Genomic DNA, 70,853 nt, shown 5'->3' with positions numbered 1-70,853 from the left:
CCCTAGGATTAAACTGGCAACTGACAAAAAAACCTCACCTAGAGCAAGAGACAATCATAGTTAACATCTATTTACAAACTGAAGCGGTCCCATATCCCACATCTGGGATTAAAACAAAAGCAAAGTTACATAACTGGGTTTTTAAAGAACCCAAAATTCTCACTATACCCAAGGTAGACGGTTTCTGAAGAACAACCTCCGAGGCTGCCCTCTGCCCTCTGCCCTCCCAACACCCATTGGCTGGTACACAGACATACATTTCAAGTAGCAGTAGTCTCCCAAGCTAAACCTTTAGGCTTGAAGGAGGAGGTGGGATCTCCCCCACCACCACCCGCTCCTGCACTTGTATCCTTGTGAGAGAGTAAGAGTTAAGACTGATTACCTGATAGCCCAACAAACAGGGAGGGGCCGTGACTAGGTAGTAGAGATGGTTCACCTCCAAGATGGCTGGCTAAATCCCCAGTCCCAGAGATTTTTTTTTTTTTTTGGTCCTTTTTTTCGGAGCTGGGGACCGAACCCAGGGCCTTGCGCTTCCTAGGCAAGCGCTCTAACCACTGAGCTAAATCCCCAATCCCCCAGAGAGATTTTTTACTATTACTATTTTCATTACAACTGGTCTGACTAGTTTAAGGTCAGACCAGGACTCCAGTCAGCACACATATTAGTCATGGTCCTCTAGAGTAGCAGAACTTATATAATGAATCTCTCTCTCCCTCATTCATATATATATATATTAGTATTTATTACAATGACTTATGTGCTGTGGTCTAGCTCACCCAGCAATGGCTTCCTATGTATGTTACGGAAGTTCTAACACCAGTAGTTGTTCAGCCCACAAGGCTGGATGTCTCAGCTGGTCTCCAGTATATAGCAGAATCCTGAAGAAGTAGGCTTCAACACCAGCGAAGGAATGGGCTTACTAGTGAGGGAAGGAGGAAGCAGGCCAAGAGAGAGCTTCCTGCCTCTATGTCCTTATATAGGTTTACAGCGGAAGGTGTGGCCCAGATGAGAAGTGGCTATTTCAACCTCAAAAGGTCTGGATGGGAGGTGAGTTTTCCCACCTCAAAGATCTGAATTAGATTCAAGCGGTAGTGGTGGGCACTTTTAATCCCATTGCTCGGGAGGCAGAGGCAAGCAGATCTCTGTGAGTTCGAGGCCAGCCTGATCTACAGAGTGAGTTCCAGGACAGTCAAGGCTATGCAGAGAAACCCTGTCTCAAGGAAAAAAAAAAAAAAAAAAGTCTGGATTAGAAGTGTGGGCTCTTCCCACTTCAAATGATCCACTTCAGTTTAAAAAAAAAAACAAACCCTCACAGGTATGCCCAGACATTTTTGGGTTTTAGTTAATTCCAGATGTATATAGTCAAGCTGGTGACCAAGAGTAGCCTCACTGTGAGTAACTGCAGGTCTACAGTGAGCTCATGAGCAGGTAAATTTGCTTACACAAGAGTCTTGGGGTTGGGGATTTAGCTCAGTGGTAGAGCGCTTGCCTAGGAAGTGCAAGACCCTGGGTTGGTCCCCAGCTCAAAAAAAAAAAGAACCAAAAAAAAAAAAAAAAAAAAAAAAAACCAGTCTTGGACCAGCCTGACTCCATCTTAAGATTAAAAGCCATTTTATTACAAGGTCAAAATAAGTTCACTTCTGTTTTCTGTAAAACTTGAGTTTTGGGGCTGGAGAGATGGCTCAGTGGTTAAGAGCACTGACTGCTCTTCCAGAGGTCCTGAGCTCGATTCCCAGCAACCACATGGTGGCTCACAACCATCTGTAATGGGATCTGATGCCCTCTTCTGGTGTGTCTGAAGACAGCTACAGTGTACTCACATACATAAAATAAATAAATAAATCTTTAAAAAATAAGTAATAGAAAAGATTGACTTTAAAAAAAAAAGATATACTTAATAGGTGGTCCTCAAAACTTTCCAGAGTTCTGACGAATAGGACATTTAAAGTGTTTAATGAAGAAAGCTTCCTATGAAAGCCAGAGATGCAATCCCAAGGTCTCCAAAGAAGACAGATGGGGACAGACCTGGATTGTGGTGACACTAACCGCTGGGCGAAGCTTCCCCTGCCTTGCCTTCTGCCAGGGCCTGCCCACACTGTGGACACTGCAGGGTTGACTGCCCGGCTCTGTCTAGTCATAGTGGGTCAGGTGAAGTGGAAATTTATGGTTTCGTTGGAAAATCAGTTGTGTCAGATGGTGTTTCACTGGGGCAGACCGGTTAAGAAGTGTCTTCCAGAAGCAGACACGGGTGAAAGGATGTTTCGATAAAGCAAGCACATGAAAGGGCACGTGATGAAGGATTCTTAGCTAAGAACATGCATGTATCTGTTCGCCTTACATTGTGTTTCTGAGCTCCTAGTGAGGTGACGCCATGGAGAGAAACTCGCTGAAGAACTTCTTGGGAGGTTCCCGAGGCTTCTTGCTGTTTCCTTCGGCTGATACAGACTCACTCTCGTGGGGAGCTTTGCAGTGAGAGACTCAACGGCGAGACGAGACCCACGGGAGGACACGTGATATTTGGAGGGGTATAAATAGGACCCAACGGACAGTGACGGGCTGCCTTGCATAAGTGGCTTTGCAGCGCTTGGTTGGCCTTGAGTCTTCGTCTTCGCTGCTCTTTGCTTTGCTGAGAGAGATACAGGAGAGAACGTCTCCTGCTGTCCCTGCTGGTCCTGGTTGCTCCAGCTGACTCACTCCGATTCAGCAGGGGCCTGGTAGTTTCTGCCAGCCACTGCTGTGGATTCGAGTTTGCTATCCGGACACGACTGAACTGGTCTGCCGGTATGTTTGTGAGGTGTTTGTGAGTGGATTGAGCTGCCGCTGCTGACTCGTGTGAACTGGACTGCTGATCTCCTGACTACACAGATGGGATTTGCTCCAAAACACCCCCCCCAAACCCAATTTCTAAACAGGCCCAGTTTCCCGGATTCTAATAGCCTTTCTTTTCCACTACCTCTGGTAGGTGGTGGGCTACGAGGGAGGTTAAAGCATTAAAGTAGCATTTTAAAAGTAGGACTTGAGAAAAATGACAGCCAACAGTTAGTGTTTCCAAGTTTCCCATCCACAGAAACCATCCAGGTAGCAGTAAGTCTGTCATTCTAATTGATCTGAAGGCCATTATACTTCCTGCCATAGTTTATCCTCCTCAGGTCTCTCATGTTGTTGACGGCTAACTGTAGCTTTGTCAGTCTAGCGGCTGCTGCCTGGTCGATGCATCTCAGGTTTAAGAACCAGGCCTTAGGGGTTGGGGATTTAGCTCAGTGGTAGAGCGCTTGCCTAGGAAGCGCAAGGCCCTTGGTTCGGTCCCCAGCTCCGAAAAAAAGAACAAAAAAAAAAAAAAGAATGTTTGTTTGGGCTTTTTAACCCAAAGCTGTAGCCTTTTCTTCACTCAGTGGTATGTATCCTTTCTAGGTGCATTTGTTTTGTTTTGTTTTGTTTTGTTTGTTGTTGTTTTGTAGACAGAGTTTTTCTGTGTAGCCCTGGCTGATCCGGAATTTGTCCTGTAGTCAGCTGGCCTCAAACTCAGAGATCAGCCTGCCTCTGCCTCCTGAGTGCTGGAATAAAAGGTGTCCACTATTCAACCCCATAAAAACAACAATGCCAACCAATCAGAGCTCCCAGGGACTAAACCACTACTGAAAGATTGTACATGGACTAACCCATAGCTCCGGCTGCATATGTAGCAGAGGATGGAGGGGGTAGCCCTTGGTCCTGCCAAGGTTGGACCCCCAGTGCAAGGGAATATGGGAGGCATAGTAAGGGGGATGTATGGGGGGGGGGGGATACCCGTATGGGGGAGGGGCAGGGATGGGAGCTTATGGACAGGAAACCAGGAAGGGAAACAACATTTGAAATGTAAGTAAAGAAATATATCTAATAAATTTTTTTAAAAGGTGTCCACCATTATTGCCCAGTGATTCCAGCTGTCTCACACATATCTGTTTGGTGCTTTTTTTTTTTTTACACAATATGGATTTCAATACAGATCTGTAGTGTGAATTTTGGTGTTTTTAAAATCCTGTTAAGTTATAGGAATATGTTTTTGTTTTTTTTTAAAGATTTATTTATTTAAAGTATATGAGTACACTGTAGCTGTCTTCAGACACACCAGAAGAGGGCATCAGACCTCATTACAGATGGTTGTGAGCCACCATGTGGTTGCTGGGAATTGAACTCAGGACCTCTGGAAGAGCAGTCAGTGCTCTTAACCACTGAGCCATCTCTCCCAGGCGTGGGGTAAGAGGCTGCTTCACAGTGGTGATTAGGATTTGATTCGTGCACTAGCAGGGGTGTGATCTTTGCCAGCTGCAGATAGTAATTCTGGGGAGACTGGACAGGGTGTACATGGGAGAGCCCCGAGAGGGTCTGTGGTAGCTGCTGCTCCCCGGCTACTGCTGGTTCCTGCTCTTGTGGTTTGTCAAGTGGTCATGAGCAAAGAGACAAGAAGAAGAAATTGGATATCCTGACGACAAAGACTGGACTTGTCCCTAGGAAGTCAATGCCGCTAATCAGCAGGAAGGGTCTAAAGGAATCTATGGCCTCTTTTCCCTCAGACTTCTCTCTCACCCAGTGCTGGGAGGTTGGAAGGGACTAGGGTGGGGTAAGGGTTGGAAGAGCAGGAGATAATAGCCCAATAAAATAGCTGAGCGAATAAATAAATAGCTGAGCGAATACACCAACACAGGCAATGCTAATATATCTTTAAATTTTTATCTCTTTTGTAAACTAAAAACATTTATATAAGCTTCAAGGAGTTAAGGGAATCATAAAACTCGGATCCAGCTCTGCTGAGTCGCATGGACTCCAGATAAGTAGAGCATAGGTTTCCCCACCTGCCTATTCCTGAGGGTGGGGTCGCTCTCTCCCCTGGTTGGGGACTCCTCCTTTTCCCCAACTACCAGGACTATGGGCCTGGGAACTTAAAGGGAAATGTAAGATTTTTTTTTTTTTTTTTTTGGTTCTTTTTTTTCCGGAGCTGGGGACCGAACCCAGGGCCTTGCGCTTCCTAGGCAAGCGCTCTACCACTGAGCTAAATCCCCAACCCCGAAATGTAAGATTTTTATGTTAAGTTCATTAACTTGAACTTCAGTCCCCATTCTATGTCTGTCTGTGCTGCTTTCCACTCAGTGAGCGGACACCATTGAGAAATCAGCTGCAGGCTACAAACTGTTCCAAATGGCTAGGAGTCCTGATGGCTGAAAGTTGAAAACTGATATAAACCAGTCCAGCTGATGTGATTGCTCCCTGTCTCTTTAGCTGAGTCTTTAACCAGATGCTTCTGATGAATTCCTCATCCCCCCCAATCCACTCTTGGCCTTTGACAGGCATTCCAGCCTTCCTGGGCGGCGGCAACGACGACGACGACGACGATGATGACGACAACAACAACGCCCTAATTTCAGCAGGAAGTAATTACAGTAGAGAGAATATCATCCCTTATCCTCAACCGGAGTATGGAACATTAGATCCAAAGGAAACTTGCCAGCAAAGGAGACAAAAATGACTATATATACTGTATCCTGTCACATCTGCCTCTCTCATTATCAGAAAAGTATCTCTTAAAAACCAAATAGATCTACTCAAGTTAATAAAAAAAAAAAGGAAAAAACAAACAAACAACCAAAAAAAAACCAAATAGATCAAGATCTACCAGCAAACCAGAGCTTCCAGGGACTAAGCCACTACCTAAAGACTATACATGGACTGACCCTGGACTCTGACCTCATAAGTAGCAATGAATATCCTAGTAAGATCACCAGTGGAAGGGGAAGCCCTTGGTCCTGCTAAGACTGAACCCCCAGTGAACATGATTGTTGGGGGAGGGCGGCAATGGGGGGAGGATGGGGAGGGGAACACCCATAAAGAAGGGGAGGGGAGGGGTTGGGGATTTAGCTCAGTGGTAGAGCACTTGCCTAGGAAGCCCAAGGCCCTGGGTTCAGTCCCCAGTTCCGGGGGGGAGAAGGGGAGGGAGGGATTAGGGGGATGTTTGCCTGGAAACCGGGAAAGGGAATAGCATTCGAAATGTAAATAAGAAATACTCAAGTTAAAAAAAAAAAAAAAAAAAAAAGATCTACCAGCAAGTAAATTCATTAGCTGAATCATTTTACAATGTAATAGGGCACTCAGTCTCTTGTATGCAAAACAAATGGACGCCTTCAAGAGAAATGTATTATTTCTACGCTAGCCAATCAAACAGAGATATTCACCATTATACAATATTTGTCTCTTGACAAATAAAAAAATACTAAGATACTATTCCCACTCTGGCACTACCAGCCCATATACAACTGATAGAAATGACCAGTCTCTATCAAGGATTTGAAAGGACACAGAAGACAAGGGAATCGGATGGACTGGCCTGACTCCATCTTAAAATTAAAAGCCATCTTGGGGTTGGGGATTTAGCTCAGCGGTAGAGGGCTTGCCTAGCAAGCGCAAGGCCCTGGGTTCGGTCCCCAGCTCCGAGAAAAAGAAAAAAAAAAGCCATCTTAATACAAAATCAGAGTAAGTTCATTCTTGTTTTCTGTAATACTTGGGTTGGGCCATGTTCTAACCTAGTTTCGAGGATTTGACATGTTCCACACTCTATACCATAACCTCTATCCTGATCATATACGATTGTGGGCGATGTGCAAGTGAAGGAGGAGGGACAGGTGGACTGCAGAGCAAGGTACCATAGGTTTCTGCAACTCCTCGAGGAGTCCTGATCTGCCTACAGGGTGTATGATCTCGGATGGCTCCTGGGACATCAGTCAGAACACAGAGGACCCGAGGCGAGGGTGGTGGCTGTTTCCCCTGTCTTCATGGAAATCTCCCTGGGTGATTGGACCCTCCCCTACAGGCTCATGGGTAGAATGAACTAAATAAGACATGTTATGCACTGATTTGCCCTTGAATACATAAACACAAAGGGCCCAGGGTAACATTTCTAATCCTATTTTGCTTTCAGATGCCATTTTATGATTAAATTACCCTTAGAACAAACTCAGCTACTGGAAAACCCCCAACTTGTTTCAGGAACCACGTCACTCTAGCAACAACCATAATTCCCCTAAGCAAACAGCCACTTGACCCCTAGCAACAACCAATCAGTTCTTAAGGGCAAAGTACCGAATGTGTCAAAGTACATTGATTAAACTAGCAACCACTGTTCATACTCCAGCCCACCAAGATGAAATCATTACTAGCCAATGGAGATGTGCCAAGCAAATGTCAACCAATCATGTGACTGCTAAGTGGTAAAGTCCCTCACCCTGTTGCGACCTTGATAAAAGAGTCAAGGCTTGTACCAGCTCAGTACCTTCCATGTTATTCACTGCGTTGGAGAGGTTGGAGGGTCCGAGCTTGAATAACAACTCTGTTTTTGCATACCAGTTGTGTTCCCGGTGGTCTCTGGTGGTCTGTGGGAACCCTGTGATCTGGGCATAACAAATGTCCCCTAATTGTCTGAAAAACTGTATGTATGCTTACATACTGAACCATCAAGTTAGATCTGCACCCTGATACTGGTCTCTGGAGCCCAAATCTCTGGAATCTTCATGGGCTCCACCTCCACTTTCCCCCATTTCCTGGTCCCTGTGGCCACATAAGATGTTCTGACAAATAATTTTGAAATGTACTGCCAAGTTCCTACAGAAACGAAAACCCTTGAGAACCTCTAGCCTTGCAGTTTTGGAGTGAATATAAAGCCCCACCTTCTCCTGTCTTTGAAGCTTTTCTCACAAACTGCACATTAGGGAGACATCCATGTCTGGCAGAAAATTAAGCTTCCTTAAGTCAACTAAAAGCATTTGGGTCATTACTTCTGTTTGGTGGGATTAACCAAGAGACTTTTCTAAAACAGTGTGGTTCATGCCTGCAGTCTCAGCGCTGGGGGAGCTGAGACAGGAGGATCGTGCAACAAAGAGCCTGCCTGAGCTGCAGAGTAAAACCCTGCAACGAATGCCTTCTTCAGAACCCTGGAGCTGGGCAGTGGTGATGCGCACCTCTAATTGCAGCACTCAGGAGGCAGAGGCAGGAGGATCTCTCTGAGTTTGAGGCTAGCCAGGTTTACAGAGAGCCAGTTCCAGGACAGCCAGGGCTACAGAGAGAAATCCTGCCTTTGGGAAAAAAAATCTTGGAGATCTTGGAGGTGATGGCACCCACCACCACCAGGGTTAAGGGCCCAGGTGTGTCTGTCTGTGCCTTTTCTAACTGAAGCACGGGAGGTGGGTCCCGGCTGCCACAGGTACTAGGTAGGTTACTGTCCCACCACTGAGCCTCTCATTCTCGCCCTGGGGATTTAGTTTTCTCCACGTGTGAAGGCAGAGGGGTGAAGTGAGACTGATGGCAGCAGATGGAAAGGTCGCCGAGGACCTGAGCAGACCTCCTAGCGCTTGTGCAGGATTTGCAGTGGGTGTGGTGACAACAAGGTTGCATCCAAAATAAGGGTTTGAACACTAAGCCAATGACTGCAAGGACAATTGTTCAGGGATTTCAGGAGAGGGAATATTTGCATTTGGGGGCAATGATGGAGAAAGCTTAAGCAGAAGCTACTGTGACTTAATTCTTTTCAAACTTTGCTTTTAATGATGGTTCTTAAACGCTTTAACCGGGGCTGGGGATTTAGCTCAGTGGTAGAGCGCTTACCTAGGAAGCGCAAGGCCCTGGGTTCGGTCCCCAGCTCCGAAAAAAAGAACCAAAAACAAAACAAACAAACAAAAAAAACGCTTTAACCCCCCTTGTAGCCCACCACCCACCATAGATAGTGGAAAAGAAAGGATACGGAGGAAGTGAACCTGTTTAGAAAGGTTCTTTGGAACAACTCCGGTCTGTGTTGGTGGCAACTCGATCCATTCGCAAACACTTCTCAGATACACCAGGAGTCTAGTTTGGTACAGTCGGGTTAGCAACAGCAGTGACACAACCTAGCAGAGACAGCCAGGCCTCAGCCTTGGTGGAGTCAGCAGGAGGGGACTTGGAGGGACACCAGGAGGGACACTTTTTTTTTTTTTTTTTTTTTTCAGAGCTGGGGACTGAACCAGGGCCTTGCGCTTGCTAGGCAAGCACTCTACCACTGAGCTAAATCCCCAACCCCGAGGGACACTTCTTAAACCTTCTCAGACAGCAAAAGCAGTTGGGGACCAAGTATTCAAACACTTGATAATATTGCATACATTTTAATTTACCACAGTATTTAAATGTTAATTTTAATATAAATATACGTGGTAAATCAATACAGCATGTATTTTTCTTTATCCTAGCTAGCTAGCTCCCACAGAACAAGATTTACTTTTTCCAAGCTTCATCTCAATACTTGGGCATTCAATTGATCCACCTTAGTCCCTTAAACTGATCTGACTAGCTTCCAGCCAGAATTCCCATAATACTTGCATTCAGGCTTCAACTGAGCTCTCATGAACTCTCCTTCCCCTGGCTGGCAGAAGCCCCGCCCTATTCTCTCATCTGCTCAGCCATTGGGTGACCAGCTTTTATTGACAAAGCAGAGACTAAATAGTAAGAATTGTTTATGCACACTTGAGACAGGGGATTCTTGCTATAAGCATTACAGTGCCGTAGAACACTAAGCATCCTTGTGCCTTTACTACTGACCCACGCTCCAAGACTGAATAGATTATTTTGCAGGTTAGATTTAAGATTATGTAAATATTTTTACCAATTCATTTGTTTCTTCTGTTGATTTTTTGAGACAGAGTTTCTCTGTGTAGCCCTGGCTGTCCTAGAACTCAGGGTGTAGATCAGGCTGGCCAAAAACTCAGAGATCTACCTTCCTTGGCCTTCTGAGCACCGGAATTAAAGACATGAGCCACCTTGCCTGGTTTATTTTTGATGTTTTGAGACAAACTATCACCAGGTTGCCCAGGCTAGCCCTAAACACATTATGTAAGCCCAGACTGGCTAGCCTGCACCTTGCAATCCTATTGTTTCAGACTCCCATGTGTCTGAAGTTATATATCTGTATTAACAGGCCTAGTGACTTCTTTGTTTTGGGAGATAGGGGTTTCACTATGTACCCCAGGATGACCCAAGCCCTCTAGCAGTAGGGTTACAGGTAGTATGCCGCTGAGGTGGGAAGATGCATGATGTTTGGAGAGAGTATAAACAGGACTCGATGGAGAGTGACAGTGTACTTGCATGGCTAGCTTTGCAATGCTTTGTGGGCATCGGGTCTTCCTCTTATCTGATCTTCACTTCTTTGAGAGATGCGCGGTAGAGAACTTCTCCTGGCATCCCAGCTGGTTCTGGTTGCTCCCACTGCCTTGAGCTGAATCTGCGGAGGCCTGGCTGTTTCTGCTGGATCGTACCACCACTGCTGATTCATGCAGTATCCTGGTATCCTGCACTACTGGGCTGGACTGCTGGTATCCTGACAAACGGAGTCCAAGGACCTACGTCTAGACAGGCCCACACCCCCTTGTCCTAGTTACCATCTTTCTCCCCTGCCTTTGGATGGTGGGCTAGAAAGGCGGTTGAAGCATTTGAGAACCCATATTATAACTCGGTTAAAAAACAAAACTAAACCTACAAATGCCAATGAAGGAATGGATGGACGTAGGCTTAGATGTCTAAAAACCAACTTTAATAAGGGTTTTTAAACCCATTAACTTCCCTTCTAGCCCACCACCCACCAGAGGTAATGGAAAGGACCTGTTTAGAAATAGTTCTTTGGTGGGGGGGTTGGGGATTTAGCTCAGTGGTAGAGCGTTTGCCTAGGAAGCGCAAGGCCCTGGGTTCAGTCCCCAGCTCCAAAAAAAGAATCAAAAAAAAAAAAAAAAAAAGAAAGAAAGAAAGAAATAGTTCTTTGGGGAGATTTCAATCTTCGTCGTCAGGGTATCCACAGTTCAGTTCACCTGAACTGATCTACTCACAAACACCATTCACAAACCAGCAGTGGTAGCTTGATCCAGAAGAAACCTCGAGGCTCTGCCAATCAGTCAGACTCCTCAGAAACAGCACGAAGCTGCTGGAATACCACAGTAAGTTCTTTGGTGCATTTCTCCCTACGACGTCAGGATGAAGAAACGAAGATCAGTGACAGTGGCGATGGCAAGGTGAACCAGGGCCACAGCGTCGTCCACTGTCTGATGGGTTATATACCCTTTCCCAACATCATGTGTCCTCCCAAGCGTCCGACTCAGCAAAACACCCCATGCCCTTTTTCTAGGCAGCCTCCAGAAAAAACACCACGTATCTGTTCTTAGCAAAACATCCTCTCATAAGACAGTCTCCAGAAAAACATCAGATGACACAACTGAATCCTCAAACAAACCATAAATTCCCACTTCAGATGCACAGGTAGGCAAGGAACAAAACTTTCCTTATTCCATGTCCTTCTGTAGGCTTCAAGCATAAAGTTTGGCCCAGATTAAAAGTGCCTTTTCCAACTTTAAGATCCAGATCATGGGGGTTGGGGATTTAACTCAGTGGTAGAGCGCTTGCCTAGCAAGCGGAAGGCCCTGGGTTCGGTCCTCAGCTCCGGGGGGAGGCAGGGGAACATAAGCAAAAGATCCAGATCATGGATGTGTCTTCCCACCACAAAGGTCAGGACTAGAAGAGGATTCACTTGCTTCAGACCAAGCAGGAAATCTCTCACATGTGTGCCCTCCACTTCTGTGTTGTAGTTCATTACAGATATGGTTAGATTGACACCATCTTAGGGTTTTATTATTGTGAAGAGACATCATGACCAAGGCCACTCTTATAAAGGCAAACATTTAATTGGGGCTGGCTTCAGAGGTAAATTCAGTTCCTTTGGAACCTGGCAGGAATGTATAATGGTAAAGGCAGATTTGGTGCTGGAGGAGGCAAGAGTTCTACATAGTGATCCAAAGGCAGCCAGGAGGAGGAGTCTGGACATCCACACTGGGTGGAGCTTGTGTGTGTGTGTGTGTGTGTGTGTGTATGAATGACCTCAAAGCCCACCTCCACAGTAACGCACTTCCTCCCACAAGGCCACACCCATAAGACCACACCTCCTAATAGTGCCAATCCCTAAGAGCCAAGCATTCAAAGACAGGAATCTATTGGGTCCAAACGTATTCAAACCACTACAACCCCCAAGAAAAGCCATCACAAGATCCACAGGGAAGAAGTACTTGTTCAAGGCCTCATAAGAAATACTTGCAATAGCCACGATGGGGTCTTACCCCGACACACTGGGTAATGCGGAATAATGGCAAGGGTCAAAGTACACTATGCCTGAAAATGGTATTTAATGCTGAGAAAAATCATACACAGACAATTAGAATTGAGAACTCTGAGGGCGTGAATTTGAGCTTAGAGTCTGGTTGAGCGTCTAGCTTGTCTTAACGACTTAGACCTCAGTTCCTGCTCCACTTCTGTGACAACCTTCTCTCTACCCCACATCTCACATACAGCAATTCCCCTGCCTCACCCTACTGGAATTACTCTCTGTTACTATGTCCAGCTTGTTCCCCAACCACTAACCTAGAGATAGCTGATTCCAAGCCTGGTGCGGAGTGCGTTGTAATCCCAGCCCTTTGAATGCTGAGGCAGGGGCATTGCTGTGAATCTGATGCTAGCCTAAGGATGTAGGATCCCCAAGAGCTAACCCTTCTTCCTAATAGTGGGGAACTGAATGGAAACACAACATGAAAATTTCGAGCCCCTAGGATGTTACTGAGGTCGTGTTGGACAACCCAGAGAAGTTGATCCAGTCTTTCCAGAATGTGGGATCTGTGAATTGAACTCCAGTTAGTCTTGGTGGTAAGCAGCTTTACCTACTGAGCAACCTCACTAACTATTACTGTCCTCCTCTTCCTAGACAAGGTCTCATTGGCCAAGGTTGGCAAACTCACTATGTAGTAATAGCCTTGAACTCTTGATCTACCTACCTCCCTTGCCTGAGTGCAGTCATTACGGGGTGTGCACTATACTTGGCTTATGTGGTGCTGGAAATTGAACCCAGGGCTTTCTGCACTTTAAGCAAGTATTCTACTAACTGAACTATATCTCCAGCCTAAAAATGTATTCTCATATAAATGCATGAGAAAATTAAAACATCGTCATTATAACCCCATGACTGATTCAGCCATTAAGCCTCAAGCTGCACGATGCCGACAGCCAGGTGTAATAAAAGCATGCAGTAGGAGGTTGTCGTGCCACAAAGTCTGAATCCATTCATACTTTAGATCCATCCCTAACTGGAGAGTGTGTTAGAGGACCAAGGGACACACTCAGTAAGACATACATTGTAGCGGACTGTGGAAACAATTGCCTTTAATCCCAGGACTCAGGAAGCAGAGGCAGGAGGATCTCTCTGAGTTTGCAGCCAGCCTGGTCTACAGAGTTTCAAGACAACCAGGAGGCTACACAGAGAAATTCTGTCTCAAGAAACAAAAAATCTAAACACTGGTGAATGAAAGCTGGACTTGGAACTAATAGGTTAGAGGGACTGATGTGGGGCGGCGGGCTGTGAAAGGTACCCTAATTCCTGGTCGAGACAGGTCGAATCCCCAGGAGACCCTTAAAGGGATGGCAGGTGCATTCCTGGTCTCCTAGGAGATCAGGACCCTCTCATGTAGCTATAACCCCCACAGACCCCTGTAGACAGATCAGTCACGTAGGGCAATGCCCCAGCACCTCTTCCACAGGTGAGGATGTGACCACGGGTCAGGTAGGCTCAGGACAGATCAGTCATAGAAACAGGACCACGCTCCCGAATATGTAGATGAGGTCTTTCCAAGCTTTCAGGTCAAACCAATAGGAAGTACCTGCTGTCAGACACTGACTCTTCCAAAAAACTCTATGTAAGAGTCATGTTCAGGATTAAAAGGGTGCAGGAGTGATTCCATCGTCTGAGAGCTTCTGTCCTAAGAGCTGTAACACCTGTGACACCGTGGCTTGAGGAAGCCACGATGATTTCTGCTCTCCTGAAATCATCACTGCACCCCTTGCTGGCTAGTCAGTCTTCTACTGGCTCGGCCCAGCCCGGAAGTGTCGGAAAGGAGCAGAACCAGCAGCTGAAGCAGCAGAAACAGTCCCTCCTCCCTGCCTGAGTTCTCTCCCCTGAACCCATGCACTGAGCCCGGCCAGAGATCGCTGTGGAGAGCCCCACCCCCACACCGGCACCACAGTCCCACAGAGTGAAGTACGCATTTCCCTGAAATAAAAAGATTTTAGGGTTGGGGATTTGGCTCAGTGGCAGAGCGCTTGCCTAGGAAGCGCAAGGCCCTGGGTTCGGTCCCCAGCTCCGAAAAAAAGAAAAAAAAAAGATTTTATTTATTTATGGAAATATATATATATATATTCCAAGAGAGGGTTTCTCTTTGTAGCCCCGGCTGTCCTGGAACTTGTTTGTAGCCTAGGCTGGCCTTAAACTCAGAGATCATCCTGCCTCTGCCTCCCAAGTGCTGGAACTCAATGTATGCCTTCAAGGTCCCGCATAAAATGTATTTGAAAAATAATTCATTTATTTTATGTACATTGGTGTTTTGTCTGCATGTGTGTCTGTGTGAGGGTGCTCTGAGCTATCTCTTCGGGCCCATAACAAAGATATTTCTTTTAAAGATTTATTTGTTTATTTTATGTATGTGAGTACACTGTCACTGTCTTCAGTCACACCAGAAGAGGGCATCAGATCCCATTCCAGATGGTTGTGAGCCACCATGTGGTTGCTGGGAATTGAACTCAGGACCTCTGGAAGAGCAGCCAGTGCTCTTAACCGCTAAGCCATCTCTCTGGCTCAAAGATATTTTTAAATTAAAGATTAATTTAAAAAAAATGTAAGGACTTGGGTACTTAACATCATTATGAAATTAGTGTTAGTGGTGGCTTTTGGTGCATTTGAGACTAAATCTCATTCTTCAATCCTGGCTTTCCTAGAACAGTGGCCTTTGAACTCACAGAGTTCCACCTCCCTCTGCTTCCTGGGCACTGGAATTGCATAATTTTTGATATAATGGCATTGCAGCATTTCTTTAAAAACAGAGATGAAATGGCTTACCAAATTATGCTTTAGGATGAGAGGTGGACAGTGGCATTCATTAGGTAAGGTCACCTTTACTTACCTGGTTCATGGTGGCACACACCTTTGGTCCCAGCACTGGGGAGGCAGAGGCAGGAACATCTCCGAGTTCAAAGCCAGCCTGGTCTACACAGTGAGTTCTAGGACGACACAGAAAAACCCTGTTTCAAAAAACCAAAACAAAATAAAGTCAAAAAAATAAGGCAAGCCTGGAGGTGACCAGACCACTGCTGGCGTCATGCGAAAGACTTTTTTTACTTTCTTGTAATCTCTGTAACAAAATCAAGTTTTCCCCTCAAAGTGAGACCCTGTGACTTGTGTATCCACTGGAATGTGCTTCAGTGAGGAAGGAGCACTTTGGGGCTATCAGGGGTTGAAGTGTAGGTTTTTGGTTTTGTGTGTGTGTGCAGGTGGGTGTATGTATCTGTGTGTCCATGTGTGTGCATGTGTCTGTGTGTGCAGCTCTGTTGAGTGATAGCTGCTGGTATTCTACTGCCCCATGAAGAGAGGGCAGGAAGGTGGTTTGTGAAGTACCTTTGCCTTGGTTCAGGATTTGGCTTGGCCATGCATTTGCGCACCTGTACAGACTGGTAGTGTGAAACACCAGCCTACGGAAAATGAGGCCACAGATAAAAATATGTCGCCGGATGACAACACAGGGAGAAACACAAGAACTGAGCATCCCAGGAGATTGTAGTGAGGCATCTCTGACAGCCTTGGAAGAAATCTAGAACAGTATTGTGGAGGGAACGCTTGAACTCCTGTAGCACACCATACGTAAACACCACCGACCAAAGCCCTCTACTAAATGTGCTGTAAGGCACAGGTAAACCTTTATGACCCCAAATGAGGCCATTGTTTCTTAGGAAAGTAATTAGCATGGAAATCACAGAGACACATGTGCCTCTGCCTCCCCGAGTGCTGGGACTGAAGGCACGTTTCACTACACCCAGCTAAAACACAAACTTTTTTGTGTAGTGCTGGGACCGAACCCAGAACTTTATTTTTTTTTAAATTGGCTTTTTTATTTATTTACATGTCAAATGTTGTCCCTCAGCCACTCCCCCACCCCACCTCCCCTCCCCTTTGCCTCTATGAGGGTGCTCCGCCACCCACTCACCCACCCACACCTCTCTGCCCTAGCATTCCCCCACACTGGGGCATCAAGCTTCCACAGGACCCAGGGCCTTCCCTCCCACTGATGCCAGATAAGGCCATCCTTTGCTGGAGCCATGGGTCCCTCCATGTATGCTCTTTGGTTGGTGGTTTAGTCCCTGGGAGCTCTGAGGGGTCTGGTTAGCTGATATTGTTCTTCCCATGGGGGTGCAATCCCCTTCAGTTCCTCCAGTCCTTTCCCTTAGCTCTTCCACTGGAGTCCCCAGGGTCAGTCAGATGGTTGGCTGTGAGTATCTGCATCTGTATTGGTCAGGTGCTGGCAGAGTCTCTCAGGGAACAGCCATACCGCTCCTATCAGCAAGTGCTTCTTCTCATCAGCGGTAGTGTCGGGTTTGGTGTCTGCAGATGGGATGGATCCCTAGGTGGGGCGGTCTCTGGATGGCCTTTCCTTTAGTCGCTGCTCCATTTCTTTTTTTTTTTTTTTTTTTTTTTTTTTTGTCCCTGCATTTCCTTTAGACAGGAACAAATTTTAGAGACGGGTGGGTGGTCCCATCCCTCAACTGGGGGGGGGGCTGTGCCTGTCTACTGGAGGTGGTCTCTACAGGTTCTATCTCCCCTTTGTTGGGTATTTTGGCTAATGTCATCCCCATTGGGTCCCAGGAGCCTCTTGCTTCGCTAGCGTCTGGGACTTTCTAGTGGCTACCCCCAGTTCCCCATTCTGTGCTGCTACGTGTTTCTATTCAATTTCCTGACTCTCTGCACTTCTCTCCTGTCCCCTCTCATACCTGATCCTGCCCCTCCTTCCCCTCCTTCCTCTATTTCCTGTGATTAATTCGTTCCCCCTTTTATGTAGGATTGAAGCATCCACACTTTGGTCTTCCTTCCTTCTGCTGGTTGTATCATGGGTATTCTGAGCTTTTGGCTAACATCCACTTATCAGTGAGTACATACCATGCGTGTCCTTTTGTCTGGGTTACCTCACTCAGGATGATATTTTCTAGCTCCATCCATTTACCTGTGAATTTCATGAAGTCATTGTTTTTAAGAGCTGAGTAGTACTCCATTGTGTAAATGTACCACATTTTCTGAATCCACTCTTCCAGAGAGGGACATCTGGGTTGTTTCCAGCTTCTGGCTATTATAAATTAAGCTGCTATAAACATAGTGGAACATATGTCCTTGTTATATGTTGGAGGATCTTTGGGTATATGCCCAGTAGTGGTTGGTATAGCTGGGTCTTTAGGTAGAACTATTTCCAATTTTCTGAGAAACCACCAGACTTTCATTTTCCAAAGTGAACCCAGAACTTTAAATGTAACAGACAAGAGTCAACCACTGTGTAAGCCACATCCCCGGCAATAAAACTTGCTCTTCCAAGGACACTTGCAGCTGTGTACAGTAGCTGACATCTGTCACCAGGTACCAGAGAGACCTCATTTTATAACAAGCCCGCTGAGTATGGTGCACACACCCATATGAAGCACTCTGGAAGTAGAGGCAGGAAGAGTGCAAGGCCATATTGGGCTCTATGAATTACCCTGTTTCAAAATACCGAACCAAACCCACCAGGCAGACATGGTGCCTCCTTCTGGAATCCCATTGGTCGACTGAGGCAGACTTACTGCAAATTGAAGCCACTCCAGACTATATAGTGAGTTCTAAGGTACGGAGCGAGCTGTTACCCTAGTTCAAGAACTGCTGAAAACCCCAAAATCAAATAGTATGCAAAGACAAAGAGCATTTGTACTGCAGAAATTACCAGCCTGCAGGGGTCAACCATTCATCAAAATGGCGATGGCCTGTTGCGTGTAATAATTAAAAAAAAAAAACTATCCACGCTATTGCCGGCTATGCACCAGCCGGCATTCTCAGTCTGTTCCCAGCCCAATACATTGCTGGAGATCGAGACCACATGTTTTCCCTTACCAAGACCTCTCCCTCCAACGCTGGCTCTGTCTCTCCAGAGCTCTGAGCTAGCACTCTTGGTCCCCTGGGGTACCCCTGGGTGTGCTCTCGGCAGCCCTCTCCACTTGCTGCTACCTTTACCCTGGAGCTCAGTCCTTGCCCAATCTTCCTGTCCCAAAGCCTGGCCGAATTCTGCCTTGGCTAAGTTCTTTCCTTCTGGTCCACCTGAGTCGTTGAGGAATGTTGCAATCTTAGTTTAGAATTGACAGATAACACAATCGCTGGGTATGGAATTCATCATCCTAAATTCATCAACTATGCTATGTTAGACATCTCCGGGCTCTTCAGGTTTGGGCTTCGGTCCCAGTGACATGGCTAAAAGCACCAAGAAGGTCGGAATCATCAGGAAATACGGGACCCACTATGGTGCCCCCCTCCAGAAAAACGTGCAGAAAATTGAAATTGGCAGCACGACAAGTACACTTGCTCCTTCTGTGGTAAGACCAAGATGAAGAGACGAGCCGTTGGCATCTGGCACTGTGGTTCCTTCAGGAAAGCAGAGGCCTGGACCTACAACACCCCCTCTCCAGTCACAGTGAAGTCTGCCGTCAGATGACTGAAGGAAGACAGACCAGTAGAAGTCTACGTTTGAGACTTGCCTGGCCTGCAATAAACAGGTTAATTTATGAGGAAAAAAAAACCCTTCTGGTGGCAGATCCTAGTGGATTCCACCACCAGTGATCTAACAGTCCCTGGCCTACACCTGGTCTCCCCTGCTGTCACTTCTCCGTCCAAAAGAAGTATCTTCCTCCTGCTTTCCCTCTTCCTCTCTCAGACTCTCAGACTGATTGGCTTCTTGTCGTCTTTACTATTCGATTAATTATGGGAGGATTCCACTACACGGGCCCCTCGTAGGCTCCCTTTTATGCTGTGCTGGGGGAATTTTCCAGAAGGGTTAGGTAATATGATTGGTAGGGGACAAAGCAGTGACTAGTTCAAGTTTGATTGGCTGCCATGCTAGTTTCATTAGATTTGGTGAGACGCTGAAGAGTTTTGGAGAGCAGCTCAGGTCTGCCTTTTATTTCCCCCATCGAAGCCATCCTAGGAGCTGACTCAGCTCCAGGCTTACGAGTCAGGGCTCCCTAAGCAAAGGCCCATTGTCAGTGGCCATTACTCCTCCTTCAGAGGAGCCCGGTATGCTTCCCGGGGACTTGGAAATTTGATTGCCAAGGTTTTTGGGCCTCTCAGAGCCATCTGGTAAAAAATAAGACCAAAAGCAAACAACCCACAGAATGAGAAACTTGTAAATCCTTTCAGGATCTCAAGCTGAGAATACAAAGCTCTTCCATCTCTAGTGTAGAACAGACTTGGGCAGACGGCTTATTTATAAAGCTACACAGGGCCAGAGGCAGCGAGAGCTCCGTGAGTTTGAGGTCAGCCTGGTCTACACAAAAGCAAGTTTGGGACAGCCAGGGCTGGTACACAGAGAAATGCTGTGTTGAAAAACAAAACAAAACAAAACAAACGCTACACAGGGACGATGGCTCAGTTAGTACAGTTACTGCCATGCGAGCATTTGGGTCTCTAGCACCAACAAAATGGTAAGGCCAGGCGCTCCTGTAATCTTAACGGAGGCCGACGGGGCTTACTAACAGCTCATCTGGTCACTGTCCTAGACAATCAGCAGGATCTGGATTCAGTGAGAACCTTAGCTCCAAAAATAAAACAGCCAACCAACCAGAGCTTCCACGGACTAAGCCACTACCCAAAGACTATACATGGACTGACCCTGGGCTCCAACCGCATAGGTAGCAATGAATAGCCTAGTAAGAGCACCAGTGGAAGGGGAAGCCCTGGGTCCTGCCAAGACTGAACCCCCAGTGAACGTGATTGTTGGGGGGAGGGCGGTAATGGGAGGATGGGGAGGTGAACACCCATATAGAAGGGGAGGGGGAGGGGTTGGGGGATGTTTGCCTGGAAACCGGGAAAGGTAATAACAATTGAAATGTAAATAAGAAATACCCAGTTTAATAAAGATGGAGAAAAAAAAAACAAACACAGAGATTGAGGAGACATCCAACCTTCTGATCTTTACGTGCTTGGCCCCCCAACATGTACTCAAATACATACAAAGATATACAAAACGGCTTATAAAAAATACTAGATATCCGGTGTCTTAGTCACTATCGAAATTCCAATCAAAGCCACAAATGCAGTTCACTAGGATACCGCGAAGAAAAATGGGCACGGCTTGAGGGGACTGTGAAGACATGGCACCTTCACGGTCACTAGTGGAAGCACTAAATGGTGCTGCCACTTTAAGAACCTGGACGGTCTTCAGAAAGTTGAGTCACCATGCAATGCAGAAACTCCATTCCTGGGACCATGCCCAATTGAAGCGAGCTAACACAACACTTAGAACCGACACAATATGTTAAACAGCCCAAAGTGGAAACCCAAGTTTCATTTAATACATGAGTAGACACAATGTAGCTTACATTTACACCATAGAACATCCTCAGAAGGGATTAATGGCCTTGAACACAATGCTACATTTCAAAAGACACTTAAAATTACATTATAAAAAAACGTTCTGAATACTTCAGGTAGCTGATTAGCTTAGGGAAAGGGGTATGGGGTACTAACCACCAATGAGCATGTGGCTTTATAGAGTAGGAAAGGAATTATCAAAGCATTCTGGAATTAGAGTAGTTGTCACCACACAAGCCTGCAAACCACACACAGGTCGTTTGTTGGACTAAATCAGCTGAGGCCAGGTCTGGAGGCCACAGGATATGGGGTTTAAAGCTGTACACCAACAGACCCTTTTGTCTTGTGATCCTGTCAACCATTCCTAAAGCTGCTACCCTCTAATACAGTTCATGTTGTGCTGACCCATAACCGTCAAAGTATTTCTTGTTACTTTGTAACAGTAATTTTGCTCCTGTTGTGAACCATAAATATCTACATTTCCTGAGTCTTAGGTAACCCTGGCAACTCGGTTTTCTGGAAATGAGGTTTTTTGAGGAAAAAAAAAAAACCAAAAAACAAAAAACCCTGAAATCCTGCCCCAGCAAATTGGTGTATTTCCTGAAGAGTCAGACAATGTCAATAAATAACATGGTATATAGACATCCTTTGTTAAGAGCTGAGACTGGACAGGGTGGTAGTGTGGCAGGTTTTTTTTATCCCAGCAGTCTGGAAGCAGAGGCAGGGAGAGGTAAGTCAGGACATGAGGACAGCCTGGTCTTCGGAGGGGATTCTAAGATAGCCAGGGCTGTGCAAAGAAACAGTCTCAGGGGTGGGGGTGGGGAGCTCAGACTGGTTACAGCAGGTTTTGAGTTGTAAGAGTCCACTGCTAAAAATTTGTCTACATGTCTGTGCACCGTGTGTCTGGTGCACAGGACGGTCAGAAGAGGGTATTAACTGGAACTTAAAAGTACCAGGGGTTAGCAGGTCAACCAAGCCTACATACATCCTCTGTAAGTCACTAAGTACCCTTAATCACTGAGCCATCTATCAATGCCCCAGAAGGCTCTGCTTTTTGGTGCTGAAATGGTTCTGATGTGGCCAAATTTGGTTGACTCCTATAGTTTGGGATGATCTTGAACTCCTGATCTTTAGTAAGTGTTGTGGAGTCACAGTGTAAAACTACAGCCAGGCAGCACGTGGTTAGATCCTGTCTTTATCACAGGGCTGAGAGCAGGTGCTGAACAGGCCAATGTACAGGAATAAAGATCAAAATTGAAGCTCAACACACTTATCCCATTATTTGGCAATAGTGACCAGCAACTGGGACAACTACCAACTATGAGACTTGGTGGCAATGTCTACTCTGTAACTGCCCCAAAGATCAGCACAGCCCATGGTAGAATGGTATGCAGTCCATGGTTAATCAATATTCACAATCGGAATAATGGTAAAGAACCCAACTATAGCTTCAAGTTTTGCTCAAACACCAACCTGCTAACCATAAGCACAAAGATGGGACCATTTCAGTATTTAGAATCAATGTCCTAAGAGTAAAGGTCTAACTTTTTCTCCAAGATTTGAGTACACTCTTAGTCTCTTCAGACACCAGATCCCATTCCAGATGGTTGTGAGCCACCATGTGGTTGCTGGGAATTGAACCCAGGACCTCTGGAAGAGCAGTCAGTGCTTTTAACTGCTGAGCAAAAGTCGTTCAACACTGACAAGCACACCTGTACTCACTGCCTCAGACAGCACGCCCACCTCAGCACTACAAAAGCTAAACTGCCAGTCTGACCTTGCCATGGGAGCACTGCCCCAAGAGAAGCCAAGGGCACTCTAGTCTTGTTAGAGGCTGTCTAGGTGTCAGTACCAAACGTCACCTGCCAATCTTTGCATATCCCTGAAGAACCATTCCCGACACCTACCACCAGTCCTCTTCTGGGAAGCATACCCACCTCCACTTACCACCGTGTGACCAGATCCAAGAACGACCATCAAGAGACCTGGAAACCAGGTTCCCAAATGTTGGGAAAAGATAAGAGGCAACACCCCAAGCTTAACTGTAACCAGCTTTATTAAAGATACTTTTCATAAACAATCATGGTATTTCAGGCAGGACATGGGCAGACAGTCAACAATATACAAGAACTTTCAAATTCCCTTCTTGTATAGACTACCAAAATCAGAAATCCACTATAAAACCCAATGAAGTCTTCATTCAATGCTTTGAAAGGGGAAGTAGCTTAGAGTGAGGGTTGACATTTCACATTAAGGAAGTTGTTTAACAACTTTCCACAAGCCGACCCTGACTGTCAGGAACTGAACATGGCAGAATCAATCTGAAGATCCACAATCTTTTATAAAAGGAACCAGTGATCTTCCGAGAACACGCGAAGTCACTGCAAAGTCCACGTCGCCCAATAGACTAGAAAACCAATTTTGGGGGTGAGGCTCCCAACAGGTCTCTGGTTTTAAGGGAATTAAGTCTATGTTGATGGTACAGGGGGAGGGGGAACAGGATATAGAAAAGAATTTAGAGTTTCCTCAGACCACAAGGCCTTTTTTTGGCCTTGGTGGCCACCTATGCAAGACCAGGATGTCTCTCCTGGAAGCCAAAAGGAACCTTTTGAAATTATCAAGGAAAGAGATTTTCTGTCCTCAATTCAGCTTGGGTGATACTTTGTTGGTGACACATGATCCTTCCCCCCCAACAATGAAGTGTTCCGTGTGCTAACAATATAGTTTAAAAAAAAAAAAAAAAGTAAAACAAAATTCTGCATTTTTATAAAACTTGATAAAAAATAGTATTTCAAACTGTACAGTCACCAGAAGTACACAGTTATCAAAAACGCACACACGTCACTTGGCATCTCCAGCACCGTCCGCTTTCTGTGCCTAAATGAGAAACAGGCATAGTCAGCAGGTACAGTCAAACGTCTCAGCTCCAACAATTATATGGAATTATCTTGTTTCCAGGCCTTTGGTGCTTAGACACCACGACTACACCTCAAGAATGGTCCACTGGTCAGCCTTACCACCCCACCCCTCCCCAACTGGACCAAAGGTCACTTCTAGACTTAAAACTATGGTACCAGCATGAGTGGTGAATCAGGGCAAGCCAACAGTGAGTGCCTTTTAGGTTACGGTAAGACTTTTAGAACTGAGGGTTTCAGACAGGAGGAAAACCACATCAAACGCAGAATGACACATACACAGGGGGTAACAAACAGTTTGGCTATCACTAGGTACAGGCAGGCACACCCAACAAGAAACAGAAGAGCCACTGTACCTGGTCTGTTTTGGCATCTCCGTTTTCTGCAGGATTATTCGCATCCTTACCGGCATCCGCTTTCCCCTTCTTCCCCTTGGGTACTTTCTCTCCCTTCTAAAGCCAAAGAAGGAGGGACACAAGTCTCTCAACCTGTGTTACTGTCATATGGCCTACAAGGTTCTGCTAAAAGTAGGCTTGCCTACTGAAGATATAGCCCCCCTCCACTAAGCTAGATTACAACTTGTAGTCCTCCAAAGAGTCATTCAAATTAAAGAACAGCTAAAAATGCTGTTAAGTCAACCCTAGTTTTTTTAACTTTTGCCAAAGACACTAACATGACAAATTATCACAAACAAGGCTCTCAAAATAACCTCCGCCTTCCACCGAAGAGTCGTCATTATGTTGAATTTGGTTAAGGCAGGGAAGGACAGCTCTCTGTGAAACTCCCAACCAAGTATTAGCACCAGCGTCTCAGTCCGGCTTACCTTTGCAGGGGCCTTTTTAGGCTTGGGCTCTGGCTTTGGAGGAGCAGGTTTCTTATTTCGGTAGGCAGAGGGGAAGAGGAAAGCCATTAGTACCAGAGAAACAAACAACTCACCAAACCACACTTTGGAAAACTACTTCTCAGGATTGTCTTTCTCTTATAACGGAACAGTGATATATTCACTTTAGTCAGAGGCATCAGAACTTAAGACAACAGTGCAACATCATGAACAGCTTCCTCAAAATCAGCTACAATCTATAATTCAACGGAATCAAAGAGACCCCCCCCCCAAGATTCCCAACCTCAGGTAAGGATGAGGAAAGTGAAGCACACACACTTACAGCAGACAACCTTGCAGATCTCCTCTGTGGCTATTAACAAAAGAAAGTAAGAAAAGTAAGTACAAGGTTCTCCGGCAGTCCGCTTCACATTAAAGAAAGCCAATGAAATAATTCTTGGTCAATTTTCTAGACCAAGGCTGTGGTCAATTACTCCCTTTACCTTTAACGGGTAAGACTCACCTCATCCTTCACCTTGGCTTTGTCTCCTTTAGCATCCCCTTCAGCCTACAAAGAGATAAAAGACCAAAATCTGTAACCTCGGGGGTCATTCTCAGTCACCGGGCACTTAACAGAAATCGTCAGACACCATTCTAAAAACGTATCCACTCAATTTTTATGTAAGAATTCTTAGCGGGGATAGGGCTCAAGTGCAGCCCGAGGCGCACACGGAAGACAGGGCAGGTTGGCGGCAAAGCGCGGGAGAAGCTGGAGCCTGGCCGGGAAGGCGCCGGAGCCACCAGAGCCAGGCAGTAACAACAGCTGCAGATTGTGCAAACAAACCTCTCCGGAGGCGGAGCCCAGCGCCGTTGCTATGGCAGCCGTCGAGGGCGGGAGCTCGGGAAACCCGTGGGCGGGGGCGCGCGTCTCGTGCGCCCGGAACGTGGGCGGCGGGGGGCGGAGCTACGTCGCGGTCCCGCCCCTCGCGCCCGCAATTTTGGCGGCAGCGCGCTCCCCCGCCCGCCCAGCCGAGCGCCGCCTTCCCGCCCTTTCGGGTTTGAATCGCCGGCTCGCTCGCCCGCGGGAGGAGGGGAGGGGGCTGTCGGTGGGGGAGGGGGCCGCGGGTGGCCAAAGGGAGCGGGATAAACATCTGCCAACATGGCTCCTCCTGCTGCTGCTGCCGCCGCCGCCACCGATCCTCCAATATGGCTTCTGGCGCCCGCGGGCAGCGCGCCGCGCATGATTCGCCCGCAGCCCGACTCGGGCTGGAACCTCACGCCGCGCCCGATCTAGCGCCGACTCCTCAGCTCGAAGCCAGCAGCGGCAGCGGCGGCTCCAGGGCTCCCGCGCGCTCGCGCCACGTACCTTTCTTTTGGGCATGGCGGCGGCAGGGGACGTCGGCGCTGAGCACGGGTTTACAGCGGCGCACGGGTTTGGTCCGTCCGGGGGTCGTCCTCGCTGCTTCTTCACACTGCTCGGGCTCCGGGGGGTTTATAAAGTTTTTATAGCGCTGGGAGCCCCGGACCGGTTAGAACCGGATTTCACCTCCCGCCGCCGCTCATTGGCCCAGTTGGGGTCACGTGGGCGGGGTTTAAACTCACCTCCTCTGGAGTGAGGAGGGGGTGTAGGGGGAGGGCGCTCGAGACGGCGGCGCGCCTTGGGGGAGGGGGCGCGGTGGGGGAGGCGCGCCTCGGAGTCGGAGGTAATAAATGTGGGGCGCGCGAAGGCGGCAGGCTCTGGGTTCCGCTCCCGCCCAGACCTGGCTTTTGCAAACTACCAAGTTCCTTCCACCTTATGCAACCCTTCTACCCACTTCTCCAAGCTGCGCGACACTGGGCACATCTCGGCCGCTTTCCTTCCTGCTCCCGCTGGGGGCCCCAGTAGAGGGGTTTGCGAGGCCTGGCCGCGCCGCCCAGCTCCAATAAGGCAGCGGGAGGCGCGCCGCTTGAGGCGCGGGCGGCAGCCCCGGGGACCACGGGCTCTAGTGTGCTGCGAGCCCGAGAGGCTAGCTTGGCGCAGTCGGACGTGCATCCTTTTGAGTTGCCACCTTGGGGAATCCTTCCGTGTTCCTCACCTAAAAAGCAGTCTACTGGATATGGAGGTGGAAGTGGAGACTTTCCACACAGGGATGCCTCTCGGGTACTGCGGGGCAGGTAGGAGCTGTCCTTTCAGCACCTACTGCTGAGCCGCCTCCCCAACGTTAAACAGCCCCCCAACATCTGCCCGGTGACTTCCCTAAATCCCTGCTCGTCTGGCCCTCTGGCCCCTGTCACAGAATGGTGGAGAAAAGCCGCCAACGTAGCCCGGGAGCACGCCCCTCCCACTAAGCCCTCTGGGTCTGGGATCCAGCTAGCCCAGCTGCCCCCACTCAACGGAGGCCACAGAACCTGTGCTGTGCAGATGCCACAGCTGGCGAAATCCCTCCTAACACAGTACCACGCTGGCTTGCTCTCGGTTGCGTGAGGAAAAGGCGGTTGAAGGAAGCGCAGGAAGATTAGGAAACAAGTAGACGAACAGGTGTGATGGCAGGGGCCCTTCCAGTGTACCCCAGCCCAAAGCCCGGCCTTCTAGAGCTAGCCAAGCGCACCCGAGGGAAGGTGCCAATGGCAGCAGTAAAGCAAAACGTTCTTTCGTTGCAGTTACCAAACAAATCTTATATCTCAAAAAAAAAATTTTTTTTAAAAATTCTTTGATACCCACAACACAACCGGCTAATATCTGCAATAGGATGTTTGGTGCTCAGGTGGAAGACACAAATTAGGTCCCACCTTATTTTTGAGGCAAGGGTTAAAGCTAGTTTGCAATAACCATACCAGCAGAAAGCAAACATCTGCGAATTCAAATCAAGCATTTTGCAGGACAACAGTGGATCTGCCTCTCCTTTCCACTCCCACAGTGCCTCCTGAGGCAGCCATCCTCCACCCCACCCTGTGCACCTTTCCCAGAATACAGGTCCCCAGGCTGGAAGATACCAGCCCCATTAATCACCGCTACTGTACTCCAGTCTTAAGAGAAAGTCAGCCAGGACTCAACAGCCATGCTTGCTGGGCAGATTCCGTTTGCTGCCTCCAGCCTCTCATTCCCGCCTTAATTGTAGGGCTCTGTATTATAGCCACATAATTCATGCCTCCCTAATTAAAGCTGTCAACAGCCTCATTGTAAAGCTGGAAAATGTACAGCACCTGCTCTAGGGGATCTCTGTGCCAGGGATTTGTTTTGGGGAGTGCCAGGTGAATAGGGGGCCTTGCCAAAGGGTGCACTGATTGGCTCTTGGCTGCAGTGTCAGGTTTTTTTTTGATTCTGATAGGGAGATGACCAAAAGGTCACCAGTGCCAGGCATCTGGGCATAAAAATGGGTATGGACAACAACGCATAGGAAACAATGCATAGAAAGTTAGAAATTTTTTTTTCTTTTTTTTCCCGGAGCTGGGGACCGAACCCAGGGCCTTGCGCTCGTTAGGCAAGCGCTCTACCGCTGAGCTAAATCCCCAACCCCAAAAGTTAGAAATTTAAAGTGTATGTTTTGGGGAGGGAGGTGCTGGCAAGAGGGCTTACAGATAGCATGAGACCAGAGTGGTTTTGGTTGGTGTTTCTGGCTGGTACTTACAGCTTTGGGACACGGGAAGCAGAATAGCTCAGCAGACCTTTCTTCAAAGGTAGTCCTCCCTCCACAGCCCAATGGGGAGGCTGGGAAAGGATGCCACCTTGCCTCTTTCCTGCTGGGGAGAGATGGCCTCCCAGGCTGAGAGAGCCTAGAATAAGTTCTACCATGTAGAGACCAAATTGTCTCAGGGCCTACTTGGGGAGTCAGGTCAAAGAGCTGTGAGGAACTTGAAGACTGGGAGTGGGAATCAGTTTGAGATGGTGAGGGAAGGAGACAGTCAACTGTGAAATGCTTGGTTTTGTTCAGTCCTGATGTGTTAAATACAAAATGGCCTGTGTTGGATTAGACTCTAGGACCTCTACAGCCCTTCTGCCACTGTCTGTAGTCATGGAGGGGGTTGGGTCTCACAGGGGAGTGGAGCCTGGCCCTGTGCCCTGCATGGGGGAGTAAAGCTTGTGTGGGCTGAGTCAACAATAGGTAATTGGATTGTAATCACCCGCCTGCCTTCCACGAGCCTTTCAGTGAGCAATCAGCACTGGGAGTGGGAGGGGGTGAAGGAGACTCAAAAGCAAATCCCAGGTGGAAAGCCAAGGGGAGGAGCAGCAGATGGGCACATTTTCTTCCTGTCCTCCCCACCCCTTTCTTCCCTGCCCAATAATGTTGGCTGCCTATCAGTTAAAATTTACCAGTAGATCCAAATCTTTTGTGGGAGTCACACGGGGAGAGCTTAGGATGGGTAAAGGCCTAGGCTTTGCGAAGATCTCTTCGGCTCATTGAAGGATATGCTGGTGGAAAAAGAACATGCATCCACAACCAGGGACAGTAGGTAGCTAAGAGTTAGGGTCTCCTGTTCCCCGAATGTATTAGTGGCTGGACTTGGATTTAGTGTACACAGTAGAGATTGTATCTCAAACTTCAAGAGTAACTCTCACAGGTTGCCCAAAGGTATCTATAGGCAGCAGAACTTGCCTTTGGGGTTCCCTGCAGAACAGGGAGCCCAATTCAACAAAAACAGGGAGGTGCCTTTCCCAAAGAAAGAAAAGAAAGGGAAAGGAAGAGCGGGGGGGCCCGAGGGCAGAGGACAGGGCAAAGTGCCTGGTAGTCAGACTCCTCACTTAGGCAGATGCAGTGCCCCAAAGTGCCAGCCAGTCAGCCCGCTTAAGGTTCAAGGCCTGCAGGAAGCCTCGCACTCGCTCTTCCCGTTTGGCGGAGAGTTTGTGCAAGCGTGTCCGTCGGAGTTGGGCATCCCCATTGGCCTGGAGCCCCTCTCGAAGCAGCTGCTCTGTCACTGCCGCCTGGTCCCTCTCCAGCTGGTGCCTCTTCCGTTCCTCAGCATACATGTCTCGGGCCTTCTGCTAGAGAAAAGCAGGGTTTGAGGTACGGATACAATTTTAGGTGGGGGATAGGACACAGAATGGCCAAGTATACAAACTCTGGAGAGTTTCTACCAGTGTGGAAAGGCTTGGGAGAGCTAAGCAGTGGACCTGCGTTACATAGGCAATTCAGGAACAGTTCATCTTGGTTGTTTTGTGTGGAAGTGTCTGCATTTCTTAACATTATTTTCAAGCTTACACTTGGAAACAGGTAAGCGTCTGTTTCTACTCTTCCACCACCTAGCTCTGTGGCTTTGGGAAGATCCTCTCCTAGCCTTTTAAAATTTTATTTGTAAAGTGGGGGTTGTGCCTACCTTGACGAGAGGTTTAAAGGATTAGGGATAATAAATGCAAAATCCACTTCTAGCAGGCAGAGAAGCAGTGACTTTATATGTTATTACTGTCTACTGTCTGAGACAAAATACTCACTGGGTCTTCTTATGGTTCCTAGGTCAATGTAAGGTGTCACTCTCCAACTTTCTAGTCTATTTTCAAGGTCTAGAACTAGACTTGTCTCCTATAATGAGGAAGGCTTGATTCTGAGCAAATGGCCCTTCTAGGAACGCCGAGAAGTAAATTCTACTCTGTTAAGCCACTTACTGCGCCCAGACTAGGTATTAGTCTCTAGTCGGCTCTTTCTCTTAGGAAAGAATCCCTTGACAGCTCCATAAGACCATCAGGGCCCCTGGAATCAATGCTGGCAGGTGGTGACAATCAGTCTCTGGCAATACCTCCTAGACCTTGCATATGTCTTTAGACAAATAGGAAGCCCTTTTTGAGAGAGAAGAGACTCCTTCCTCTCTGGCACTTGGAGCACCCTGTACAGGAAGCATTTAATCACTTGAGCATGTGATCATAAAAGGGTAGTAAGGACACTTGTGGCAAGAAAGGGGGAATCCCTTGGAGCAAAAGGGGCTGCTTCATCTCATGGGCTCTTGCCCTGCCAATCTTGTGGCCTACAGAGCTCCTCCTGTTCAACAGAACCCATGGGTGAGCAACCTGGTGGAGTGATTTTGAGAGAGTTCCACTGTGTTGTTCAGACTTCTGTCTTCCAAGCAGCTGGGACAAGCATGCACTACACTGACCAGTGAGCATTGGGGTCTTCCTATAGGATAACCATAGGTTTTCACATCCTGACATCCTTCACCATCTCCAGCCTTGTGTTGTGGTATTTTGTGTTTAAGTCTTGTCCTGATCAGCCTGTAAGCTCTGACTGCCTCATCTTCACTCTGCTCTGGTGTTGTTGCCGAGGGGTTTTCTGGGTAGCTCTGCCCATCCTAAAACTAGCTGACCTCAAACTCAGAGAGCTGCCTGCCTCCTCAGTACTGGGATTAAAGGTGTTTGCCACCATGGCCCAGATCCTGTCTTTATTCTTTAGGACATCCTACATGTTCACAAACACTTCAACCACTGAATCATGGACTCTCCAATCAGAGCTGCTGGGGAACTCTTACTCTTAGCACTCAGGAGGCAGGTGGATCTCAATGAATATGAGGCCAGGCCGGTCTATTTAGTGAGTTCCAGGACAGCCCAGTCTCAAACAAAACAAAACAAATATAGCCCGGACACCACACACAATTACTTGTACGTGTGTGGGGGTGGGTAGCTCAAGTTGGATCCCAGAAACAAAAGGTGGCAGTGTGCTGGCCCAGGGAACTTCCCCTGTAGTGAGAAATCCTGCCTGAAAACAGAAAGGCAGAGGAAGGACTGGCAAGATGCCTGATATGAACTCAATCCCTGGACTCCATGAAAAGGTGGGAAGGAGAGCTCGTGATGGTAGTCTACACTTTTAATCTCAGCACTCAGGAAGCAGAGCAGGCAGATCTCTGTGAGTTCAAGGCTAGCCTGACCTACATTATGAGTTTAGTGGAGCCAGGAGTTCATAGTGAGACTCTGTTTCAAAATGATTAATAAAGCAAAACAAACAATAAAGAACATGGAAGGAGAAAAATCAACTCAGGGTTGTCCTATGACCTCCACAAGGACATTGTGGCACACCACACATCTATCTATATCACACACTATCACACACACACACACACACACACACACACACACACACACACACACACACACACACACAGTGGAGAAAGACCAAAGAAAGGTACCTGACGTGCACACACACACAAAGGTGCATGAATTTTCTTAGATTAGAATGAATTTGATTGAAGCTCCAAAATTTGAGAAATTCTAGTCCAAAAGACTCACCTTCCTATGGCTATGCTTCATCTTTCTTTTATAAAAAGATTGGCCGGGGGTACAGTAGTGCGCATGCCTTTGATGCCAGCGCGTAGGAGTCAGAAGCAGGTGGATCTCTGTAAGTTTGAGCCCAGCCTTGTCTACAGAGTGAGTTCCAGGGACACACAGAGAAACCCTGTCTCAAAGCCTCCCTCTCCCTACTGGAGCAGAGACTCTCGACTCTCCTTGGAGCAGGAGTCACAGGTGGCCATTAGCTACAGGGAATGCTGGGAACCAAGTGTCATCCCTGGATGACCAGGTCACTCTCTGAACAGCTGAGTCATTTCTCCTTTTTCCTTCCTTTTTCAAATAAACTTTTTATTTGTAGGAAAAAACAATAAATTGCCCATAGCACATACAAGAAATTTTATTTACTTTAAGAATAATCCTGAGAGGGGTTGGGGATTTGGCTCAGTGGTAGAGCGCTTGCCTAGGAGGCGCAAGGTCCTAGGTTCGGTCCCCAGCCCCGGGAAAAAAAAAAAAAGAATAATCCTGAGAGAGTATATACTCTATTTTATAGACCAGATATTGAGATTTGGTAACACAACAAATATCTCTAGTCAAATATTTACATTAGATACTGCATATCCTACACAAAACTTTTCAATTGAAATAAACTACCAGCCATAAATTTTCTTTTTGGATCATAACATAATTTTTAAAAATTACTGTTTATTTAAAGACAGGATTTTGCTATGTGGCCCTGGTTGGCCTGGAGTTTCTAGTAGAATCAGGTTAGCCTTAAACCTATGATGATCCTCCTATCTGTAGTGCCTGTGTTGTAATTACAGCCATCAGTTTCTATGCCAGGCTCCAAGGTTTGCTGTCTCTTAAAAATTTATTTTAGATTTATTAATGAGTATGAATGTTTTGCTTATATATATACATATATATGCATACACACATAGGTAGATACATATACATATGTATATATACACACACATAGGTAGATACATACATATACACACATGTATATATACACACACAGATACATATACATATGTATATATACACACATACGTAGATATATTTACATGTACATATGTATACACACACATAGATACTTAGACACACACATATGTATATATACACACATACGTAGATACATATACACACATATAAATATACGCACACATGTAGATACATATACACATATACATATGTATATATACATACACATATGTAGATACGTATATACACATACACATATATATACACACACACATACGTAGATACGTATATACACACACACACACACATATATACATATACATATATACATATACATATATATATATATATATACATACATATACACACCTGTGGAGGTCAGAAAAATGGCAGGATAGTTGTGAGCCACCATGTAGATGCCTGAAGGTGAACCTAAGTACTTTTCTTTTTTTTTGGTTCTTTTTCTTGGAGCTGGGGACCGAACCCAGGGCCTTTAGCTTCCTAGGCAAGCGCTCTACCACTGAGCTAAATCCCCAACCCCCTAAGTACTTTTCTTTTTGTCTTTGTACATGTATGTTCCCTTGCATGCAGGTCCATGTGACTGTGCAGATGAGCACGTATGTGCAAGCCACAGGTGAACCTCAGACGGTCTTGCTCAGGTACTGTTTACTTTTTTCTTTTTGACGACAGGGTCTGGGCGGTGACTGAGTGTCAGGATGAAAGGCGCGCACCTGCGCACTGCTCTGCGTGGCTTTGAAGACAGGGTCTCACCGTAGCCCGATACTTACCAATAAGGCTACAGTGGATGACCAGATAATCCCAGGTTCTTTCTGTCTCCGCCTCCCTAGTACTGACATTCCGACCACATGTCACTACACCCAGATTATTTTTTTCTTTTTTTTCAGATTATTTTTAAGGTTTACTTTTAATTATGTGTTTCTCTGTGTGGGTATGAGCAGGTTAAAGTACAGGTGTCCATGGAGACCAGAAGCAGCAGAAAGCTGAAGCTCCCTGAAGCTGAAATTGCACACAGTTGTTGGTCACCAGGGTGGGTGCTGGGTAGTAAACTCAGGGGCTCTGGAAGAACTGTATGTGTTCTTAACCACTGAGCACCTCAGTCCTATCCTTGGATTTTTATAGGGCCCTGGATCAAATGCACATGCTTGCTCTGTAAGTGCTTCTGGGTTGTTTTCTGAGATAGAGTGCTCTGTGTAGCCTCGGTGCTTTCACACACATGGCACTCCTCCTGCCTCTGCTGCCTGGGTCCTAGGATGGTGGATATGTGCCGCCATGCGCACTGAGCAGCAGTCCTGAAGGTCAGTGTCCCTCATGAGCGTATGTAACACCCTGTGTAAGCAGCAATCAGGGGAACATTCTTTGAGACAGGGTCTCACACAAGCAGTAGATACATACATAAATACACACACGTGTCCGGCCACAATGTGCTATGCAGTTGGGAAGACAAGCAGTAGATACACACACACACACACACACACACACACACACACGTCCGGCCACGATGTGCTATGCAGTTGGGAAGACTATATTCACAGATCCTCCTGCTCTACCTGCGAAGTCCTGGGGTTACCGGTGGGCACCCCCGCTCGCATCTCAAGAGCATTGATTCTTTAAAATGTTTATGCAGATCTTAGGCCATCTCTGTGCAGACGCTCAAAGCAGCACACTCGCAAACAGCACTGCGCCCTTGTTCTTCCACACCCAGAAGAAACAAAGAACGAGATGAGGCAAAGCCTTGGGTCTCTGCCACTTGGCCGGTGCCTGGGCTTCCAAACATTGCTGAGGAGGTTGTAATAAGAGCATTGCATGGAATGTAAGAGGCATCAGGGTCAACCCTACATCTCCCTGTGTAGCCCAAGTGTTCACTTCCACTCAGACGGCCTCTGTCTCGCACTGCAGGGATTAAGGTGGGCACCGCCACACCACACAAAGTGTACAGATGAGAAAGAAAGAGGTTTTTGAAGACTTACTTATTTTATGTCTGAATGTTTGCATACATGTATGTATGCTCGTATGTGCACCATGCGCATGTCTGGTGTCCTCATAGGTTGAAGAGGGCACTGGACTCCCAGGAACTGGCATTAAGGATGGTTGTGAGCCACCATGTTGAGTGCTCTGCAACAATGACACGTGCCCTATGCTACTAAACCATTTCTCCAGTCCCTGGGGAGAGGAGGTGAGGTGAGGGGAGGGGAGGTGAGGGAAGGGGAGGGGGGAGGGGAGGGGAGGGAAGGGAAGGGGGAATGGCTCTGTGATTAGGAGCACAAAACTATTCTTCAGCTCCACTCCCAGCACTCACAGTGCACAGATGCTTCCAGCTCCCAAGGATGACACCTCTGGCCTCCGTAGCTAACTGCGCTCACACACGCACATGCAGTCACATATGCACACACACACACATTGCACATTATTAAAATAATAAAAGTAAATTAAAACAACAAAAAACAGGTAAAGGGCTTGAGAAGCAGCCAGCCTAGTATACATAAAGTCCTGGCTCTACTGTGCACCCTAGACATGCTTAGTCTCCCAGCTCTGCCTCTGGCCCCTTAAGTGAGAAAAAAAAAATCTTTTTTTCTTTTTCTTTTTTCTTCTTCTTTTTTCTTTTTTTCGGAGCTGGGGACCGAACCCAGGGCCTTGAGCTAAATCCCCAACCCTGAGAAAACAATTTTTAACCAAATGCCTTTTATCAGCTTCTGTCCATTCTTTAAGTCCTCTGCTTGTGTTATTTCCAGGTACCAAGCTGTGACTGCTTAAGAGGCCTAGCGCCACCCAGCTGTCCCGCCTTCCCCTAGTGTTCTCAGTACCTAAGCTGTCTAACCCCAGGCCCTCAGCTTCCACTATCATCGGCCGAGTTCTTTACTCACTTCTCCTTCCACCTGCTTGCTTGCTTACTGTCTGCTATTCAGCTAAAAATGCAAACTCCATGAGGGCAGGCATTTGTCTGGCAGGGTGACTGCTGACTCTCCTGTGCCTAACATGCCTATTCACATTGGGGACTCAATAGACACTTATGGAGGAGCCTGGGGCAACTCCTCTACAAACCACAGACAAGGCTCCGAGAAACTTGAGATAATAAAGGCTTCAAATTATAGGTCTCCACACAAGAATATCTGCACACAAAGGCTCACACACGGGCTCTCCGGGCTCCGTGCAGAGCCATTCACTCGCACTCCACACACACTCTACTGTGTTAATTGCCCTTTTTTTTTTTTTTTTGCCTATAGTTGACTTAAAACAGTATAAACAGGAAGGAAAGGGAAGGGTATGCTGTCGAAATTAGCTACTGGCACAGCAGGAGACGAAAGAGGAAGGTCTTAGAAAACTGTACGACAAGTCTCAAAGCCAGGTATCTGGGAGCATCTAGATCAACATAAAGAGTTCTAGTCTACATCCCTGCCCGATGAAGGGTTTGAAGATGGCGGCTACTATCCCCATCGCCATCATCATCAATTAGAAAGTGACTGTTCCAATCATCACTATTAATATACTCTAGCTATACTGCAAGTGTCAAGTTACACTTCCGAAAGGTTTTCCCTCAAAAAAATAAGAAATGTTTTAGTTTCAGAGGCAGCTGCAGTTGCATGGGAAAAAAAATCTGATGGTCGACCCTCCCTGCCAGCAGGCAGCAGACTCTTTGCTGGTTCTCTTTTCACTTGCTCTAAGCTGCCTTGTTCAAAGTTCTCATATTGTGAGACTCAACGATAAAACCCTTATAAGTCAAGTCACCAATGCTAGGAGTGTGGATAGACTCAGGGATCCTCGAACCCTGACGTCGTCTATGGCACAGAGTCTAAATACCATCTCCGCAATTCAATGGCCACCTTCTATGGCTTCCATTAGGTTCCCAAAAGGGCGCAAATGCCAGCAAGACTCCTGACTTACATCATTCCTACTTCCTGCACATTATCTCTCCAGACTTAGGAAACATCTATGATTTCAAACTTCCGGTCCCCAGCTCTGTGGCCTTGGCACAGTTAGTTCCTGTCCCTGTTGTCCTATCTGAAAACATAAGGACACAAGGCTGACACATCTAGGGAGAGTTAACAGATAAACACAGACAGAATCAGCACGGCAGCTCCATGTGGTCGGATGCAGACAAGAGCTAGGGAGACCGTCGACAGCACAAAGACAACCCTGCCACTCAGGAAGCTTCTGGAAATGCTCTAGGCTCTGCAGACTTCTCCTGTCACACAAACATTTATCTGAGACAGGGTCTCAAAATTCACTGGGTTTGGATTTAAGTTTCTTAATTGGAGGTAGGAGTTGACCGCTGTGACTTTGACTAGGCTCTCTGGGCTTTCTCCTGTGTCTGTCTTCAGGACACCTTACTCTAATATCATATTGATCCCTCAACAATGTATCTTTTTTGTCATCCCCCCCCCCTTTTGAGACCAGGCAATGGCTGGCCTTAAGCTCATCTACCTGTGTCCTGAGTGCTAGGAATAAACGTGTCAGCACCACGTCCCAGTCACTCCCTTTATTCACTCTTGTACATAGAGAGACTAAGACCTACCTGACTGAGGTCTTGGGAGCAGAAATGAGGAACTTTACAGCATCCAGTGTCTGACACACAGTAAATGACCAGTGTGTGGCAGTCGTATGACCATCACTGTCAACAAATGTTTGATGGGCTAGAGAGATGGCTCGGTGAGTAAAGGCACTTGTCACCAAGCCTGACAACCTGAGTTCAATTCCTGAGACCCACAGGAAGGAGAGAACCAACTTTCAAAGGCTGTCCTCCACACATGCAGTAATTATGGCACATCCACGCAGAGAAATCCATAAATAAATACAATAAAAATTGTTTGAAAAGAAGTATGTAGCAAGGTCTAGTGCAAGGCGGGCCTGTAAATGCCAACCATTCCATCCCATCCTGCCCGACTCATACCTGAAGTGCACTATGGTTCATCTGAAACTGCAGGATTGCCTCACAGAGGTTCCAAAATGTGTATTCTGGCCACAGGACGGGCTGGAACACGAGGCAGGAGTGGGAGGTCTGGTGAAAACAAGCAGGAGCATGAGTTAGTCACAGCTGTGAAGATACACGACCGCTCAGGACTCTGAGGGGAGAGCAGCTGGGGTGGGAAAGCCCTAGAACAAGATGGCACACATTCCCAGAGCCCTGATGTGTCTGCAGCCAGCCCCGTTTCCCTCACTCTTGGAAGAAGGGTCACAAGGCAACTGGGTCCCCTGCCTGTGGCATAGCAGAGCTAAACTAGACAAATGTCTCTGCCATGTCTTTCTTCTGTTTTGTCAGAGAAAATCTCACTGTGCAGTGCTGGCTGGTACAGAATTAGCCATGTAGCCCCTGCTGGCTTGAAATTCACATTGACCTGCCTGCCTCCTGAGATTGTGGCCCAAGAGGCATGTGCCGCCACCACGCCCAGCTACACTATGTTTCTGAGAGCCAATTTTAGGACTATGAAATGACATCTGGATTATGTTTTTGGCTCCTGGCCTTTGGAGGTCATCTGAGACACATAGTCTGATAAAGCCAGCCAGAACAAATGGTAGCTGCTCCTGTTATTTTAAGTAGCAGCAGTGTGACACTGTGTTTTAAGCCCATGAGTTCTGGAGCCAAACTGCCTCTGTCTACCATTACCACAGAACTGGCTGAGTTTTTTCGCTCTCTGGGTCTCAGCTTCAAGTCTAAAGGCGGACAGCACAAAGTCTTTATACAACTCTGAAGATGAAATGTGTGTGAGCAAAAGCCCAGAACAGGGTGAACTCAAACGCCCCTGGCCCGACCCCAACACTCCTGATAGCCACTGCTCACCGTCTGCTGTGTGGAACAACCAATGCCCCACAGGGGAAAAACCTGCTCACTGTTGTAGACCAACGTCGCCTTCCCACAGCTTCTGTCAAGATACCGAGTACTTCCTCCAGAACGAATAAAAGTGGCTTTTTATTCTGAGACGGGGTCTCACTGTGTAGCCCTGGCTGGCCTGGATTTGCTCTATACAACAGGCAGTCTTCAAGTTCACACTAAGAGCCTGCCTCTGCCTCCAAACGCTGGGCGATACTAAGGCAGGAGGTGCCATGGCTAAAAGTAGCATCTGCAGGAGGCTGGCTGAAGAGCTGCCGCTTCTCGTTCCTAAGGCTGCAGTGACTTTCCTGAGTCTGGGCAGCTAGAGGTAGGAGTCATCTCACAGTTAGTTATCAGGGTCATGCTTCCAGCACAAAGGAAGAACTCAGATCTTTTCTGAGGGCACAGTCAGCTTTCTCAAATCATTGTCCTCTGCTAAGAGTTTCTGACTGTCTGTCTATCTGTCTGGTTTTTGGGGACAGGGTTTCTCTGTCCTTCTTGTAGAAGAGGTTGTCCTTAAATTTACAGATCCAACTACCTCTGCCTCCCAAGTGCTGGCATTAGAGGCATATACCACCACACACAGATGCTAAGTCTCATTTGAAAGACACAGGGTCCTTGCATCTGTTGGGTGACCCTTTTGGTAAATTCTCTACTTCACCAGTATGTTTTATCTTTATCTCTCTTTCCCAGTTTCTAACTCCTTCCTTTCCTCATCTTCTTTCTCCCGCCCTTTTTGTCCTCCTTGCAAAGTGCCAGGGATCAAATCAGGGCGTTGTGCATGCTCAGCGAGCAGTGCGACACACCTTGCCCACCGCCACTGTTTAACTCTGCTCAATGCAAACTTTTCAGTGTACCCGAGCAGAAGAAACATTGGATATACACTCCATTTCCTTCCAGACACCCAAACGTTAGGTCAAAGCATTTGCAGTGGCTAGCTGCCAGTTCACGTGTGCTGTCTCAGAGGGTGTCACTTGTGAAGATCAGAGGTCACTCTTGGATTCTGCTCCTCAGAAGACAGGCTCGCTCTCTGGGACGGGGGCTTGCAGATCAGGCATTGCTGGCCGACCAGAGCTCTGGCGATCCTTCTGACTTCGCTCTCCAAGCACTGGGATTCTAAGTGTGTCCTATCACAGCAGGCTTTTTATGTGGATGCCAGGAATCAAATGCAGGTTGTCTCATGTATGCACTGGTCCTTACCTACCTATCAAGTACCAGCTTCCCAGAGCCTCAGTTTTAACACTGATCCATTAAAACTTCTGGACTCTGAAATCTCCAAGCCGAGTCTCTCTCAACCTCTCCTTTTCCTTTCTTTCTTCTTTCTTTTCCTTTTCCTTCTTTCCTTTCTTTCTTTTTTTTTTTGAGACAGGGTTTCTCAGTGTAGTCCTGGCTGTCCTGGAACTCTCTCAGTATAGCAGGCTGGCCTCACACTCAAGAGCTCTCTGCCTGCCTCTGCCTCCTGAGTACTGGGATTAAAGGTGCACTCCCACGGCCTGGCTGAGAACGAGATCTTTAAACAAACAGTAGTAGTTGGATGTGCGTGTTTAAGGAAAGCTAAGCAAAAGGCAACAACAAACCTGAGAATCTGGATGCAGGAGAAATCTCTCACAGAGCCTGCCTGCACAGATGGGACGGTATTCTGGAGAGGAGATGACTAGCCAAAGGGTGTTGGTCTGATACCCAGCTTAACCATCATCTCAAGGGCCCATTTCTTGAAAAGGGGGCATATGGGGGCTGGGGATTTAGCTCAGCGGTAGAGCGCTTGCCTAGCGAGTGCAAGGCCCTGGGTTCGGTCCCCAGCTCCGGAAAAAAAAAAAAAAAAAAAGAAAAGGGGGCATATGTAAGTTTTCATTAGGGTGGGATGGCTTTGGTTCTCTTTAGGACAGAAGCTTTGCATTCGGATAGCAAGACGCACATTATACACCCAGGGTCAGGTGAAGGAAGAAAAGCAAGGCTACTAGGTACAAGCTGGCTACTAGGTACAAGCTGGTTACTAGGTACAAGCTGGTTACTAGGTACAACCTGGTTACGAGGTACAAGCTGGAGGTATCGATGGTTCTACAAGGCAGCCCTCTGCCCTACCTCATACAATGGTGGAGAATGGGAACAAATCACTCTCACTGGGGATTCTGATTCAGTTCCAGGGTTCAGCCCAACCCCAAAATAACATGCTCCAAAATGACCTACCTGCCAGAGCAAGAAGTCACTGAGCCGCACTTCCCCGGAAGTCCGGATCAAGATGTCGGGCTGAGGAGAGTGGTTGCTATAGAGGCACTGATCAAGCAGAGACTCGGAAACATCACTAGTGGGCAGGAGACAGAAGCACAGTCTCTGTGGAACTTGCTCGGTGAACGTCCACGCACAGCCTTCTCGTTGGTGATCAGCCACCATCAAATACGTTTGCCGGTATATCCCCCAACCCAAGACTGACTTTAAATCTGCAAACCACATGCAATGCTCCTTCTTCCCGCAGGGCCTTGGACATGCCGGGCAAGTACTCTCACACATACCGCAGCACCCGAGGCATGGTGAGCTCAGATGACACGCACAGTTTGCCCAATCTCATTTGCCTGTAGGTAGAGCCAGCTGTGTCACCAGACTGTCCCTCTTCATTTGACTTGTTTTGCACTATGCCCTAGCAGTGTGATGAAACACTCTGCAACTGGGTTTCTTTCGTTTTATTAAAGAAAATTTAAAGATGGGGATGTGCTTAGCGGCAGTGTATGCACCTAAAGGCATAAGGCCCTGAGCTTAATCCCAGAACTGCAGAAAGACAACTAAATCTGAAAACAACAAAAACACAACAACAACAAAAAAAGAGTCTAAATTAAATATACTGGTTTGGAAAGATTTCCAAGACCCACTGTTACATGAAAAATTTAAGAAAACATATTATGACAAAATATACACGTCTATAGTCACCCAATATTTATGTGAAGGGAGTATGTAATATTGTATTATAAAAACTTATTGTATACGCATATATGTATGTACACACACACACACACTCACACACACACTCACACACTGTTGAGAAAGTCACTCAACAGTTTTCAACAGTGAGTTGGTTGAGGAGGAGGAAGGACTTTTGTCTATTTAGTGATTTATGTTGGAGGCTGGACTCCAGGCCTCATGCACACAATGGCCCACTGAGTCTAAATCCCAGGAATTAATAAAAAGAACTGGGGGTGGCGAGAAAGACGGCTCAGTGTGCTAAGCTGTCTGCCATACAAGCCAGGTGAGCTGAGGTGCATTCCCTAAGTCATGTAAAAGTGCAAAGAGAGAACCAACTCCACAGGGCTGTCCTGACACCCACAAGTGTACTATGGCATACCTGCTCCCCATGACGACAAAATGAAAAACGAAGCAGGAAACGACTACTTCTCTTACGCTGGGTAAGAAGAGCTCCCAAGGAGAAGGACACTCAAGAGACAAGTGAGGAAGCCTGGTGGTGACGGCACTTTTGAAATAAAGCTTCCCATAGACAGAAGAGGGTACGTTCAAGGTTGTATCTGCCGGCTCCAGGGAAGGATTTGCCCATCCTAACATGAACACCGAACAGGACCGGGAATCTCCAATTTATGAGTTGTATCTTATGAAGAGTGACAAAAATAAAATTTTCTTGTGGAGAACAAGTCACAGGGTCACGAAAGCAGAAAGGGGATGGAGAGAGAGGCCAGTAGATAAGAGCACTGGCTGCTCCAGCACCCACAAGGTGGCTCACTGTAACTCCAGTCCTAGGGATTCAATGTTTCCCTTCTGGCCTCCAAGGACACTGCATGCATATATATGGTGCACAAACATACATGAAGGAATAATTCATATACAAAAAAAAAGGAAAAAATATTTTAAAAAGCGAGAATGAAAGCAATGAATACCTGGAGTCAGTGTTCAAACCAGATTCTAGAGTTTGGAGGCTGAGGATCAGGAGTTCAAGGCTAGCCTGGGCTACACAGGAAAACACAATCTCAAAAAATCCACAGAATAAGGTTTAAAAACAAAGAGAAGAAAAATAAACATACTTATTAGCTGGGGTGCTTTGGGCATGTACCTTTATTTTTTATTTTCCTTTTTTCAAACTGCAGAAGAAGATGTATTTTCTGTATAATCATACAGCAAAGAATATTTGCTTATGACTGGGCAAGAGAAGGGTTCAGGGTTCAGACTGCCCTGGCCATCCCACACCCCTGTCTTCACTGCGTGGTCCTAATGCCCTGAGGAAAGGATTTAGGACAACACAGCCCACGTGATAGGCCCATCTATCCTACCTACCACACGGTTACACTGAGTCGAACCAAGTCAAACGACACGTCCAGGGGCATCATGTAACTACAAAATGCCCAAACACATAAGGGATAACACGCCATCGAAGCAAACACAGGATGACAGCGACACTATCAACAGTGACACTCTCTCCTCTCACTGCCTGGTCCTCTTGACTATGTCCATCCATGTAGAGTCTGAGTTGTAAGTTTCTCAGGGCTTTCTGCTACCTGCTTCAGGCTGTGGGGAAGGATGTAGGTAGAAAAGGAGGAAACTCAGGGGAAAGAGAAAACTGACAAAAGGAAAACCAAAGATCTACGGAGTATGGTTAGGAAAACTCCAACACTAGCTGAACAGTACTGGCCGCCTTCATGAAGACTGTTCAGAAATAACTTAGACAACAGAAAACATTTAAGAAACCATGAGGTCTGGGAGGGTAGAGCATGTGCCCGGCATGTTTCCGGTTCTGGATTTGACCCCTCCACGAGGAAGAAGAACATCAAAAGGAAAAGAAAAGTAAGTCTTGACTGTCCTGGTAATGATAATCTGAGTGGGCATCGCTAGGTTCAACGCCAGAGGAAGGGATCCCAACTGCAGACAAGCGAGGCTTACGGATTTCACCATCTGTGCTAATGAGAAAGTAGAGGCGTTGGGGATTTAGCTCAGTGGTAGAGCGCTTGCCTAGCAAGCGCAAGGCCCTGAGTTCAGTCCCCAGCTCCTAAAAAAAGAAAAAAAAAAAAAAAAAAAAAAAAAGAAAGTAGAGGCAGCTTAAATACAGAATAAAGAAAGGTATTTAGGCAAAGTAAACTAAGATGCATTTGTGTATGTTAGCTTTCAGCTAGTGACATGTGATATTTTTATTGATTTATTATTTTTTAAAGATTTTATTTTTCAAAAAGATCTACCTATGTATTTATTTATTTTGGTTTTTAGAGACAGAGTTTCTGTGTAGCCCTGGCTGACCTAGAACTCACGATGCAAACCAAGTTGACCTTGAACTCAGGGACCTGCCTGCCTCTGCCTCTTGCGTGCTGGGATTAAAGGCGTGTGCCACTGCCACCCAGCATGATTTATTCATGTGTTTGAGTATTTGACTGCATACATGTATGTGTCCCGTGTGCATGGCTTGTGCCTATGGACAACAGAAGGTATTAGATCTCTTAGAACTGGGTCTGTATTATAGCTGCCATGTGGGTACTGGTAACTTGGTCCATTTTTGTTGTTGCTGTCTCATGCATGTGAACGTGCATGTGAACGTGCATGCACATGGAGGTCTGAGGATACTGCTGAGGAGCTGGTTCTCTCTCCATATGGGTTCAGGGGATCAAACTCAGGCCACCAGGCTTGGCAGCAAGCACCTGCTGAGCCATCGTACAGGCCCTTATTTTTACTCTCAGTGCAGTACTTGCAGTGGAGCCTAGAGTCTTCTGTATACTGGGGAAATACTCCACTACTCATCCACAACCCAGTACCCCCATTCCTTTAAAAACCTAGAGTCTTCTGTATACTGGGGAAATACTCCACTACTCATCCACAACCCAGTACCCCCATTCCTTTAAAAACCTAGAGTCTTCTGTATAATGGGGAAATACTCCACTACTCATCCACAACCCAGTACCCCAATCCCTTTAAAAACCTAGAGTCGGAGTTGGGGATTTAGCTCAGGGGTAGAGCGCTTGCCTAGGAAGCCCAAGGCCCTGGGTTCAGTCCCCAGCTCAAAAAAAAAAGAACCAAAAAAAAAAAACAACAACAACAAAAAAAAAACCTAGAGTCTTCTGTATACTGGGGAAATACTCTACTACTCATCTACCCAGTACCCCAGTACCCCCAATCCCTTTAAAAAAAAACAAAACAAAACATTAAGGCCAGAGGAGGAGGTTAGCTGCACTAAAACTGGAATTGCCGATGGCTCTGAGCCATCACATAGGTTTGGGGAACCAGACTCATGTTCTCTGCCAGAGCAGCACGTGCTCTTAACCTCTGAGCCATCTCTCAGGCCTCCGCGCCCTATTTTTGGACAGGGTCTTGCCCTGTAGCTCAGGCTGTGATGACACTCATGGCAATTCTCCTCCTGAGTGCTAAGACTACAGACGTGCAGTACCTCATTTGCTCACTTTCCCTTTAAGTTATGTTTATTTTGCGTGCATGGTGCTGTGCCTACACGTATGTATGTGTGCCGTGTCACACCTGAGGAAGCCACAAGAAGGGACTGGGTCCTCTGGACCCAGAGCTGCACTGTAGTGATGTGTCTGTAACTCAGACTGAAGTCAGGGTCTTCTGCAAGAGCAGCTGGTGCTCCCAACCGCCGAGATGTCCCTCCAGCCCTGCCAGCTGCTTTTGCTCGATTCCTCTGTCCACTTCAGCCGTCCCATGTGGCAGTCAATATACCAAACTGAAAGGACACAGGCAAGTTGGCCAACTATGTAAATCTAGGTAAAGTGCTATTTCCCACTTCTGTAGTCTCATCTTTAAAGTGAAGAGAAGGGCTAGGAAGATGGCTCGGTATATGACTGCGCTTGCAGATGAATGGAGGCCGGATCTCCAGACACCAGTGAAAACCGGATGCAGTAAGTCAAGTGTTTGTAATCCCAAAGTGTCTGTATGGGGAGAGGCAGACGCAGGAGAACCTCCAGAAGTTGGAGGGCCAGCTAGCTCGGCTTACACAGCAGCAGAGAAACTGTCTCATGAGGCCGAAGGGTGAGATACCACACCCAAAGGCTACCCTCCGACCTTCAGTTGTACACTGTGGCACGCACAAACCTGCACCCACACACATAAACTAAACAAATGAATAAATGAAGATACAGCCGACACGTATGTTAGAGGTGAGGGAGTATAAGCATCTGAGAGCTGAGAATTGCTCTAACGGCCCCAACAGCAACACTCTCTAGGCTGAAGGAAGATTAAGAATTTGAGGTTAGCGCCCATCTCGCTACACATGCATTAAAACTGAACAGTACAGTAAACGTGCATGGCCCTGTGGTAATTTAGTCAATGGTCACAATTATTATTTGTCACACAGAAGGCAGGAATAGAGGAGGCCACGCAGCCTATTCAAAGGAACCAGCCTCGAGGATCAACCTTATTTCTTCTCTAATTCCAGGCTTCCAAACAACCTGTTAGTTTTATTTCTAGAGAAACAAAAGGCCTTATCCTAAAGAAAGAGAGAAGAAGTGGATGTGTGTCAAGAGAACAGAAGTCTAGGAACCTGGCTGAAGCAATTCTAATGACCCTGCTATTACTGTAACACAGAGTACAGCCTAGGTCCCAACCACCTCCGTCAGCACTGAGAACCAAGCAGCAGGGGGTGCTGTTGGATCACTTGGTGATTCTATCTACCACGTGACAAGGGAGCCCCACAAAAGCAGGTTATAAATGGCAGTCAGGAAGCTGGATAGGAAACACTTCCCGGAAGGGGAGCGAGATGTAAGGTCAACAGACTCGAAGCATAGGTGAGGTTAAAGCATGCTACATTAGGAGTCAGATCAGAGTTCCCAGGAGCTAATTCATGTTAAATCTCCTTGCTAAATTAGAGGATTCTTACTAGCATAACTATTCTCCATCATTAGTTCAATTATTATTTCATATACGGGACTACTCAAACATTAATTATAAAGCGTAATATAACAAACAACTATGAAATTACTCCCAAGCTAATTACCATTAACTTGCATCTACATATATATGTTCGCATGTTTCCTGTCTTTCCCTAGGGCTAGGCAATACTAGAAAGTGAACCCAAGGCCTTGCATATGCTAGGCTCACACATACCCCACCTTACACATTCCCCTTCTACCTTAACCACTTGACGGCCTCCTATCCCCATGCACTTAGCCAGCACCGTAATTTCCCCTAACAGCCAACTGACAATCTATGACTTAATTTACCTCTCTAGAGCTTCAACACTACTGTGACAACACTGCCCACCCCCTCCTCCACTGGTACCAACCAATTCCCTCTTTTGTGTCTAACACAGACTGTCTGCTTCTCTTGTCCAATGCTTATAAGGACAGTCTCTCAGAGCTCATCCTTGGCCATCTATTCACAGGAGTCCCTCCAGGTCCCTCATGCCTGCCTCTGTCCAGCACCCTACAGATGGCCTTCCTCCTGGAGCCTCCAGTCCTGACCCCCTGGACTACTGATCCAACATCTTATTCAGACAAGCCCTGAGGCAGACCTCCCTCTTCCTTAAACGGTATCCCGTCTAGGGCTCTGTAGAACAGCGGAGGACACCAACGTCCACCATTGAAATCCATGGGTAGAACATTCTGCATCCACGGGTACATTCCACAACCCCCACCACTACCAACACCACACACACACACACACACACACACACACACACACACACACACACACACACAAGTTTTAAAGAACAAAAGTATTTTCTTTCTCAGTGTTAGTCATTGAGGGGTGGGGCTGTCTTCTCCTTGACTGGCCTTTCTCACACTTCCTAAGCTAGTGCTCCGTAGCTGAGCTGCATCCTCGCTATGCCAACTGCACGAGCTGGCATTGTTTTGAGACAGAGGGTTCCACTATGTTGCTTAAGCTGTTCCCAAACTTATGAGTAGCTTACGTAGGTGGGATGACAGGTTTGTGCCCCCATGCCCAGCTCGATTTCCTGCATATCAAGATCTCATATAATAAAAATGAAAGACAAGGGCTCTGGATTGCTGTAGATAGGAGTCCTACTTCTGTCTTACTAGCAGTCTGACCTTGGACGTGTTAGTCTCCGTTTCCACATTTATAAAATGCAAACAAGACAAAACTCTCACATGAGGTTAGAAACAGTAAAACAGGTAACACACTGCACTGTCCCAATCATATCTGCTACCATTATCTTACTACTGCGACCATTAACTTATTAATAAGACCAAAGATTACATTAGTAACAGCATTAGAAGGGTCAAATAGACAGATGGCTTCAAAAATTCCTCCATTCTCTAAGCCTTAATTATTAGGATTTCACTATGTTGGTAATGATTAAAAATTCTCCTTACTTTCTCGCTCCCCCCTTAACCCATCCATCACAATACTTTAATCCTGTGCTATGAAACTGTAATTTGAAAATCCTAAAGATTCTCTTCCACAACAAACATAAAAGTAATTACTGAAAAAAAATGTATAAGGAGGGCACCCCCTCTCATTGGACAGGATGGTCTATGGTTTCTCAGTGTGGTGTGTACTCAGATGAGCCCCCCTCCTTTTTGGGGGAAGTCCCCTAAGTATTTCCCATGTACACCCCTAATTTGAATTCTGGCCAAGTTCATGGCTCAAAAAGGTTTAAATACTAGTTCTTCCTGTCTTCCATACCAGTTACCAGGAGAGACACCCCCAGATACCTGGGTTCCAGCAGACCTTGTTCCACACCCCAGGCCATCTCTCTCACGGCATTGGTGATCTCGTGACGTGACGTGTATGCAAAGCAGACGTTGAGGAAACACCTGAGGATGGCAGAGCAGAATAATTCACCAAAGACAGACAGGGTCTGATGGCCGGAGTCTGAATCCGGAGCAGCCATTCCCTGGAAGGCCATAGGCACTTTACCTTTGAAGGGAAGAACATGGGCGGGTTCATGATTCCTAATAGTTCTTGGAATAAGCATACTTTTCATCTAATTAGATCAAAAGTAAATGACCTTTATAGCCTTCCTCACCGCCTCCACTCCCCGGCCGCCACTACTGCCAACCAGTCGACAGAGGAAGGCAGCCCTCTGATAGCAGCCTGAGCATCAGGTGGAAGAGAGCAGACCAATGTAAGGTCAAATCAATGCCTGACACTACTGTTTCAAAGCCACACACAGTGGAGTGCGCATTACTCAACTGTGTCCTCTAAATCGGTCTGTGGGCTAAAGAGTGGGACAGAAAAGATTCTTGAAAGGTATGTAGACAGGCTTAGGGCTGTTGGATTTATTATTATTTTTTTAATTTTCTTTGCTTAGGTCGGTTTGTGTTCTCCAGGCACACAGACGTGGTTCAAGGCAAACTTGCCATGTGAAATGACCTTGGGCAAGTCTTATCTGTGCTCAGTGCAGTACTGCATAGCTCAGAGTGTTTGCACAGAACAGTGCCTGGCACAGGAGCAGGGCTGTGGTTGGAGATGTGCCTGTTTAAGGGTACGTACTAGCACACCAGCCTAAGCCTGATGGCTATCCATCCTGACGCTTGTCAGGTTAAAGTGCGTGTGTGTGTGTGTGTGTGTGTGTGTGTGTGTGTGCGTGTGCATATGTGTGTGTGTATGTGTGTGTGAGAGAGTGTGTGTGCGTGTGTGTGAGAGTGTGTGTGTGTGTGTGTGTGTGTGTGTGTGTGCGCGTGCGTGTGTGAGCACACACACATTTATAGTTCCCACACACATTGAGGTGGTAGGACAAGTGAAGAGGGACTGGGTTTGCGTGTGAATGAATGGAAAGGCACCTGGTCTCCTCTCAGGTCGCAGTCTAAGCATCACAAACTACTCTGTCAGGAACCTTGCACCAAGTACAGACCTCGGACGTATCCAGTACTGGGTGCCTCTCCTAAGGAGCACCCTGAGAACTTACTTGTTGTAGTTCTTGGTAGCCTGGACAGCCTGTGCAATCTTCTTCTGGAGGTCCAAGGGCAGCAGGTGCAGATCGCCCAGGACTCGGATGCACACCCCGTGCTTCTTCAGCTTCTCCCTTACAGGGGAGAAAGGAGGCAGCACTGTGCTGGGGTGCCTGACGAGCAGGATGCACACACTGGCGGGTGTAAGAACCAACCACAACCCTGCTCCTGTGCCAGGCACTGTTCTGTGCAAACACTCTGAGGTATGCAGTACTGCACTGAGCGCAGATAAGACTTGCCCAAGGTCATTTCACATGGCAAGTTTGGCTTGAACCAGATCTGTCTGCCTGGAGAACGCAAACTCTCGGCCACACAATACTACATCAGGTATCCGTGGGGAAGAGCTGTACTTTACACATCTGTGATTTCTATCCCAATTGAGCGAGTCAGTGACTTGCTCCAGAGCAGGAACTGTATTACTGGTGACATTTATTATATTCTTGTGCAACGAGAGAATGGTGACAGCAGAGAGTATGTATGTGTAGAATTAGATGGTGATGAAATACTTTAGTCCAATCAACGAATTCCCTCACTACTCTGTCCTCAGAGGTGCATACCATAATTCAGACCAGGAGAATGAGGTCCAGAAAGATTAAAATGTTGAGAAATCAGAATAGATGAATGAATGGCCAGGTCTGAGCCTGGGGGGTCTGATTCTAGAGCCCGACCACACCCTCACTCACAGTGCAACCATGCAGCAGCTCCCAGGAGGTGAGCATGCAGTTCCCACGCAGTCTCTCACTGGGAGTGCCACAAGGAAGCTGCTGTTTTACGGAGAGGCAGGGGCTTATTGCTGTGTGGTAGGGATCTCTGGCAGGCCCCAAAGGACAGGATCCGAATTAAAGGCCATACCCATGGCCCATCTGCCTATATCACCTTCAAGTACATTTTGTCAAAGTCTGTGAGACAAGAATCATTTACCTATTTTGGGGGATTATAAAAGTTCAATGTATAGTTTAATCAAAGCCAAATTTGAGTAAGACCTAGATTTCAATCCATGTATGCCCACCTTTGCTGATCCTGCATACACTCCTGGCTTCTTTGAGCTCAGTGTTACTTGTCCCTCAGTCTTCCCCACCCGGAAGCCCTTTGACAAGCCAGCCTGCCATAATATCCTGACAGGCTGCTCAACTTGAAAAAGGTGCACAGGAACACTCATTCTTCAACGACACAGGTGAGAGGTATTTAAGGTTCACAGAGGAACTACCAGAGCCATGGAGGCACAAAGACTGGGTTCCTGACCTGGCTCTTTCACCAACTTCCTGTGGCCCCTACAAGGCCTTTTCTTCTCTTTAAGAGGTTTAACGTCCCAACATGAAATACAGGTAGATTAGCGGTTTGTGTTTCTCCTGCATGTGAATGTGGAGGCCAGTGGATAACCTTGGACACCAGCCTCCTTGACAGTTTCAGATAAAGAGCTCAGGGCTGGGGTAAGGGGAGGTTAGACAGGGATGGTGGAACAGGACATCTCCATCTGGACAGCAGCTTACTGTTCTTCCATCAAGCAGCTGAACTTCTGTCGGGCTAGATCCAGGAGCCCGTCAACCTCACTCTTGGAACGTTTGAAGTTCTCAATGCTGAATGCATAGACAGTCACTTCTAGGATGCCCAGGTTCAAACACCAGCGCAGAGTCTGAGGGGGGAAGGTAAAGAAGGAGCTAGGACATGGGACGAACAGGGAGAGGTAACGGATGTTTCAGCTCTGAGCAAAACTTTTTCTCTTCTCCAGACTTAAGTAAAGTTAGGGCCACTTCAGCACTTATGTTAGAATAATGAGCCAAGTAGGAAGAAAGTTATCACCATTCAAGAATCTTAAAAACCTGAGGCTGGGTGTGGTGGCTCAGGTCTATTCTCTGAGAAGCTAAGGCACAGGATCAGGGCTAGCTTAGACTACACAGTAAGATCCTTTCAAAAAAAAAAAAAAAAAACACAAAAACAAACCAATCTAGGTATGTTAATGAACACTTTCTTTTGTAAGATTTATTTATTATGGGGTTGGGGATTTAGCTCAGTGGTAGAGCGCTTGCCTAGCAAGCGCAAGGCCCTGGGTTCGGTCCCCAGCTCCGCAAAAAAGAAAAGGGAAAAAAAAAAAAGATTTATTTATTATATGTAAGTACACTGTAGCTGTCTTCAGATACACCAGAAGAGGGCACTGGATCCCACTACAGATGGTTGTGAGCCACCACGTAGTTGCTTGGATTTGAACTGAGGACCTCTGGAAGAGCAGTCAGTGCTCTTAACCATCTCTCCAGTCCATTAATGAACAATTATAATCTGTGCCTTTGGGAGGTAGATGGCAGGAAGATCATGAGTTTAAGGTCAGTCTGGCCTGTATATGTTGAACTTGAGGCCAGCATGGGCTATAAAAAACAATTATCTTTAAAAAAAAGAAAAAAGAAAAAACTAAAAAAATGTGATTTTTACTTTATCCCAAAGAACTTTTCAGCAAGAACATAAAGTCCTAGGTTTTTACCCAGTGACCCCATCCTGGACTTGTAATGAACAGTAGGGCAGGCAATCATTAACCTCTCTGGGACTAAGCTCCTTTATCTGCAGGCAGGGATTACAAATCCATCCTGACAGGATGGCTAGGAGAGAATGTGTGAGGCACTGCTAACAGGAACATAATGTCTTTACAATGGCAGACGAGAGGCTGAGACGTCGGAACAGAAGCAACAGTAGGACCACTGCACACCACTTTACAGTCTGCAAAAGGGTTGCTGTGTTTCCCTTTCCAGACAAGTGTTTAGAAGTGGACTGTTGCTTTCATGCTACGTTAAACATGACATCCTAGTCACCTCTGAAAGCTTAACCGTGTCTAGAGTAACTTCTGGGAGCACTGGCACAACAGACACCCAGCACTAGAGAGGCGGAGACAGGGGAACCCTGAGGTCAAGTCCAGCTAGGATACATAGGGAGATGCTGTCTTTGTTGTTGTTGGTTTGTTTTGGCTTCATGTGTTTTTTTTAAGGCAGGGTTTCTGTGTAATTCTGGCTGTCCTGGAACTCCTGTAGACCAGGCTGGCCTTAACTCAGGAGATCCACCTGCCTCTGCTGGGATTAAAGGCAGATGAGCCACCACCTGGCCCAGCTAAATTTCCTAAAACACAAAGCAAACAAACAAACAAACAAACCACTGTTGGGAAAGTCACTCAGTTGTTTAAGTATTTATCTAGTGTGAAAAAGACCTGGGTTAAAACCATGTACAGAGGCACCACGCCTGTAATCCTAGCACTCCCAAGTAGAGGCGAGAAGATTGATGGTCAGGATTACTTTTGATTACATGGAGTCTGAGGCCAGCCTGGCTATAAAAATAACCAACACTAAGAGGCAGAGGAAGGCAGATCTCGTAAGTTTGGGGCAGCCTGATCTACACAGTTCCAAGCCAGCCAGGGTTATACAGTGAAACCCTCTATCCGAAATAAACACACCTGGCAGTGGTCCCACATGTCTTTAATCCCAGACTCAGGAGACAGAGACAGACAGATCTCTGTGAATTCAAGGCCAGCCTGGTCCACAGAGCCCGTTCCAGGTCAGCCAGGGTTACTGAGAAACCCTGTCTCGAAAAACCCAAAACAAAGAAATAAACAGTCAAGCAGCCTTTGCTGTCATTATAATATAGATAGAAAGGCAAAAAAATAAAATGAAATAAACAAAGCCTTGACAAGCAGAAGTCAGAGAATGATATACATGCACGATCACGGAAGTTGATTTTGACATCTGTGCCATGTGTGGATGTGTTCATGCACAGCACAGAATGTGTATGAAGACAGTTGTCAGCAGTGGGTCCTTCCTTCTACCACATGTGGTCCAGCTATTGAACTCGGGTCAGACTCAGCCGCTGGCGCCCTTCCTGCTGACCCAGCAACTTTCTAAATGCTAAGACATTTAGGGCAGCCTGGATGATAAAGACGAATGCCAGCAAAGCACAGACGCTTGGTAACCCTAACATTCTGTGATGAGGACAGTTTTGTCAAGGCCAGAACGAGACCCTTGAGTAGCAAGCAACAAACAAAACAAGAATAAAAACCCCTCAATCCACAGAAGACTCCAAGTGTCGATTTTTAGCTGTCATCTAGGTCTTCGAATCACTCCCTTCAGATTCGGTCACCCGCACCCACCTCAGCAAGCTTATTGAAGCCCTGCGTGTGGCCCTCCTGTCGCTCCACCTGGCACTTCTTGGCATAGCGACGGTTGCCATCCATTATGAATGCAATGTGTTTGGGCACTGGGCCAACCTGGAGAAGAGGACAACCAATGAACCAACTTCATTCTCTTTGAGGTAAAAGAGGAACACGGCATCCTTACCTAACGGGTTTGAATAATCAGATATATCACTGGGCTGGCTAGATGACCCAGTGGTCATTGCTTCTTGCCAAACCCGATAGCCTGGGTTTGATCCCCAGGTCCTGGACACAGGCTAGAGAAGGAAAACCACTCTTGTACGCTGTTTGTGACCTCCACATGTGTGCTGAAGCATGTATTTGCCTCCATGTAACATACATAGAGACACACAAGACACATAAGACACACTAAATAATTGTCATTACAGTATGCCAGGATAAAATCTGAGAAAGAACTTGGTATACTTTCGTTCTCACTTGTACAAAGTGAGCAGTTCACTGAACCTTCTCCAACCTTGCCATATTCTTTCCCCACCATTAATCTTTCCTACCATCCCTTCCTCTCCCCCCACCCCTCACGCATCAATGAGTCACCTTACGCTTTAACTTCCATTTTTTTTTCAGGTACTTATGACCCATCTGTATTTCTTTTATTTTTAAATCTGTTCAATTGATTTAACTCATTTATTGACTCATTATTGTGGTCTTTAATTTTTTTATTTTATTTATTTTTTTCTTTTTTTTTTTCGGGGCTGGGGACCGAACCCAGGACCTTGCGCTTCCTAGGCAAGCGCTCTACCACTGAGCCAAATCCCCAACCCCGTGGTCTTTAATTTTTTTAACTACATTTATTTATTTAGCATGAGTGTATATGTGTGTGTATGTGTGCGACTGTGGAGGTCAGAAGGACAATTTCTAAGAGTCAGTTCTCTCTAAGAAGACCGTCATCCCAACCCCTTAAATTGGAATGGTATGGTTTAGGAGATGATTTACAAATAATTATAGTCTTGGACAGGGAAGAAACAAAATAAGGAGCTTAGACTCAGGGATTTCTGTCTTTCCTCTCCTCTTCTCTTTCTTTCTCTTTTTGAAAGAGACCAGACCTCTCTTTAGGCAAGAAATAGAAAGTGGGCATCAAGAGGAGAAAGAGGGCTGGAGAGATGGCTTAGTGGTTAAGAGCACTGACGGCTCTTCCAGAGGTCCTGAGTTCAAATCCCAGCAACCACATGGTGGCTCACAACCATCTGTAATGGGATCTGATGCCCTTTCTGGTGTGTCTGAAGACAGCTGCAGTGTATTTATATATAATAAATCTTTTTAAAAAAAAAAAAAAGAGGAGAAAGAATTCTAGGAGAGAAGGGGTAGAAGTGATTCGCTGAGAAGACATGATGAACAGGATTGATTTAATGATATTAAGAGACGCTGATTGGCTCTAAAAAAAAGTAAGTTATTCAGTACAATAAATACTACAAGTGCAGCCCTGCAAACTACATTATAATTTCAAGATTCTCTCGTCCCTTTGCTAACTTCCGCTTCATAGGGATTGTTGAAATTTAATAATAAACTTTAACAGGATTACTCAACTATCCAAAAGATCAGCTTTTCCTCTGGGTACTGCTCACCTTTATGATATTGGCACAGAACCGTTCCCAAAGTGACAGCTCTCCTTCTTTGATCCATGACATAGTTCTTGCTATGTCAGAAATCACACAAGAACAAAAAAACAGCCAGATAACCTTGAATAAATGAAAAGAGAGAGAAGTCATCCGTGCTTGCAATAAATAAAACTGACTGAAGAGACCCTGCTGGACTGTGACAAGCAGCACGCGTCTGAATCCGACGCTGTTCTAATCCTTCACCGCTCATGCCTCCTCTACAAGCCAACGGAAGACCTTTGGGACAAGGTGGTTCCCATTTCCTTATCCTTCTTATGTGCACTGATTTCTTCCGAATATCCTGCCACATCATGGTGCCTACGTCTTGGTCAATCTCAACTTCCTTCTCTATTGCCCCGCAATCCATTTCTCACTGTGGGCTAACCAATCGCTACCCTCCTTGACTGTCGCATCTGTTACCTCAAGGGTCAAGAATCACTCTCCCGGCTGGACTTTAGTGTCTTCGTGGCTAACTCTACAGCCAGCTTGCCCTCCTCTGGGTCTCTGTGTTCACTGAGCACCTAGGACGCCAGAGAAGGCGTTTTTCTACCAGTCCTGGGCGACTTACGACCCGGCGCTGGAAGAACACGTCACCACTGCGCGCTTGGACACGCCTCCTCCGCCCGTGGTGGGCGGGGCCGCGCCATGCGCCTACGGACTGGGGAGCCGAGCAGTGCGAGTTCAGGAGAGTTGGCTATTGGTGGCCGCTCTCGCGGGGCGTGGAGAGAGCTCCGGGGAGGCCGAGGTCACGTGAGGCGATAATGAGGCGGGTAGGGTCTCCTGCTGCAATCCCTGCGGGTTAGGCGAGAGAGTAGAGCCTAGCGGCCTGAGACGCGGTCGGCCCACTCGGGTGTTGTGGAAATTTGTTACGAAGAGGGGATTGGGTTGCTCCACCTCAAAATTGAGTCTCTCGGGGTTGGGGATTTAGCTCATAGCAATCGCAAGGCCCTGGGTTCGGTCCCCAGCTCCGAAAAAAAAAAAATTGAGTTTCTCTATGGAAGATCTCAGTGCTTGTATTTTGAGAGACACGGTAACATCGTACGATAATCCTGTTTCAGTCTTCCATCTTTCTGGGGATATGGACATAAACCGTGGTAGAGTGAACCACGTTTCTTTAAAATGCTCTGCTATAATTTTTGTCTTTTTTTTCTTTTTTAAAAATTTATTTTAGTTGTCTGAGTACACTGTTGCTGTCTTCAGACACACCAGAAGAGGGCATCAGATCCAATTACAGATGGTTGTGAACCACCATGTGGTTGCTAGGAATTGAACCCAGAACCTCTGGAAGAGCATAATTTTGTCTTAAATTCGTTTTTTAGCTGAAACTGGCGGCACTTTGTCACCAAACTCAGCACTTAGAAGGCTGACGCCATGAGGATTAATGTCTTTTCTGCTATGTAGTAAATTTAACATCAACCTGATCAACGGGATACTGTCTCTTCAAAAAATTCTAATGTGTTTTTACTTGTCACATTTTAATGCTGTTAATTCACCAGAAAGGTTTCTTGCTCTGGTCACTTTTCAGGGATGATTTAAAGCATCCCGACTTTATAATTCGCTGATTCCTAAGACCCACGTTGAAGAACTTAAAAGGACAAGTCAGAGCTTTACTCCTAGGTCTTCCAAAGTCACAGCCCATAGTGCTGGGGAATAAAGTTCCAGTGGTAGAGTGCTTGTGTAGCATGCGGGAAGCCCTAGGTTCAGTTTCCAGCCCAGCATTAAAAAAGCATGTTGTCAGTGAAGGCTGGAGAATTGGCAGTTTAGGCCACCTAGGACACCTGAGGCTAGCATGGCCTACACAGGCAAACTCAGCCTGAGAACTCAACAGAAATAGAAACAATCTTTTTTTTTTTTTTTCTTTCTTTTTTTTCAGAGCTGGGGACCGAATCAGAGCCTTGCTGCTTGCTAGGCAAGCGCTCTACCACTGAGCTAAATCCCCAACCCCAGAAATAGAAACAATCTTAAACATACAAAATGCCACCTGCGTGAGCTTTTTGGGGCTGTGTAAGAAATCAAAAGCATTAGATGTATAGCAAGTCTTGAAGGACTTTTAGATACCGAACACAAAAAATTGGGCTTAGACTGGACTTCAGGAGACCTAGCTCTTCAAAATTATTATCCATTGCCTTTTATTGTATTTAATGATACAGGTCAGAAGCTGTTCCGCTTTCTCAAAAAAAAAAAAAAAAGCCAAAAACTGAACTCTCAGGATCTGATGCAACTGCAATTTCTTTCAAATCATACTTCTATCTGTAATAGAATTTCACAATCCCAACGAACTTGTTTTTCATTTTCCCTCTGGCCTCAGGAACACAGGGTAAGATGCCACCTTTACCCGAGGAAAGCACAGAACATGATTCAGCAAAGCCATGGGGATGAGTGCCCCAGCCATCAGCTCTCACACTTGTATTTCCTTTGTGAGCTGTGAAGCTTCTGCCAGCAGTACCATTTCCCAGGAAGGCTCTTAGCTCACTGAAGCCTAGTAGTTAGCACCGCTGGGTTTTTAACTTTTGGTGCAATTAGTGAAAGGGTCACAAACCCCCTGCTCTGGTAACAGTTTGAGGATTTATTTAATCCACTTCCTGTTAATACTTAGTCAAGTTTTCCCTTTCGTAAAGTATCCCCCCCACCTTTCCTTTGAAAATCTTCCTGTACATTAGAGGATGTTTAAGTTAGCAAACTGTATCACAAAATATTGGTTTATAGTCAGAGAATCTCCTTTGGCCTCAATTTCCCCAGTTCTGTATGGTACTTTCCTTTTTGGGGTGTTGCAAGGGGTTAATTAGGATTTGTAAAGGGCTTTGAGGAGGAAAGGACAAAGTATTATTAGGGTCTCATGCCCTAAGCCCTGGCCCCAGCCTTTCATCCCAGCCAGTGGCACAGGCACCCCCATTCTTATGCATGCCAGGCCTCTAATCCCCTCTTGAATGTGGCAGCTTCCAAGGAAGGGACAAGAGGCCTTAACTAGAAACAAAAATCCAGTGTAATGAGGTGCTACAAGGGCTGAACTTTCAAGATTCATCCCTAACAAAGTGGGAAGGGGAAAACTTAATGGTCCTGTGACTTCCCAATCCGAGGTGGGGATTATGTGAAGAGAAAAGCATTTTAAGTATCTGATGAGAGAACAGTACCAATTTTGGAGTACCAATAAGTCTTTATTTTTCCCAGGGAAGAGAAGGGAAGGTAAAGTCAGCATGTGTTACAAAATGATTATACGATAGGAATATAAGTACCCGGGGACAGCAAAACTCAACCATGAAATAAAACACCCCAGGGGTGGGGTCACCAAAGCCCCAGGGGGCTTAGCTCCTGCAGTTCAGGAAAGATATCAGGGAAAGGACAGGCAAGTACACACTTTCCCACCCTCCCCATAAATTCAAGATTTCTCACAAAGCTTTGGTTTCTAGCAGTAAACATGGAGATACATTCGTCCGTCTCCTAGTAACAATCTTGTGGCCACTTTGACATAAGTTTCTTGCACCGGCATTAAGTTCCTGAGTGTCTCAACTGCACGTACATTCATAGTCCCTTCCTGATCTTCGAATTCCACCTTCTATGTGGAAGGCCCCACAACTGCTTCTCTCTACCTAAGGGTGACAGATTACGTTGGTTGGATCTGTCCAAAGGTAAATCACACCATGAAATGGTCTCGCCAGGGAGAAGGGGCTCACCTTCAGTCCCTGCACAGAGGAGTCTGAGGCCAGAGGATAGCCAAGAACCTGAGACCCGGTCTCAAAAGCACCAACCAAAACTCCTCACTGAGTTAGGGAACAAGGGGGAGAGAGAATGAAGTTCATGGCTTCTTCAGAACTTTTACATAGGTCTTTCGAAAGCTGTAGAGAAGCTCAAAGAAGTAGCTGAGCCTGAGTTTTCTTATGAGGGAGAAGAGGGGCTGGTTGTAAGGTCATTGTGGTCCAGAGTGGGAGACAGAAGGAGCACAGGAGGGAAAGCCATGGTTCCCAGAGGCTCACTTTGGGAAGAGGACCCCACATTTCGGTTTCAGATGGTGTAGTCTGGTGCAGAACTTTCTGTCAAAGATGCTTTGCCTATTTTTCTCTCAATACGACAAAAGTTTTGTAAACAATAAAACCCCAAAAGAACATGAAGACCAACACATTTATATTTACACAACTAGACCACCTAGCAGTCACCAACTCAGACAGTAAAGTCCTACAAAGGCCAGACGAATACAATTAACTAGGGGTGGGGGCAGCATTTGGGGGAAACAAGAAACCAGGATCGGACACACACACACACCTCCCAATGTGTTCTATTGCATTTGTCCCGTTTCAACACAGTGAGGTAGGTTTGTGGTGATCTCTAAGCACGTAAACGAAACTTTACCCCCCCCTCGTTAGCTATCAACCATCACACTACAGCAGGGCAGGACACTTGCCACAGAGGCCCACACTCGTTGAGTCTCTCTGGAAGCCAAGATTGTGAAAGGCTAAGGATTTGAGTCCTTGCCTCATGTTCCCATATCTGGACAGCACAATGTGGGAATAAGATATCGGTCTTAAATTGCATCCTTACCAGGATAACTCAGTGGCAGGGTACTTCCTAGCACAAATGAAGCCCACGGTTCAATCCCCAGTATCAAAAAAGCAATCAAACAACAAAAAAACACCTCGTCCTCATAAATTTGCATTGAAAAAAAATCAACATACACACACACAAACACACCCTGCTGTGCATGGCAGGCTTAGATTAATCTGGCAAAAGGAGGAATTTGGTATGGAAAGTTACTCTTGCGCCGTTCACCGCCCGGCTTTTTAATGTCTCTATACCACCCTTTCCGGTTTAGACTGATTTCCTATGTTTTGCCAAAACCAGATCAAGTCTCGGGGCAGCTCAATCAAAACCTGTGAGACATTTTTCAAGGACGCTATGGCAGAAAAGGCAGCTGTAATCGGCAAAAATGAGGTAGTTCAACAGGCTGTGCACTCCAAATGGTTGGTCTCCATGGTGATCAAAACAAAGTTAAGTATTCCTGCTGTGCAGACCTGGAGCTGCTACGGACTTATCCCTGAGATTGCTCATGTACCTGAGAACACAGTGCAGGAATGAGGGCCTTAAGATTAACATATACAAAAATACAAACCCAATATTTATATTAAGAAAAAAAAACGCACAAGATACGTCATTCGCACATAGATAGTGCAGTTGGCATCCTGGAGAAAGTGGGATCCAAGGTGCAGTTACCCAAGGGAGCAAATAAATTAAAATCCCATTGGCCCAGAAAGGGCTGGGAGTGAGGTGGGAGCAGCAGGTCTGCAGTTGTCCCCCCAACCACCCTCTTTGCCTGTGATCACAACCCGTTGCTAGGGACTCTTCCCAGCACAGCATGGCAGGACTGGGTTATGAGGAAGCGCCCTGCGGAAATAACCTGAGAGTCTCTTCTACAGAACATAGAAGCTGGAGGGTTAGGTTCATTAATCTTGGTTTGACACTTGTTTCACATCCTGTCTAGCAAGGGAACTGTCACACAGCCTTCTACAGAAGGGCTTCTCCCCTGTAACAGCCACTCAGCAGAGCCTGTTAGAGCCTCAGATAAAGCATGCAGATTCTAGGGTGGTTCCCCACAAAAGCTTTCACTTGCTTCTAGATGGAGCGTGGTAGGAGTTCCTTTGCCTCACCCTTTCCTTCCCTCCAAGGAAAGACAGGGTGACACTGGGAACCCCGGCCTGAGATGTCATATGACAGTGCAAGCTACCCACGCAACCCACCCGATTCCCACTTTCTCCACTCTGCGGATTGATGCCTCCTCCCTGAAACTCCCCATTAGCCAAAGAATAACCCCTACTCCTGGGCCTCAATTTTGGGCTTCTGGGAGCAGGGTAGGGCTGTGGATCTCTTCTTCCTCCTCCCGGAAGTAGACAGGTTTTCCCTGAGAACTGGGGCCCTGCTGGGCCTTCAGTGGACATGAGGCCACCATATGGCTGATGCTTTGGCAAAAGTGGCACTTCTTGGGCTGGGGTGGCAGCTTGCATTCCTTGGCATGGTGGTCTAGCCCACCACAGTTGTAGCACCTGGCATGAGACAAAATGGTAAAAATGGTACTGGTGAGAGAGACATGGGAAACATTTGAAGCCTCCTTAAAGGCTGACATTTCCCCCTGTGCTTATCACTATAATCATCCCCTCCCTGGTAAACTATTTTCTGCTCCTGAGTATAAAGCTTTTCCCTTTCCTGATCTATATAGCATAGTTTTCAAAACAGAACCCCAAACATTTGCTTTACCAAAGGAAGATTCTGGAGCCAGCCGCTGTAGGGAAAGCCTGCTAGCTCAGAGGCAGAGGAAGCACCCAGCTGATCTTTCTACTCTAGCTGTGCTCAAGAAAAAAGCTCCTTCAACTCCTTTCTCTTCCCTGGGTTCTCTTAAAGGTTTATTTATTTTATATATGTGAGTACATTGTTACTGACTTCAGACACACCAGAAGAGGGCATCACATCTCATTACAGATGGTTGTGAGCCACCATGTGGTTACTAGGATTTGAACTCAGGACCTCTGGAAGAGCAGTCAGTGCTCTTAACCTCTGAGCCATCTCCACACACGCCCTCCCTCCCCCTTCCTTCTCCTCTCCCTCTCCCTCTCTACCTCCCTGTCCACAGTCCACAGGTTCCTAGCTTGGCTTTAAGGCCCAGCCTCACTGTTTAGCTCTTGTTTACATGGTAAACAGGAAGCTCTTGGGTTGGTTAAAGGTGCTTGCTAGGGCTGAACCTCAACACCAGAAACAGCTTTCTCCAGTTCACAACCTCAGGGTTCCCAATGTGATCCAAATATCCTGCAACATTGTAGATGATCCTGCAGTTACCAACTGGAAAAGCTGAAAGGAACACAAATAGGTCACAGCTGTGGAGTACAGCGTGAGGGCGGAGATGAGCCTGCCTCAGTCTTCTGTGAGGGAAGTGCTCTTAACTCCTGCGCCATCCCTTCAGCCCTATTTACCTGCTTATTCATTCATTTCTAAGTCAAGGTTTCACTCTACACTCCTGCCTGGCCTTGAACTGGCGGAGGTTCATCGTTTGTCTGTCTCCTAAGTCCTAGCATTATAAGCTTGTACCACCTAACCTGGCTAAAGAATGATCTTTTTGTTTTGATTTGACTTTTTGTTTTTTTTGACACAGGGTTTCTCTGGGTAGCCTTGGCTGTCTTGGTACTTCCTCTGTAGACCTCAAACTCAAGAATCCTGCCTGTGCCTCCTGAGTGCTGGGATTAAAGGCATGTGTAACCATGTCAGTCTAAGAAAGAATTTTTAAAGCCGAATTATATTATCTCTTCAGAGGCTAAGAGGTTCTAAGCCTCATAGCAAAACTGCAGAGGGTAACCAATTGAAGCTCCAGTCCTGTGGATCCCCAACATACCATCTCACCCCATCACACACAGATCTGCATTATAACCTTTGCTTCTAATGTCCTTGTGACCAGTGCCACACTTCACAATGGTTAGTCTCACAGCTTACGTTACCTTTGGCAATGGGATCTCAGTGGCAGTCGAGTGGCGCTCCCCTCCTGGCCGTACCTGTCTCCTTTGGATCTTCGTTTCTGCATGCTCTTCCCCTTTGGCCGTCGCTCACTCCCAATACAGAACACGCCACCAGGGCCAGTGACGCGGATGGACTCTAGACCCTTGGCAGACTTCTTAAAAGTGAACTCCACTGCCTCACCCTCCTTGAGGCTTCGGAAACCTTCCATGTGCAGCTTGCTCTACCAGATGGAAAGGCGAGATTTTACTATTTGCCTTCATTACTGAGCCAAAAAACAAAACTGCAAACCTATGACGTGTCCCTGTGAGACAGGAAGAAAAGTGACAGAACTCCCATCTCACAGATGAGAAACCCCAACTCCGTCCGAGCCGAGTGTGGCAGCACACGCCTGTCACCCCAGAGTGAGGCCAGAGTGGACTACACGAGGAGACCTATCTCAAACGACAAGACAGAACCCCTCTCCACCATAAGTGAACCGTCCCTTCTTAGGAAATACACATGAAAAGATTTAGAAACATACTGAACGCTGTATTTACAGTCACTAAGATGATATAACTGGCCATGTTTGGGGGTGCAACCCTTTCACCCCAGTACTTGGGAGACAAAGGCAGGTGGATCTCTTAGGGTGAAACCAGTCTGACATTTACACACACACACACACACACACACACACACACACACACACACACACACACACACACACACACACAGATGCATTTCAGGCCAACGTAGTGAGAACCCTCCTGAACCAGCCACTCCAAAAAACAAATAAAACCGAACAGAAATAAAAAAATACAATAGGGGTTGGGGATTTGGCTCAGTGGTAGAGCGCTTGACTAGCAAGCGCAAGGCCCTGGGTTCGATCCCCAGCTCCAAAAAAAAGAATAGAAAAAAAAAAAATACAATAACCAGGGCAAAATCTGGGGAAGAATTGAGAAATTTTGTCTATTCCTATAATCTTTTAAGTTTGAAATCATAAAGACAGTGTTTCTGAAAATTGAAGTCAGTTTCACGATAAGGATTAAAATGGAAGAGATTCCAGGAATCCTCTGGTGTGTCTGAAGACAGTTATACAGTGTACTCATATGCATAAAATAAGTAGTTTTTTTTTTTTGGTTCTTTTTTTTGGAGCTGGGGATCGAACCCAGGGCCTTGTGCTTCCTAGTCAAGCGCTCTACCACTGCGCTAAATCCCCAACCCCATAAGTAGTTTTTTTAAAAGATTTATTTTATGTGAGTACACTGTATATTGAGGACATCACATCCCAATACAGATGGTTGTGAGCCACCATGTGGTTCTGGGACTTGAACTCAGGACCTCTGGAAGAGCAGTTAGTGTTCGTAACCACTGAGCCATCTCCCCAGCCCCAATAGACAATTCTTTTTTTGTCCTTTTTTTTCGGAGCTGGGGACCAAACCCAGGACCTTGTGCTTCCTAGGCAAGGGCTCTACCACTGAGCTAAATCCCCAACCCCCCAATAGACAATTCTTAAAAGAAAAAAAAAGAAAGAAAGAAAGAAAGGAAGAAAGAAAAAAATGTCAGACAGACAAACCTACAAAGAGCTACTGCCCACTTGAAGGAAAAGTGCACAAATAAGCCTCTGCCTACCCTGCAATCCCAGCATTCAGGGAGCCTGGACAGAAAGCACCAGCTGGGGCTGCAGGCCAGCCTGGGCTACATAGTAGCCTCAAGGCCAGAACACTTAGAATGGCAGATCTACTTTAAAAGTTATATTAAAGGGCTGGCAGGATGGCACAGTGGGTACTCAGTTGCTGCCAAAGCTGAAAACTCAAGTTTAGCTTCTGGGATGCACATGAGGGAAGGACAGACTCCCCCTAGCTGTCCTCTGATTTCCACATGCACACTGCGGCATGTGCTCCCCATCCCCCAAATTTAAAAAGCATGAAAAAAAAAAAATCAACAAATTTATTTTTTATGCCACACTTTGGTACCTCTTTTTTGGCACATTTTTGGGATGAATTAATGAAGTATGGGTTTGGATTTGTGTCCTCTTTTTTTGTTTGTTTTTAGAGACAGGGTTTCTCTGTAACCTTAGCTGTCCTCGAACTCACTCTGCAGACCAGGCTGACCTAAACTCTCAAACAGAGACCCACCTGGCTCTGCCTCCCAAGTCCTGGGATTAAAGGTTTTGACACCACTGCCCTGTAGGTTTTGAGTTTTAGGTTTTTGAGACAGGGTTTTACTATGCTACTGCCTGACCTTAAATTCATGATTCTCCTGCCTCAGCCCCCAAGGTATTGCAATTACACCTGTATTCCAGGGTTATAAGGTAGGTTTGCTTATTCTTTGCCCCCCACCCTTTTTCTTCCTTTCTTTGGCCAGCTGCTCTGTTACCCAAGTTGCTCCAGAGTCTCCTGCCTCAGCCCCTTGGGCAGCAGGGACCAGGTGCACATGCCCAACAAGGAAACAGATGATATAGTATTTGATTTGGAATGTAAATAAGGATTTAGAGCACTTTCTATACACTGGTTTCCTGGAAACATCACAAGTTGCACCAAAACTGTATAAACAGTTTGCAAAGAGCCTCGCCCCTTTAAAAAGCAGGGGATGCAGGGATGGAGATGGCTCGGTGGCGGAAGAATGCTGACTGCTCAGTCCTGAGTTCAATTCCCAGCAACCACATGGTGGCTCACAACCATCTGTAATGGGATCCAACATCCTCTTCTGCTGTGACTGTATACTCATATAAGTAAAGTAAATAAGCATTTTTTAAAAAATTGACTTAAAAACAAAAAAAATGACAACAAACAAAAACAAACCAGGGGATGCTAGTCATCAGAGGACCCAAGAATCACAGCTATCGCCTTAGCACACACCAGAGCCATTGTTCATTAGTGTAGGCAACAGCACCTCCCAGCCCTTAGAGTAAAGGATTCAGAATATCCGACTATGTCAACAGAGAAGAGTCCCCCCAAGACTTGGGACCCAGAGGCAGGGTGCCTGCCTAACATACAATGGTTCTTTCTCACTTCCAGCAAAAGACAAAGAAAACATCTGGGTGTGGTGGTACATGCCTTTGATCCCAGCAGAGATCTACAACCAGGCCATCCTGGTCTCCATAGTTCCAGGTCAGACATGGTTATACAGAGACACCACACAAACACACACACACACACACACACACACACACACACACACACACACACACACACACACACACCAGGACTGTCTGAGAGCATCAGCATGTGCCCCTACTATATTCTAGTTGGCAAAATACTTCACACTAGGACTCTTGTACCATCCTAACTTTTGTTATTAAAGTAATTCCATTGATAGTACACAAAACAAAGCTTCCACATTCAGCTGCTAGGCTCATTCAAATGTAAGCTCTCCAATTAGAGCTTGAGGTTCCTCAGAAAAATGGGTAAGTGGTAGTTTTCTCCTTATCCCTTGACTGGCCTACCACTCACTATGTCGACCAGGCAGCCTCAAGTCAGAGACCTGCTCTTTTAACCTTGCTTATGTAGACCAGGTTGGCCTTGAACGGCAGCTCTTCCACCGTTAGTCTCCTGAATGCTGGAATAACAGATGTAGGCCCATAGTAGGCATCTTAGTGCAAGCATTACCTTTTGCTAGATCCAGAATCTGACGGGCCTGGTCTCACTACACGCAAACACTTCATGATTATTTATAACTGTCCAAGAAGTATTGTCATAGAAATATTGCAAGGTTGTGTTCTTTCCCTTTTTATGAAGGGTGCTTGGGAATCGAACCCAGGGCCACACACTGCTAAGAATACTCTAACCAGACCATCCCTCACTTCCAATGTTTTAGACACAGGAATATCTAAGGCATGGTGACCTCCAGTCTCAAATTGATGTGGGCAAGGGTGTAAAACCTTAAATCAGGAGTTAAATTAATGTTTGAAAGGACCCATCTCTCAGCCCCACCGCACAGAAACTACCCGAAAACCTCCTAAAAGTCTCCTAAAAGAGGCACTGGCTGGAGAGGAGCTGGAGCAGCCAAGCCAACTCTCTCTCCCCAGGAGATTCCTGCCTGAGCAGGAGCCCTCCCTGGTCCAGCTGTGATGCAGAAGACAAGCGATTAAGAAGCGGGTCTATGAGCCCGTTCCCTCCTCACTCATTTGTAAAATGGAGTATAGACTGATTTTACGGTTGTGCTGTGGGGTTTTATGCATGAAGAGTAGTTAACACTTCACCAGCCATGTATAAATCCTCAGGGAGTGCCAATTACCTACACCTTTCAGGCTAGATGGAAACAGGTTAACAGTAAGAGCCCAGTGCTGAGACGCTCAGAGAACTCTTTTTATTACTAACCATTCTTAGGAACTCAAAAAACAGCCCTCTATGAGGTCCGATTTACGGAGAGCAACCTCCTCCCTACTCCACCCACTCCTACACTAGTGAGCCCAAAGGGACAGTGTGAGTAGGTAAGGTGAAGAGATTGACTGACCCCCTCCGTGCCCCCACCACTGAAGATCTGCTTAAGACCGCCTCTGCAAGGACCTCAACGGGAGAGGCTAGGCAGGATTTAAACTGGTGGTCTCCAGGGGTGGCTGCCCATCCCCTCCCCCACTCCTTTCTAAAACATAGTTCGAATTCTTCTCTTATCAGATAGGTAATCAGTGTGCAGCCCCACCAAGCCAGACTCCCAGGGCCAGAATCTAAAAGGAGCCTGAAATTCTTCTACCACCCCCAGTCCACCCCTAACCACACACAAAGCAGGGCCCCGCCCCTCTTCCCATCCCCTCCAAAAAGAAAAGGCCTGGGGGGGAGGGGCATGGCCCGAGCTCCCCCAATAGAGCCCAGCCCCGGGGAACAAAGGGTTGACACTGGTTGGTTCTGGTGGTCAGATTCCTGGAGTTCCAGGGCACAGATCCCCCTAGGATGGCTCACCCCCACCCTCCCCCCACATTCAAACCGGACCAGTTCCTTCCTTCCTTCCAACTAGGGTTGGGATGAGAGGACAGGACTCTGAACCTCTTCCCCAGTCAGACTCCGGGGAAGGGGAAGTTTGCTGGTCAACTAGCAGCCATCTTCCTTCCCAACTGTCCTACCCGTACCTCCAGGATGGACTAGAGAGGAGGCCTCCCCTATGGCGCCTTCAGCCAAGTCCTTCCCACAGCAGATAAATATTTCAGCGGGAGGAGGGGCAGGAATCCCATTTTCCTTTTCCAATCTGTGGAAGTTAGGTGTGCAGCCCGCTTGGGCCACTGCAGGGGGGAAGATGACACTCAGGACAGTTACAGCATTTCCTCCCCGGAGCCCCACTGTTCTCTTCAGTTACAAGCACTTCCTGGCTTCTGCTTCTTTCTTTTACCGAATCCCCACCCGCCCCCACATCGAACCCCCCAGCCCAACATCAATGTGCACCGAAGAATCAGCCAAAGCTACAGTTAGAACTATCTGGTCTCTTCCAGTTCCCACACACCTTTCATTTCACCAACTTCTCTTTATGGGAGAGTTTCCCTGCACCTCTACTAGTTTATCAGGACAAAGACCAGGGCTCTTCCCTCTTCCCTAGCACACAGAGAGCCACCATTCCAGTTCTGATCGACCCCATATAGCCTCTGACCAATTCTAGGTTTAGGAACCAAAATGCCTATCAGATGTTTTACCTTAGACCGAGCAGGGAGCTAAATACTCAAACCCATGCAGCATCCCAACCAGAAGGTTCCCAAATGCCTTGAAGAGAAATCTGATCAGACACCCTAATGAAGTGAGACCAGCCAAGTATATATTTGGGAGAGCCAGGGAGTGTCCCGGACAGGAGCTTGAGATAAAAATAAGGACCTTGAAGGCAGTAATGGAGAAAGGAAAAGTGTTGGGCCCACAGCCACGAGCCTGGTTTTGCTAGCCAGTAAGATAGACTAACAGGGCAAGTCAGATATCATTTTTTTCTAGATATACTCTTAAAACCCCTAAATAATACCTTTTCATTTCAAAGATTCAACACTCGTACCACAGTGTAGTGACAGATACTGTGGCATCAAGGCTTCATCGGGAGCTTCAACTGCTAGAGGCTTAGCGGTTGGTATCATAAATGTCCCCACCTAAGGTTAACTACCATTCACCTCTGCTGAGCGGCCCAGGCCAAATGCTCCTCCACAGATCTCCACCAGATGGTGCCTCAGCCCATTGGAGGCTCAGAAGCCTGGACACTTGGCTTTCGCAATGACACCTCGGCTCCTCATGGTGGTTGGTTTTCTGGGTCCTTCCCACCCTTATGCTGGCGTTGCCAAGGACAAGGGTGTTTCCTCCCCAACCCTAGGCCATGAGCAAGGAGTGCAGGGTGCCAATGGGAGGGAAAAGCTTCCTGGAGTTCATTTCAGAACCATAGAGAAAGCCATCACATTGACTTAGAAGTCAGCAACGTGAAATCACGCTTAAAATAGACACAATTCCGAGTGTTTCCTACTCTGACTCCTCCCAGGCTTGGACTAGATAGGTGACAGCTTCTCAGAATAAATAAATAAATACATACATACAAATTAAAGAGTCGATAGATGAAGTTTAACTTCAGATTAGGAACGTTTGAGCCAAGGGTGTGCCCGCTACCCTGGACCACGTCACTGAAAACCACTGATAGAACAGGACGAGCAGCAATGTCACCCACAAGGCAGAAGCTTACCCTGTGGGAAGCGCTGCTTGGAATGGTGGGAAAGCCTTTTACCCAGGAAAAGCATGTCTCCTCAGAAGAGAGCGTCAAATATTTCATAATGACAAAGTGCCATGTGGACTCCTTCATATTAACTTTATATTAAAAAAAAACAAAACACCCAAACACATTCCTAAGCCACCTCTTCCCAATGACATAGGCATGACAGGGTTTGATTCCAAGATGAAGCCAAGGTTCTGGGGTTCAGAGAACCCCATGAATACAAGTACACAGGGGCACACTGCATGGTGCCAGGACCATATCTATCCTAATTAGTTCAGAAGCTGCGTCATTCACGCACGGCCCTTCTTTGTCTCCTCCGGTCAAAGACACAACAGAGTCTTCTGCTGATCCTCCAAGTTCCATAAGACCTTAGAACAAATACAAACTATAAACTACCCAGACATCCGTGCTCTTCTCTTGAAAGGACATTCACGTTGCCAGCAGAGGCATCAATAGGGAGGTGCAGTGTTATACACCAGGAAGGCAAGATCCCACACATGGCCCTCAACCCAAGCCCCATCCAGGCCCTCAGAGGGTGGCATTTATCATCCCTCAGGCATTTTCTGAAGGCCCAAACCACTGGGGCTCATGGTGCTGATTTTGCTTAAATTTCTGGGTCAATATTGAATTTTTTGATTCTAGACCCAGCTTAGTTCCTTTGCCAAATATATATCTATTAAAAAAAAAAACCAATAAAAACTGGGGTTGGGGATTTGGCTCAGTGGTAGAGCGCTTACCTAGGAAGCACAAGGTCCTGGGTTCGGTCCCCAGCCCCGGGGGGAAAAAAAAAACAATAAAAACTACTGGGGCCAGAAGATGGTTGTGCGCACGTGTGATCTGAGCACTGGGTCTATGCAGGTATATCATCAAGACTATGCAGGTATGGCATCACCATGTGCTACCAAAGAGCCTGTCCTAAGAATAGCAACGTTCCGAGGAGCTGCTGAAAACCACTACAACTTTATTTCCTAGTTTCTACAAATCTTGGTGGTTTAGATTTTGAACCACAGGAAACTGGAGTTAAACCCAAAGTTAAAAAGTGGTCAGGGGGTTGGGATTTAGCTCAGTGGTAGAGCACTTGCCTAGCAAGCGCAAGGCCCGGGGTTTGGTCCTCAGCTCCAAAAAAAAAAAAAAAAAAAAAAAAGTCAGGGACTTCTAGCCATATTCACAAATATCTTGCTAACCCTTTCTTTCCTAGTGAGAAGTGATTCTGCTTCCCGAGGGACATTGGCAAGACATGGAGACATTTTGGTTCTCACTACTAATCAATTCCAGATTTCAAGATCTAAAGACCTTTGGCCGAATAAAATGGGTATTAAGAGAAGCCTGTTTCATAGCCCCTCATCCCCAGCCTACTCCTTACTGGGAACAGAATGAAGTGTGTACAGGTCAGGCACTGGTGACACCAAAGTAAAAGGGTGTCACTCAACTATCCGTCACCTTGGCTATTTATACAATGACTTGCAGACTTGCCTGCGCTACAGTGTAAGGTGCTGTCTCAAAATATTAAAAAGAGAGGATATGAATCAGCACAAGGAGAGTGGTTAACAGGATGTTGGGAACTGTATTACCTCCATGTTGCAAAGGTCTTTCTTGACCCCTCCCTCTCCCTGGCATGGCAAAGGTCATCTTGAGACAATATCCTCCCCCCACCCCAACGCAATCCTACCCCATCACCAGGGTCCAGGAGCTGAAGAAGTTCCACTCGAGATTTCTTACGCTCTCTACACTCCCCCCTTCCAAAGTAAACAAGTTTTTGAGATTAACCTGTATCTACCACATTCCTCCTGAAGAGATACCTCAGCTCAACAACCAAGTTTACTGCTACGGTGTGGGCCAGGCAAGTTATGGTAAAACACCAGTCACAGTGTGTAGAGA

The 70,853-nt window shown here is 46.7% G+C and overlaps 3 protein-coding genes and 1 pseudogene across 4 annotated transcripts in view; 1 reads left to right on the top strand and 3 right to left on the bottom strand.

Annotated features, from left to right (window-relative positions):
* The first annotated feature begins 18,378 nt into the window (after positions 1-18,378).
* On the top strand, positions 18,379-18,659 carry LOC116883153 (annotated as a pseudogene).
* A 3,876-nt stretch (positions 18,660-22,535) lies between these two features.
* Hmgn2 (high mobility group nucleosomal binding domain 2) lies at positions 22,536-25,800 on the bottom strand. Its single transcript, XM_032896506.1, has 6 exons — positions 25,599-25,800; positions 24,756-24,800; positions 24,576-24,605; positions 24,236-24,286; positions 23,769-23,864; positions 22,536-23,374 (listed from the first exon to the last, which is right to left on the bottom strand). Exons 1-6 carry the CDS (start codon positions 25,611-25,613, stop codon positions 23,339-23,341), a joined length of 273 nt encoding a protein of 90 aa, XP_032752397.1. The 5' UTR covers positions 25,614-25,800; the 3' UTR covers positions 22,536-23,338.
* A 2,316-nt stretch (positions 25,801-28,116) lies between these two features.
* Dhdds (dehydrodolichyl diphosphate synthase subunit) lies at positions 28,117-55,429 on the bottom strand. Of its 2 annotated transcripts, none has more exons than XM_032896503.1 (9): positions 55,266-55,429; positions 54,813-54,926; positions 53,188-53,304; positions 50,558-50,700; positions 49,025-49,141; positions 47,829-47,930; positions 40,411-40,525; positions 37,306-37,413; positions 28,117-29,192 (listed from the first exon to the last, which is right to left on the bottom strand). In XM_032896503.1, the coding sequence occupies exons 2-9, from the start codon at positions 54,873-54,875 to the stop codon at positions 28,953-28,955; spliced, it is 1,005 nt and encodes a 334-aa protein (XP_032752394.1). In that variant the 5' UTR covers positions 54,876-54,926; positions 55,266-55,429; the 3' UTR covers positions 28,117-28,952. The 2 variants fall into 2 exon arrangements, with proteins under 2 accessions (XP_032752394.1, XP_032752395.1); XM_032896504.1 differs by having other exon boundaries at positions 28,122-29,189.
* Positions 55,430-60,575: 5,146 nt separating this feature from the next.
* The window catches only part of Lin28a (lin-28 homolog A), a 13,184-nt gene continuing 2,906 nt past the window's right edge, over positions 60,576-70,853 (bottom strand). The window contains exons 3-4 of the mRNA XM_032888240.1: positions 62,369-62,553; positions 60,576-60,874 (exon numbers count right to left, since the gene is read on the bottom strand). Of these exons, the coding sequence (XP_032744131.1) occupies positions 60,658-60,874; positions 62,369-62,553 (402 nt within the window). The 3' untranslated portion in view covers positions 60,576-60,657. The remainder of the gene's footprint in view (positions 60,875-62,368; positions 62,554-70,853) is intronic.

The sequence above is a fragment of the Rattus rattus genome, chromosome 1 (genome assembly GCF_011064425.1).
Source record: "Rattus rattus isolate New Zealand chromosome 1, Rrattus_CSIRO_v1, whole genome shotgun sequence".
Taxonomy (NCBI): Eukaryota; Metazoa; Chordata; class Mammalia; order Rodentia; family Muridae; genus Rattus; species Rattus rattus.
Note: the sequence above shows the minus strand (reverse complement) of the source record. Positions and strands in the feature narration are given on the sequence as shown.

Coding starts and splice junctions, on each gene's coding strand:
- Hmgn2 (XM_032896506.1), bottom strand. Junction 24,606..24,755: donor AAGCCAAGGTGAAGGATGAG/GTGAGTCTTACC, acceptor TTTTGTTAATAG/CCACAGAGGAGATCTGCAAG. Junction 24,287..24,575: donor GATCTGCAAGGTTGTCTGCT/GTAAGTGTGTGT, acceptor TACCGAAATAAG/AAACCTGCTCCTCCAAAGCC.
- Dhdds (XM_032896503.1), bottom strand. CDS start 54,875: ATGTCATGGATCAAAGAAGGAGAGCTGTCACTTTGGGAACGGTTCTGT. Junction 47,931..49,024: donor GCTACCAAGAACTACAACAA/GTAAGTTCTCAG, acceptor TGCCATCCTCAG/GTGTTTCCTCAACGTCTGCT. Junction 37,414..40,410: donor GTGACTTCTTGCTCTGGCAG/GTAGGTCATTTT, acceptor TGTTTTCACCAG/ACCTCCCACTCCTGCCTCGT.